This window comes from Rhinoderma darwinii, chromosome 2 (genome assembly GCF_050947455.1).
Source record: "Rhinoderma darwinii isolate aRhiDar2 chromosome 2, aRhiDar2.hap1, whole genome shotgun sequence".
NCBI classification, from domain to species: Eukaryota; Metazoa; Chordata; class Amphibia; order Anura; family Rhinodermatidae; genus Rhinoderma; species Rhinoderma darwinii.
The window spans coordinates 82,141,042-82,213,130 of NC_134688.1; the positions used below are offsets into that span (position 1 = coordinate 82,141,042).

The 72,089-nt window shown below is 43.9% G+C and overlaps 1 protein-coding gene across 1 annotated transcript; it reads right to left on the bottom strand.

The window, feature by feature from the left end:
- Window positions 1-6,258: 6,258 nt before the first annotated feature.
- Window positions 6,259-19,697, bottom strand: LOC142742262 (keratin, type II cytoskeletal 8-like). Its single transcript, XM_075851820.1, has 9 exons — window positions 19,292-19,697; window positions 13,653-13,861; window positions 12,141-12,201; window positions 11,959-12,054; window positions 10,887-11,051; window positions 10,500-10,625; window positions 9,670-9,890; window positions 9,435-9,490; window positions 6,259-7,049 (listed from the first exon to the last, which is right to left on the bottom strand). The coding sequence occupies exons 1-9, from the start codon at window positions 19,637-19,639 to the stop codon at window positions 6,823-6,825; spliced, it is 1,509 nt and encodes a 502-aa protein (XP_075707935.1). The 5' UTR covers window positions 19,640-19,697; the 3' UTR covers window positions 6,259-6,822.
- Between the last annotated feature and the right edge of the window lie 52,392 nt (window positions 19,698-72,089).

Below are 72,089 nucleotides of genomic sequence, written 5' to 3' on the forward strand. Positions count from 1 at the left end.
CCTGATTTGTCCCGATAGCTGCTCCACGTAAATGAATCGAACGACCAACAATCGTCATGTTAAAGCTTAATTTAAATGAAGCAACAATCATAAGTATGGGGACGAATAATCGTTAATACAATCGTTCTTCCCCATACAGTTGCATCATGTTGGCAGCACATCCTGTTTACATGGGGAGATGTGCTGCAAACAAACCATCAAGCCAACTTCTTATGCTGCTCAAACAGCATAAGCAGCATTAAAGAGGCTCTGTCACCAGATTTTGCAACCCCTATCTGCTATTGCAGCAGATAGGCGCTGCAATGTAGATTACAGTAACGTTTTTATTTTTAAAAAACGAGCATTTTTGGCCAAGTTATGACCATTTTTGTAATTATGCAAATGAGGCTTGCAAAAGTCCAAGTGGGTGTGTTTAAAAGTAAAAGTCCAAGTGGGCGTGTATTAGGTGCGTACATCGGGGCGTTTTTAATACTTTTACTAGCTGGGCGCTGTGAAGAGAAGTAACATCCTCTTCTCTTCAGAACGCCCAGCTTCTGACAGTGCAGATCTGTGATGTCACTCACAGGTCCTGCATCGTGACGGCCACATCGGCACCAGAGGCTACAGTTGATTCTGCAGCAGCATCAGCGTTTGCAGGTAAGATCGACTTACCTGCAAACGCTGATGCTGCTGCAGAATCAACTGTAGCCTCTGGTGCCGATGTGGCCGTCACGATGCAGGACCTGTGAGTGACATCACAGATCTGCACTGTCAGAAGCTGGGCGTTCTGAAGAGAAGAGGATGTTACTTCTCTTCACAGCGCCCAGCTAGTAAAAGTATTAAAAACGCCCCGATGTACGCACATAATACACGCCCACTTGGACTTTTACTTTTAAACACACCCACTTGGACTTTTGCAAGCCTCATTTGCATAATTACAAAAATGGTCATAACTTGGCCAAAAATGCTCGTTTTTTAAAAATAAAAACGTTACTGTAATCTACATTGCAGCGCAGATCTGCTGCAATAGCAGATAGGGGTTGCAAAATCTGGTGACAGAGCCTCTTTAAGTAAAGTTAGGGATAATAGCGCACTTGTGGGTGGAACTAGAAAGGGAGGTAAACACTGAAAAAATTACTTTTGGTGTAATCTATAGACCCCCCAATATAACTGAGGAGATGGAAGGTCAGCTATATAAACAGATGGAGCGGGCTGCACAGGCGGGTACTGTAGTGATAATGGGAGATTTTAATTATCGGGATATTAATTGGTGTCATGGTTCAGCTTCAACTGCAAAGGGGAGACATTTCCTCAACCTGTTGCAGGAAAATTTTATGGGCCAGTTTGTGGAAGACCCGACTAGAGGTGAAGCTCTGTTGGATCTGGTCATTTCTAATAATGCAGATCTTGTTGGGAATGTCAATGTTCGTGAAAACCTCGGTAACAGTGATCATAATATAGTTACATTTTACCTATACTGTAAAAAACAAACGCAGGCTGGGAGGGCAAAAACATTTAATTTTAAGAAAGCCAATTTTCCCAGGATGAGGGCGGCAATTCAGGATATAGACTGGGAAGAACTAATGTCAAATAATGGGACAAATGATAAATGGGAGATTTTCAAATCTACTTTGAGTTATTATAGTGCAAAATTTATTCCTATAGGTAACAAGTATAAACGACTCAAATTAAACCCCACATGGCTTACACCTTCTGTGAAAGGGGCAATACACGACAAAAAAAGGGCATTTAAAAAATACAAATCTGAGGGTACATCTGCAGCCTTTGTAAAATATAAAGAGCGTAATAAAATCTGTAAAAATGTAATAAAATTAGCAAAAATACAAAATGAAAGGCAGGTGGCCAAGGATAGTAAAACAAATCCAAAAAAATTCTTCAAGTATATAAATGCTAAAAAGCCAAGGTCTGAACATGTGGGACACCTAGATAATGGTAATGGGGAGTTGATCACAGGGGATCAAGAGAAGGCAGAGTTACTAAATGGGTTCTTTAGCTCTGTATATACAACTGAAGAAAGAGCAGCTGATGTAGCCGCTGCCAGTGCTGTTAATATATCAGTTGATATACTGAATTGGGTGAATGTAGAGATGGTCCAAGCTAAATTAAATAAAATAAATGTGCACAATGCCCCGGGACCAGATGGGTTACACCCTAGAATTCTTAAAGAGCTTAGTTCAGTTATTTCTGTCCCCCTTTTCATAATATTCAGAGTATCTCTAGTGACTGGTATAGTGCCAAGGGACTGGCGCAGTGCAAATGTGGTGCCTATTTTCAAAAAGGGCTCTAGGTCTTCCCCAGGTAATTATAGACCAGTAAGCTTAACATCCATCGTGGGGAAAATGTTTGAGGGGCTATTGAGGGACTATATACAGAATTATGTGACAATAAATAGTATTATAAGTGATAGCCAGCATGGTTTTACTAAGGACAGAAGTTGTCAAACTAACCTAATCTGTTTTTATGAAGAGGTGAGCAGAAGTCTAGACAGAGGGGCCGCTGTGGATTTAGTGTTTTTGGACTTTGCAAAGGCATTTGACACTGTCCCCCATAGACGCCTAATGGGTAAATTAAGGACTATAGGTTTAGAAAATATAGTTTGTAATTGGATTGAGAATTGGCTCAAGGACCGTATCCAGAGTGTTGTGGTCAATGATTCCTACTCTGAATTGTCCCCGGTTAGAAGTGGTGTACCCCAGGGTTCAGTGCTGGGACCACTATTATTCAACTTATTTATTAATGATATAGAGGATGGGATTAATAGCACTATTTCTATTTTTGCAGATGACACCAAGCTATGTAATATAGTTCAGTCTATGGAAGATGTTCATGAATTGCAGGCAGATTTAAACAAACTAAGTGTTTGGGCGTCCACTTGGCAGATGAAGTTTAATGTAGTTAAATGTAAAGTTATGCATCTGGGTACCAACAACCTGCATGCATCATATGTCCTAGGGAGAGCTACACTGGCGGATTCACTTGTTGAGAAGGATCTGGGTGTACTTGTAAATCATAAACTCAATAACAGCATGCAGTGTCAATCAGCTGCTTCAAAGGCCAGCAGGATATTGTCGTGTATTAAAAGAGGCATGGACTCGCGGGACAGGGATGTAATATTACCACTTTACAAAGCATTAGTGAGGCCTCATCTAGAATATGCAGTTCAGTTCTGGGCTCCAGTTCATAGAAAGGATGCCCTGGAGTTGGAAAAAAATACAAAGAAGAGCAACGAAGCTAATTAGGGGCATGGAGAATTTAAGTTATGAGGAAAGATTGAAAGAATTAAACCTATTTAGCCTTGAAAAAAGACGACTAAGGGGGGACATGATTAACTTATATAAATATATTAATGGCACATACAAAAAATATGGTGAAATCCTGTTCCTTGTAAAACCCCCTCAAAAAACAAGGGGGCACTCCCTCCGTCTGGAGAAAAAAAGGTTCAAGCTGCAGAGGCGACAAGGCTTCTTTACAGTGAGAACTGTGAATCTATGGAATAGTCTACCACAGGAGCTGGTCACAGCAGGGACAGTAGATGGCTTTAAAAAAGGGTTAGATAATTTCCTAGAACAAAAAAATATTAGCTCCTATGTGTAGAAATTTTTCCTTCCCTTTTCCCTTCCCTTGGTTGAACTTGATGGACATGTGTCTTTTTTCAGCCGTACTAACTATGTAACTATATCAGGGAACCCACATGGTGGAACTCCATAGAAATACTGGGGAGGACCTGAAGTGAGACGTTCAGGCACACTTTTGTTCTTCAAGTAGGATTGTCTGCACTTTTTACACGTGTGTAGGTCCCTTAACTAGCTGCGTGACTCGAACATACCAGTATTTCAGAAGCAGCGGTTTCCACATGGCCGGTAACAAGTGGGATCAGACTCAACACAAGGACCCACAATATTTTGTTACGACACCAAGTGATAGATTACCTGCAAACGCCACCCTACTATTTACTGTGGATTATTTACAGCACAGGATTATCATGGAGGACACAATGAGTGATTGGAAGGACCAAAACATGGTTAGGTTTTTTTTTATACATAACCACAAGTCTGGTAATTCACAAACAAAATATAAACAAGCCCTTCAGGAAATACTTTAGCATTGTGTAATACTTCCAGCCTGAATTTCATGAAAATTGTGGAGAGACCGTTTGAGTGCATTGTGTGAATTAACCCTTATGGTGGCATTAACTCTACCAGCCTTGACCTCAAATTTGCACGAACATGTTTTGGTTTATCGATTTGGAAATACCATTTGAAAGCTGTCAGCAGTTGCTATTGGAGACTACTAGACTACTCTGCAGACGCAACCTGTGGGTACCCTCTTCAGGGTCGCTTTAACCCCTTCCCGCAGAAGCCTTTTTTTTTTTTTTTTTTTAAGACTTGCATTTTTGCTTTTTCCTCTCCACCTTCCAAAAGCCATAACTATTTTTCTGTTGATCTAGCCATGAGGTCTTGTTTTTTGCAGGGCGAGTTGTAGTCTCACAGCACCATTTAGTGTACTATAATACGTACTGGGAAATGGGGGGGGATATTTGTGGGATGGAACGGGGAAAAAAAAATAATCTGATTCCTCCATTGTTTTTTGGGGTCCATATGTGTGCAGCAAAACCACCACATTAACTTTTTACGGTGATTCCAAATGTACTAATTTTACAAGGAAAAACTAATTGTTAAAAATGGAATAGGTGAGTAGTTTGTATTGGTATCATTTTGGGCTACATGAGACTTCTCAATTCCTTTTTTGTGAAACGAAGTGACCAAAAACAACGTTTTTTTTTGTTTTTCTATTGTGTCCGTGTGTTAAATAATGTTGTAATATAATAGCTGTCACATTTATGGACACGACAATACAAGTTATCTTAAAAAAATGTAACATTGCTTTTGTGGGAATACACACACACTTTCATTGCATTTAACTTTTTTCATTAGGTGTGTTTCCAGGATAGAGTGCTCTGAAGGCTAGTCTTCTCGAAGTCCCTCTAGATCAGGGGTCTCAAGCACGCGGCCCGCGGGCGGCCCCTGGGTCTGTCATCTGCGGCCTGCTGGACACAGAGCCGCTAGACTCTGGAATTCCATGACATCGCTTTCCATATATGAACAGTGTCAGGGTCTTCCCCAGAGCGGAATCCCGTGCAGAGCGTTAGTACAGGCTCTGCTCCGGGACTCTGGAATTCCCCAGAGCAGGAGTCCCAGTGATGTCAGGACCACAGCTGGAGTCCCAGGAAGAGCCTACTAGCACTCTGCCCGGGACTCCAGCTCTGGGGTTGCCCCTGACATCTGTCCATATATGGACAGTGATGTCAGGAGCAGAGCTGGAATCCCAGGCAGAGTGCTAGAAGCGGCTCTGCTCCAGGACTCCAGCTCTGGGCAAGCCCCTGACAGCACTGCGGCAGCATCCGCAGAGGGCACTGCGGCACTATCTAAAAAGGGGCTGCCCAATCCTGACGTGTGTCTGCCAAACGCTGCCAACTGAGCCGCCGGACTGCATTTAGCGACACAAACTGGAAAGTTGAAATAAGCATGTGCTGAAATTTTAAACTTAGTGGTATTATAGTAATGTAGTATTAATTTTATAGTAATGTATTATAGTAATATAGTGTTATAGTAGTTCAAATAAGTAATTTATTAACAATAATTTTGTGTTAATTCAAATTTGAAAGTAATGCGGCCCATCAACTTCCCATTTTTTCTATATGCGGCCCACTTACCCTGCCGAGTTTGAGAACCCTGCTCTAGATTATTGAGAACATAAGCTTTGAGGTTAGTGGGTTTGTGTCTTCCTTGCATTAGAACTATGTCTCATGTGTTGTAGATTTGCCAACCCCCCACCCCTCCAGTTTGTAATATTCTACTTTTATAGATTGTGGCATACATGTTACCATATAAAATCTGCATTATTTAAATCTAATTATATTTACACTGGTGAAATGGGAGTATCCATAGGCAATATTCACCTATAGGCGATAGGAAACAACAACTCCATAACCCTTTGTATAATGCATTCCCACACCACCCCCATCCTGCTGGAAATGATGCCCTGGCGCCCGTAATTCCCCTTTATGTACATAATGCAATTTTTCTATGGCAGTTTGGCAACGGATCTAAAAAGGTTCTTATTTGTCAATCCACTGTTCGGAATATATTTCGAGGTTTTTGAGTGGAAATGGGTCATTAAAATTACCACACATATCTGGAACCAACTATGAACAGAACAGAGATTTACAGAGTATAGAAATTCACCGGAAACTACAGGTTTTAAAAACAAATGTTTATTGACAGATTTTTTGGCAGGTGCATGACAGAATGAGTCCTACCAGTATCCACCCAGCGAGGACGGATGATAAGGCACATTGTAAGAGGGTTTATTTAGCTCTTGTTTTGGAAACAATTTTTTGTAAGGATTGCACAGAAAGCAGAGAAAGGAAAAAAAGATTCAGTAGACAGCACAGCCGAGCCCACAGAAAACCAAGCCCACCTTAAGTTGAGCCTGCTGAGGGAATCAGTACAAGTTGCTGGGGATATGTGCTCAAAAGTAACAAAACAGGCCATTCATACAGGTCTATTCCCTCCTATCCTCCCGCCTCCAGAAACAGGTAAAGAGTAAGATTTGGGAGAGCACCATTTATTGTCAGTAATTAGTGTGCCACCTCTTATGGCACTAGCTGGGGCAAGAGTTTCCAGGTTTTAAAATGTCCAAGTTTAGTTATAAAAATTTTAAGGCATCTACCCCAACAGTTCTGATTTCTGCCTTGGAGAAGGCTCATCTGTGAAAGAGTCCTGGCCGTGGGACAGCATTGTGCTGCTGTGATGAAGGTGCTCATGGTTTTGTGAAGACATCTGAAGATTCAGATAGTACTCGTCCGTCTTTGGTCTCAACTGTTTTCACTACTATGCTGCGTTTGGTTCTAGAGGTTTCCATTGGAGAGGAGCTACTGGAATATATGTAATTGCCTCCGTAATTGCCTCCATAATTGCCTCCGTATCCACCACTAATTCCTCCACCAAATCCGGAAGACAGTCCACCGCTGTAGCCGCTACTAACTCCTGTAGGGAAAAAATATAACATACTGAATCACTAAAAAGGTGACGTAAAGGTAATGTACAATATATATATGCGAAGCATTTTTAGGGGAGAACCAATAGACGTTTCGGTTGGATTCCACCAATGACAGCTAGAGATCTTCTACTAAACTCAGAATTGTGAAGGAGATGGACATCCCGATTCTGCCTGGTGGGGTCTCTGCAGCAGCCATTACTACATGCCTTCCACTTCATTACAGAAGAAGCGTTTGCACTAAAGACTCATGGACTTTGTACTCTCCCTTTTTCATGTTTTGCAGGAAGTGCACAATGTATAACCTGAACCGCTATCACTGGCGCTACAGTACTTGGAGATCCAGCAGTGATAATGGGGAGATTTTTTCTCAACTCTTTCTTAAAAAGTACCTACAAATGTACAGAAATTACTTAGAAAAATTGGAGTGCATTATAATAGTTTCTAAATAACTTTGATTAGCGATTTTTCGGTAGTACGGATGTGTACAGTAAGGCTGGGTTTACACGAGCATGTTACGTCCGTAATGGATGGAATGTATTTCGGCCGCTAATCTCGGACCGAACACACTGCAGGGAGCCGGGCTCCTAGCATCATAGTTCTGTACGATACTAGGAGTCCCTGCCTCGCTGCAGGACAACTGTCCCGTACTGTAATCATGTTTTCAGTACGAGACAGTTGTCCTGCAGCAAGGCAGGGACTCCTAGTGTCGTACATAACTATGATGCTAGGAGCCAGGCTCCCTGCACTGTGTTCGGTCCAGGATTAGCGGCCGAAATACGTTCCGTCCATTACGGACGTAACATGCTTGTGTGAACCCGCCCTTAGTGTTGCTGGCAGCTCTGCATTAGGAGACAGCATCCTGCTAGTCTCCATGGCTCTTGTAGCCAGAACAGCTGCAGCACTGCAGTGTAATGTGAACCTACAGCACTGAAGGCCGTTCTGGAGACGGGAGCCATGAAGACAGAGCAGAGTGCTCTGTCTCCTACTGCAGAGTTAAGAGCAGCCAGCAGCATGGACTATAGACCGTTCGTACTGCTAAGAGAAAAATTGCTAATAAGTCATTTAGAAAACCCAATATTGTGCGCACTCCTGCACTAAAAGTCATTCAAAATTTTGTCTGTATGACTGGAGATACTTTACGAAAGCATTTTTAGTAAGTTCAGCAATTTAGTAAGACTATAGTTTCATATGCCAGTCTGAATATAAAGCTTGCTTGAGTAAGATGCGCCAAAAAGTGTCTGGAGTAGATTTGCACTATAATTAACACCGGATTCTGAAGTAAATTGCAGTAAATTTATCAGGCTTCTGGTGGCCCTACCCCTTGGCACTTGGCAGAAGCGGCACAATAAGTTATTTTTAAGAAAATTGCAACATTTGCGCTGTTTGCGACTTTGCTACCCTCGAAAACTGGTGTTGAAATAGAATTCCCTCATATGGCTTTGACATGGAAAAAAGGAAATACCATACAGATTATTGTGGGGAAAAAGTTGAGCATTTTTCCAAGTATGATAATGTGGCTCTAAGAGCCAAATAGGAGGGGACTCTTTTCACTCTGGGCGGTGTAATGTTTTTTGTATGACGCTGTCCAATCAGCATACAGCTTCTCCTCTTCCCTGCCCAGCAACACAGTGTGATCATATAGTATACAGCTTCCATTCCCGACTGTATTCAACTTGTGATATCTCTGGTTGTGTCTCCAGCTAGAACTGCGATCCTGGTGTCATATGAAAGATTAGAATCTCCTCCTTTATATGACACCAGAACCGCTGTTCTAGGTGGTCCACAGCCAGAGATATGGGTGTTTGAAGTGATCCCCCTTCCCTCCAGCCTGTCACTCACACTGTGTGAAGCAGCTTCATGCTGATAGGACAGCGTCAGAGGCTGTGAGGTTGCTCCACCTCAGGAGAGCCGCTGCTGTTACCTCCCACTTGTCTAATAAAGGCTCAATTGCATATTTAGAATTAAGCTCATGATTTAAAATTCTTTGGGACACAATTTTCACTAGTATTATCAGTGTGACAGCGCCTATTAGTTAGGAGATTGGGTATTGCTAAACTAGTGACAGATCCTCTTTAATACATACGGTTGCAGGATAGTCTCAGATCATTGCAATTTTAAATCAGACGTTCTAACGTACTGCAGTAACAGCTGCTTTATAAATAAAGAATATAACTATTTAATGAGGTTGTCACAGCTCCTCCCATGTATAATTTTACTATATATCTTGTTAGAGTTTATTGCGGGCTTATTTTATTACACTCATCCTATCTGATGCAAAACCAACTTGGTTTTGTATGGATACCCTTTAAATCAGTTTATCTTGCACATTACTACTACTTTAGATATCAGTGGTTGGTTTAATAGAGAATTACCTGAGTATCCAGTAGTCTTGGTCTGAATACTGAGGTTCTGAATACCAGACTCCAACCTGAAAAACAAGTATAGCCATGAAACACACACCGATTTATAATCAACACATTAGTAATAACATTAACCCTACATCAAGCTTAGTGCGGACATTAATACAGTTTGTATTGGGCAATGAATTGATGCTAACATTTGCGAACAAGCTGTGCAATCATCAACATACATAGGACTATTTCTTACCTGCTCTCTTCTCCTTCCAGCAATTTCCTGTAGGTGGCGATCTCAATATCCAAAGCTAGTTTGACATTCATCAGTTCCTGGTATTCTCTCAGTTGGCGAGCCATGTCCTGCTTGGCCTTCTGTAGAGCAGACTCCAGATCTGACAATTTTGAGCGGGCATCCTTCAGTGCTAGTTCCCCACGTTCTTCAGCCTCTGCAATCTGTGCTTCAAGGTTTGCGCGCTGCAAGAAAAAAAATATAAAATAAAATTCAGTTTAAATCTATGCATGATTTTTTCACCTTCCCTCAATCATGGCTTCTTACAGTTTTACTAGAATAAAGAGTAATATTGTAAATAATATTTTGTAATACCTAAATATGAAAATATACCATTATGGTACAAAAGGACCAATGTTCAAATAACTCAATAGAAATGGTGGCGCAAATTTATAAAGACTGGTATACTATACACCAGTCTTAATCTAAAGCGTGCTGGAGAAAGATGTGCCTAATTTATTAAGATGCACCCTCTTAATAAATTAGAAACATTTCTGGCCGTCCGTGCGTCAAAGTAAATTTTACTCCAGCTATGAGAGCTAGATTAGATTTGCACTATAATTCACATCAATTTCTAACAAATTATAGTAATTTTGTTGGTGCGCTGGTAGCCCCGCCCCCTTCTGCTAAACTCCAATCACTTTTTGGTGAAGTGAAATCAACGCAGCAAAATTTGCACAAAATTTTTTATGCCAATTACGAATTTTGCGTCTTTCCTATGCCAGAAAACGGTCGGAGAATGAATGATAAATTCCATCTCTTTAGGTTTATGTTGTAATATACGTTAGACCCACCTGTGCCTTAAGTGCGTCAATCTCAGACTGCAGCCGTGTAATGTAACGGTTCAGCTCACTAATCTCGGTTTTGGTGCTTTTGAGGTCATCACCATGCCGTCCAGCTGATGCCTGGAGTTCCTGGTACTGTTGGCAAAAATATAATTGTAAAGGTGTTATTTCACACAAGCCACAACTAGAAATAAAATAAATCCATAATAAGATCCATCAGCAGTAGCTAACATGCTTGTTGATGGTTTCCAGATCAGTTAATGAAAATGTATACAGAACTACGATCTATCAACCATAAAACAATTGTTAATCAATAGTGAAGCATTTTAGTGGTGTATTTTACACCCTAAAGTTAGTTTTTATTTTTAGAAACTTGTAGCTAGATGACAGACTTACCTTAATCTGGTACATGGTCTCCACCTCAGTACGGCTCTTGTTGGCGATATCTTCATACTGAGTCTTCACTTCAGCAATAATACTGTCCAGGTCAAGACTACGGTTGTTGTCCATAGTCAGAACAACTGAAGTGTCGGAGATCTGAGACTGAAGCTCGCGAAGTTCCTGCATATACAGATAAGTAAACGTTAATATGGGAGTAGGTTTTACACTGGTTGTACTTCGGAAAAGATGAGAACTAACAACAAATTAGGACCTTCAACACCGATACGTCGTGATGTATGAAATACTTATATAGAAGTACTGGGCTTTGCAGACTTGATTTAAAGGGTTCATATAATAAAATGACATTCCAGATGCTGGACAGGGTGAATATAATCTACACCTCCTCCCGAGTAAACCTCTAACACATAATGTGGGACATGAAGGGAGGGAGAGTTGGCGCTATATAAGAAATGTCACACGCTCCATAATGTCGTCATTTATAAGAGAATAATTTCTGGACACAAAGTAAGTGTCTTATAAATGCATCAATGTTACAGAATAGAAACTTCTGCACATACCACAGGGGAGCGAGTAACAGCAGATGTTCCACCACTGCCCCGAAAAAGTACAGTACATCTCCACACAGGGCAGAATCAGGAGGGGGTTATAAGAGATTGTTGCCCTCTGCTCCACTTACTCCGGGCACAATTTATTAAGCATACATGGACCATAAAACATACAAATAATATCACACAGGGATATGATAATTCACCTAGAGTCAAATATAACACAATAATTTAGTCATGTTCTTTAAACTGGTCATGTACCAAGTTCAAACAAACAAGTCAAAAGTAAGAAAAAAATATAAAAATACGGGAACGTAGGTATAAAATGTCATTATAACCGGAGGCCCCTTAAGGAGTAAACTTACATCATACATTAGCTAGTTAAGTTTAATAACTGTTGAATATAATATGAAGCACTAACAATAATCTGTCGAGCGGGGGAGGGGATTTCAGTGTTTATTACTGTAAAACGTTATACTAACAATGTAGCCGATAAAAATATAATAAAACTCATCTCTCACCTCCTCATAAAGGTGGCGCAGGAAGTTAATCTCGTCTGTCAGCCCCTCCAGTTTGGCTTCCAGCTGCACCTTGTTCATGTACGCCTCATCGACATCCTGCAGACCAAGTTTCCAGTTTGTTAATCTAGGAATAAATTCACTTTTGTCTTCTAAATGATTTTATTGAGTAAATAAATTCCCACCTTCTTCAAAAGGACAAATTCATTCTCCATATCAGTACGTTTGTTGATTTCATCTTCGTATCTGCAGAAAACAATAAGATCCTGATTAAGCAGATGGTTTCAATAGGAAGAAGTGGAGGAAGGAGAAGGAGGTAGCTGTCCCTTTAAAAAGAAAATGTTCCATTACATAAAAGTTGGCAGAACTTTCCTTAATATGACGCTTCCAGACATACTGTTCTCGGCACCAGCTTCTGACTTGCCATTTATGGTTGGAATACTTTTCTAAGTTCGTCAACCTTCCTAAAGGAGTTGCACGCTCTTATTTATCTTTTAGTTCCAAGCGCAATACGTTCACATATGCATACAGGAAGAAAGATGGTCATGTTAGGAGATGGTATCACCATAAGCGGAGTAGGAGACATTGATGTCATTCTGGCTTGTAAGGAACATGCCCATAAAAAGACAAGTTCTGCTTACTGATTATACCATCCAAAAGTGGTGTTCATTTATAGGGAAAACATTCATACACCGAATCAGTCGCATCAGGGTGGCATGGAAATATAAAATCTACCAACATAATCGCTATTGAGCTCTAATGCAAACAGATCGGAGAATGGACTTGCCTACCAGTGCAATACATTGGGCAACGCTGTATAATGATTGTGGTCAAAGGGTTGCCTCACAAGGTCAACCTGGATCCATATGCTCTTAGGGTATATGGTTGTCCCATAGGGGGCCCCTACTCAGACTCCTTTCTATAAACCTTAACTGACAAACAGCAGTTCTCACCCTGGCAGGCTCAAACTATAGTGGTGGTGAGAAGCAGATCGCTTCCATCTGAGGAGTTCTCTTCAGGAGACCCCTTACATTTTCAGAATATATGGAAACTTTTAGTTTGCGTAGTGACAACTTATTTGACTTCACCGCCAAGGCCTCATGCACACGACCGTAGCTATGTGCACGGCTGTGATTTTCGGGTCGGCCGTCAGCCGCCCGCAAGTTGCGGGCCATGCACATGGCTACTGCCATTATTTTCATTGAGCCCGGACTGCAGAACATGGCCGTAATAAGACATGTCTGTTCTTTCTGCGGTGCGGGCTCCCGTGCCATGCACAGACCGTAAAAACTACGGTCGTGTGCATGGCCCCATAGAAATGAATGGGGCCGCAATTCTCCCGTCGATTTTCGGGGGAATTGCGGCATCAAAAGCACGTTCGTGTGCATGAGGCCTAACCTATAGAAACTTAATGTGGACCCTCAATACTAAACATACCTTCCGAAAAAGAACCATATCATAGTGGAGGGAACCCATTTGTATGGAGCACACTACATTTACACACTGCCCAACTACATGGAAAGCCAATATTTTCTGGAATCCAGTGGATCTCTAGGATATCACTAGGCTGGAGATAGGTGGTCTATAATTTATATATATATATATATATATATATATATATATATATATATATATATATATATATATATATATATATATATATATATATATATATATATATATATATATATACTCACTTGTTCTTGAAGTCCTCCACCAGACCCTGCATGTTTCCAAGCTCAGATTCCAGACGGTATTTCTCTTGCCCCAGAGTGTCGAGCTGACGGCGCAGGTTGTTGATGTACGCCTCAAACATACTGTCCATATTGCTGCGGGTGGTCTTCTGGTTCTGGAGGAGGCCCCACTTTGTTTCAAGCATCTTGTTCTGTTGTTCTAGGAATCGTACCTAAAATAGACAAGGTAACATGAACAAAGGATACACTAGTTATACCTGAAGACCAATGAGGGACACTTACTAAAATTTGTCAGGTATGCCATCGGAAATTACAGAGTACTGTAAGAATGCCACGCTTGTTGGGGAATATGGCATATACTACTGAATACCAGGTTACATGCCATAGTTCAGAATCACTTTTCTTCTGGGTAATGTATGGACACCTGTTACTCTACATGATACAACATATCACTGATTATCCGGAAAAAAAAAAAAAAGGTGTAATCTCACAATGCCGAAGATACGGTCACCTCTCCTGACCTCTATTTTAGTAAATACTTGTATTTTGCATTAAATAAATCCGGAGCATCTTTTCTTAAAGCTCTGCGTTGACATTCCTATTTTTTCCTCCTAGAAATTTAGGAATAAATTGACAACTGGGTGTGACCACTTTGTCAAAGGGGTGTGTCCCTATACAGTCTCACTCTGTCAGTGATTGGACAGCGTCAGACTGTGTAGACACCTAAGTGGTATCACCCAGTTGTCAAATTATTCATAAATTTCTAGGAGAAATAACTGAGGAATGGCACAACGTAGCGTAATAAGAAAAGATGTTCCATCATTTTGATTTCATGAGGAATACAATAATTTACTAAAACATACATGTCAGGAGAGGTGACAGGTCCTCAGTTTTTATTAAAAAAAAAAAAAAAGACCCCGTCACGGGGGATGGATCCCTGTAGATTAAGCCATTTGTAGAGTGCCCTACTAGAAATTGTTAAGCAATAAAAAATCCACTCAATTAAGGAAGCCATTATCAGTCAGAGGGCCAGAAGAAAAACAACTCCAGCCTCCTTAGAAACAAGAGGATTATTACTAAGGAGTCAAGGCTGCAGGGAAATGTGTCACAGAATGTCTGAAGGGACTTTTCCTGTTTCGAAGGAGCAGGAAGGAGGAACAGGCTTCATCTGGCCCCTAACCGACTAAACTAGATTTAGTGGATGCAATTGTGCGACTAGTTCAGCTGTAGGCTAGGGCTACATGACGACTTGTGCCCGCGTGACATGATCGTGAATGCGGTTGCACAGAGATCGAGCAGGTTTGGATTTCTGCTGACAGTTGTCACGGCAGCCTGCAGGTCACAATGCAACACCTACCACCATCTAGTAGCGCGACATTGCGATTTTTGTCGCATGATTACAAGTCACGGTGTAGTCCTGTGGAATCTAATCTGACTAGAAATATATTGTAACAAAACAACGGTTTAGAAACTAAATGGTGGAGGTCCAATTTTAATTGGACATACTGGAAAAGTGTCTTTGTAGAGGTCATTATTGCTTTTATTGTACCATGTACATGGTCATCAGCTTATGATTTACTATATTGAAGATGCAATTTTACTTTATAAGTACAAACAATAGAAAATTCATTCAATCGTGACAAAGAAATTTGTGTATTTAATGAATAAAATGTGTATTTCTATAGGAAATTAGAAAATCCTCATCTATGGCCTACCTACAGTGCAAAAAAAAATAAAAAATTATATATATGAAAAAAAATTACTCCACCTAGTGGCCAAATTGTTATGAAAGACATTCCTGGCATATTTTTGGACAGAAGGGAATATCCCTCAGCACAGCAGAGGTCAGTGTGGTAGCCCTGGCAGCGAATAAAATCATCACCGCCCAGAGATAAATAATGAGGTGTCCCTGACTTTTCTGGCAAAAGTAGAACATACACATGGCCTGTTAGAGGGAGAGACAAGTCTGGCAGCATGTTACTTTACAAAGATATTTCAGTCAGTTTGTGTTCACTTTCCCAGCGTATGACCTGCTGTACGTCATGGTGCCCCGCGGTGTGAATGGTTGCATTTTACTCTACTCTTGTGTACTTTGTGTTATCAGGCTTCATTCTTTGTGTACAGGACAGTGGACGGGGCACAGCAGGGTGCAGGTTACTTTCATTGCCCTATATGGTAATGTCGGCAGGTAAGTATCTGCGCCCCTCCCTACCAAAACAGACAGATAGGAAAGGAATTCCTGCGGACCCAGATAAGTAGTGTAATAAAATAGGAGTATATGCCAGCTGTCAGCCAGTTTGTTCCGAGCTATAATGGCAGCCATATTGGTTGTCACCCAGCTTTCCCAGGAGAAAGATAATTGCATAGAACTTCTAAGGGATTTTTTTAAATACATCATATACCCAGTAACCATTATAATTAGTAACCCATTAGCTGCCTGGACTCTTGCAAACATACAATGCTAAAGGCCCTATTACACCTGCCGATATTCGGCTGGTGCAGCGAGCGCCAATCAACCAGACATCGTTGATCGGTGATCGTTCGCTCCTGTCACACGGAGCTATGGATGGGGACAAGCGGTCATTACTCTGATCCATTAGGTCAGCAGCGCGTCGCCCTGTTACACAGGGAGATGTGCTGCAGACAACGATAATATTTCACTTTTTTTAAGGCGATACGATCAGATGATCGAGTGTTTGCTCGTTCATCTGCTGATCGCTGCCCTGTTTACACAGCGCAATTATCGGGAACGAGCGTTCTATGAATGCTTGTCTGCCCGATAATCACCCAGTGTAAAACCCCCTTAAGGCTTTATGAATATTGCCATATTACGGTTCTATGTTGTACGGATTCATATTACGGTGCCCAAAACCTGTTATACTGTATCTCCGGTTTATACAAAATGTTCTAACGGCTCCAAATGTTAGTACAGAGACTATGGGTCCGATAGATATATATATATATATATATTATAGATACATAGGGACTATGTACAGATTTTGTGGGAAATGGCCTATGGTGGTTCTTCGGCAATGAATGGGTTATTGTGTATTGCAGCATGACAAGTGCCAGGGATCAGACTGTAGACACTATACTGCAATAATAGACAAAACAAGAAGATCCCGACTAACTGGAAAGTTACTCGCCAAGGATTACGTTAGTAGATCCTGCACATCCCGGACAGTCTCTGTTGATCACTTTAACTCAACATGCCTGGAGGCAGGAACGGATTGTGAAACTATGTCCTGAAAGGTATTGGGAAGCGTTGCGATGTGAATACCTGCAGAGTTGTTTTTATACAATGTGTATGTTATCACCTTTCCCCAGTGCTATTTAAAAAACAATCTTGAATAGTATTTAACCATTTAAAGGGCATGCCCATATCACCAGTTAATAAAATCCATGCACTCGTCCCATCAAGTTGCAGCTGTTTCCTAACTCGGGTGTCAAACAATATGTCCCCCAGTACAGATCCAGCAAGGAGGGTGTCATCCAACTTTTCTCGAATACTGAATGCCACATCTGCCTTTAGGATTGTATGCACGTTGATGGACAATAGTACTGGATGATAGTCGTCACCCAGCTTTCCCTTAATCAGATAGGACTAAGAAATGGCTAAATAGAGTTTTAAAGAACTTGATGGAAGACGACGACTCAAGGACTTCTATTGGCTAGTGGTCTATTTTTTTTATTTAATTTACAATGTTATAATCTAATAGTTTCCAAACATGTCTGATGTGATAATCTATCTATCTAACATTAGGTTAAAAACAGATTTCTCTGTAAATTTTGCACATATAGTATAGTGATAACTGCATTCACGACACCTAATAGGGCCTGTTCACATGATCGTTGTCTTTCTGTTCAGGGGCTCCGTTCCGTCGGAAATTTCCGTCGGGCGAACCCCGCAACGGAAAGTCAAACTGAAACCACAACTTCCGTTTCCGTCACTATTGGTATCAATGGCGACGGAAACATTGCTAATGGTTTCCGTTCGTCACCATTCTGGCAGTTTTCCGTTTTAACGACGGAATCAATAGCAGAGTCGACTGCGCTATTGATTCCGTCGGAAAAACAGAAACCTGCTGGGATTGTGACGAACAGAAACCATTAGCAATGTTTCCGTCACCATTGATACCAATAGTGACGGAAACAGAAGCTGTGGTTTATTTGACTTTGTTGCGGGGTTCACCCGACGGAAACCTCAGACGGAACGGAAAGCGAATGGTGATGTGAACTGGCCCTTAGGCTTCGTTCACATCTGCATCAGGGCTCGGTTCATGGGTTCAGTCTGAGCTTTCCATCAGGGGAACCCATAAACAGAAAACAAACGGAAGCCAGAGGTTTTCGTTTGCATCACCATTGATTTCAATAGTGACGGATCCGGTGCAAACGGTTTCCGTTTGTCCCCGTTGTGTAAGGGTCCCGTCATTTTGACGGAATGAATAGCGCCGTAGACTATGGGATTCCGTTCCGTCAAAACGACGGAACCCTTACACAACGGTGACAAACGGAAAACATTTGCACAGGATCAGTCACCATTGAAATCAATGGTGATGCAAACGGAAACTTACGGTTTCCGTTTGCTTCAGCTTGGGTTCCGTTCATGGGTTCCCCTGACTGAAAGCTCAGAAGAAACCCATGAACAGAGTCCTGACAGATGTAAACAAAGCCTTAATATATAGATGTTTAGATAAAGTTGCGGCTACGATCTATATTAGGGGTCTTGTAACTTTCAGAGCAGCAGCAAAATCTGGTACATCACAAGACAAGAAATGAAATCAAAGAGCATTTTTTTTTTCTGGGAAAGCTGGGTGGCTGCGGTTACAACTCCCATAGGGGTCACCGACTAGCATTATACAATTAGGTAGTGTTTGCCATTCAGGAGCCTGGGAAAGCTGGTGACCATAGCATTGGGCTGTAAGAGGCCATATTGATTGCCGCCCTGTTTTAACATCAGAAAAAAAAAAAAAAAAATACTGAATATCATTTAACAATTGGACGACTGCTTTTTACTTTGGGAGTATGGAAACAGAAACCACTGTATTTTGTGCTACATTTAACCCATTCACAAGCAGATGGTGTGGAATTCTGTAGGGGTCCTGTCGTCCGTGGACAACTTTCTGGAAGACTAAAACATAGGATAGGGATAGAGGTGTATAATGTCTACATGGGAGGTCACTGGCCACCATGCCCGGTATGTGGCATTGTACCAGCTGTGGAGTGGGTGTGTCTGTGTGGCACCGCAGTCTGAATGTCACTTACAGGTTACTTTAGTTCATGGTTATGGTGAATGATTAAAAAAATAAAGCATCGTGCACATGGCGCAACGTGCAGAAGTTACAGCCATGCCGCCAAACGCTTACACCTCAAGTAATGCAAGAAGGGCTCAAACTACAGTGGAAGAAATCTACAGGAATCAAGCAATCTGGATCTCCGCTACTCATGTTCAAAGATCTAAAATCTTTTAAAGAGACAAGTCGCTGCACAATATTTTTTGCAGAACATAAGTTGTGGATGTTATCAGCACTGGAAGAAATGTCACCATGTATAAAGCTATGGAGTCCTGAAACACTGGATGTTAGTTCTATCCTGAGGGCATTAGATGGCATCCTGTGCCAGGTAACAGGTACTTCTCTCACCTTGTCAATGAATGTGGCGAATTTGTTGTTGAGGGTCTTGATCTGCTCCTTCTCCTGGGTCCTCACTTGTTGAATGGTGGGGTCGATCTCCAGGTTTAGTGGGGCCAGCAGGCTCTGGTTAACGCTGACTTGGGTGATGCCAGCTGAGCCCACACCTGCACCTCCATAGCCCGTTCTGTAGCCGCTGCCAAACCTGGATCCTCCTCCATAGCTGGAGCCCAGGCTGAAGGACGCGGTGCTGACCCTGCTGCCGGCCGGCGCTCCGCTGTAGGAGTAGCTGCTGAAGCCGGCGTTGCGTGGCGCTGCGCTGCTGGACGTGCGGTACACTTTGCTCATCTTTATGGACATGGTGGCGGCGGCTGATGTGCTGGAGTCAAGAGGAGAGGAGCGGCAATGTGCAGAGTGGGGAGCGGCTGTCCTTATATACAGAGTCGTCAGCAGGGGGGGCACTACTCACCCAGCACCTGAGTGGCTGGCTACTGAGAGGCGGGACAGTCACCTGTCGGTGCCTGGCACATCCCCCTCCTCTCCGCAGTCCTCTCTCCCTCTGATTACTGAAGCTCAGTTACCAAAGGGTTAATAGTGTCTGGAGAGGGGGGGAAGGGGTAAGGGTACAGTCCCAAATAAACAAAAATGCAGGAGCAGGAAGAGCCTTAGACACAATAATGGGGATTACTAAGGAGCCTTTACCCTAAGACAAGTTATCTTCAATCGATTGTTCACAATTGTATCACATGTTTTATGCTTTTATCCGACTCTGGGAAAGTAGAATTATTCTACAAATGAGCACATTTTCACCCATTTGAAGTCTCATCACTTCACAAATCTATTCGGAAATCATTTTAAATTCGCCAAACACAAATCTCAAAATGGCAAATCAATTTGCCAATACATCCCAATAGCCGGCAAACCCCAAACCACATCAAGAATCGGGCGGTAAAATAATTAATCGCTATTGAATATGCAAATTACTGAATATGAAAAAAACGTTTTTCTCATAGGATAACTAATAGGGTTGCAAAAATATGTGGCACCCAGCATTCCCAGACCCCTGAATGGCAAATCAGGCCCGTTATATAGAAATACATCCCCTTCTCCATATACAACTGCAAAGATCTGACTTGCAGAACTTTAGGACAGTTGGGGTATGTGCACACGACCTATTTTCAGACATAATTGAGGCGTTTTACGCCTCGAATTACGCCTGAAAAGACGGCTCCAATACGTCTGCAAACATCTGCCCATTGCTTGCAATGGGTCTTACGATGTTCTGTTCAGACGAGGTGTAAAAGACGGCGCGTAAAAATACGCCCGCGTCAAAGAAGTGCAGGACACTTCTTGGGACGATATTGGAGCTGTTTTTCATTGACTCCAATGAAGAACAGCTCCAATAACGTCCGTAAAAGACGCCGCAAAAAACGCGAGTACTGGCAAAAACGTCTGAAATTCAGGAGCTGTTTTTGCCTAAAAACAGCTCCGTCATTTCAGACGTGTTTTGCGTTTGCATGTGAACATACCCTCAGGTGACCACCCCCTTAGATGCATCAATAGCAGCCACATTGGTTGTCACCTAGCTTGCCCATAGCAATGATCAGTTAGTTCCTGAGCGATTATAACGATAATTGCCAAATCTAATAACACAAAACAATCAACAATAAAACTAACGCGTATCGTAATTGATCATGTAGACCTAAAAATCATCAGTTACATGAGCAATATCGGGAAATGGAAATGTCATCTGTGCCCCTATGACTGAACGTGTAATTGAAAATGGTGGCACATGTACAATGGTGGCACGGATGGATACTTGAAAAAAGAGGAAAACTTAAAGGGATTGATTCTAGAAGACATTAATAAGGCCCCATGCACACGAACGTGCTTTTGCGGCCGCAATTCCCCTGAAAATCCACGTGAGAATTGCGGCCCCATTCATTCCTATGGGCCCATTCACATGACCGTGGTCTCCACGGTCCGTGCATGGCCCAGGAGCCTGGAGCGCAGAAAGAACGGACGTGTCTTATTATGGCCGGGTTCTGCGGTCCAGGTTCATAGGAAATAATGTGCACGGCCCGCGATTTGTGGGCGGCTTGCGGATGACCCGAAAATCACGGCCGTGCACAAGGCTACGGTCGTGTGCATGAGGCCTAAGGCTGCAGTCACACAAGCGTGTAAAAAAATATGGGTTAATCTGTACGTGTGCGTTGCATTTTTGCATCCGTGTGCTTTGCGTGTGGCATGGTAACACAAGCGCCACCCAACCTTCCAAACACACATACTAAAAACTTAATTAATAAATAAAGACCAAGAGACAATGCAGATGGAATAAAATGGCCGCGGTATTTATTAAGGGGTTACATAATAAATAGAAACAATAAATATTAAACTTGTAATAAATAACAAATATTTTAATAAATATTAAAAACCAATAAATATTATACCAATAATTCATGACCTTGTCCACCCATAAACTGGGCGACTAAACCCCCACTAACAAGATACCGCAACAATAAAAGGGAGGGGGGGCGGGGCGATGATGTTCCTCCTCTTCATCCAACTCGGACGGGCAGCAGACCACTCCAAAACCTGGGAATATATATTCAAAATTCCCGCCTTTTTACCAAAGGGAACCAATGAAAACACCAGATTTTCCCGCCACATTGGAATTTTCCAGAACCTGTACGTGCCAAGACCAAGTGGGTGGGGCACCACTGACCTGAACTTGACCTCATACAGGTAAGTACCAAATAAAAATAGGGGAAAAAGAGGGTTAAACCAAATGACTTTTAATTAATGACCATAAAAGGAACTGAAGTAAAACAGGAGGAAAAAAGAGGGGGGGGGGGCGCCGTGTTACCATGAGGGGCTACGCTGTAAACCGGCTAAGAGCCCCTATTCATGTGTCTTGCAAGCACTTCCTCTTTTTTTTTCAATTTAATTGATGCGTGAAACACGGACAACACACGGATGTGCGTCCGTGTGCTGTCCATGGTTTTCACGCACCCGTTGACTTCAATGGTGCGTGAAAACAAACCAATATAGGACATGCAGTGGGTTTGATGCAACGGACTCTCGCTGCCTGAAAACTCACGCATGTGTGAATAGCCCCATTGAAATGAATGGGTCCGTGTGCTGTGCGCTGTTTCAATTCACCGCACACGGACGAGAGTCACACTCGTCTGAATGAGCCCTAAAGGGTATTCTCACCTCATACATTCATGGGATGTCCACAGAATATGCCAAAAATGTTTTATAAGACATGCACTTATGTGGGAAACAAGTCTTCCCCGACCCCGTCCAGCCTGATGAGCCAACCACAGCATCCAGGCGAAGAATGAGTGAAAAGATTGTGGCTGTTTCCGTAACGCTCATACGAGTAAACAAAGACATGCGCTGCTGGCTCTCCATTCATTGTTTGCCTGGATACGTTGGCTGCCACACCGGGGGGGTGGGCATCGGGGAACCCCCGTTCTCCACATAGGTGTGGGTACTAGAAGTTGGACCAACACCGATCCTGTAGATATGCTCTAAATCTCTGAGATGGGAAAACCCCTTTTAGACTGTGCGGCGATCAGTTGATCACTTCGATACCAGCTTTAGAAACCCCAGAAAAACAGTCGGTGTCACCAGGGAAAGCTGTGGCCAGCCATACATTTGCCGCTGTAGGAAGAAATGTACTGTAGTATTACATGAATCTCCACCTAAGTAATACATAGATGGGACGGGGCCGCCAGAGCAAGAGTCAGGGTATGTGCACACGATAACTGGCTTTTACGTCTGAAATTACAGAATGTTTTCAGGAGAAAACAGCTCCGTCGTTTCAGACGTAAATGCTCCTCCTCGCATTTTGCGAGGCGTCATTGACGCCCGTAATTTTGAGCTGTTCTTCTTTGAATTCAATGAAAAACAGCTCAAATTACGTTTCAAAGAAGTGTCCTGCACTTCTTTGACGAGGCAGTCAATTAACGCGTAGTCGTTTGACAGCTGTCAAACGACGACGCGTAAGGCTGGGTTCACACGACCTATATTCAGGCGTAAAGTAGACGTATTATGCCTCGATTTACGCATGAAAATAGGGCTACAATACGTCGGCAAACATCTGCCCATTCATTTGAATGGGTTTGCCGACGTACTGTGCCGACGACCTGTCATTTACGCGTCGTCGTTTGACAGCTGTCAAACGACGACGCGTAAATTGACTGCCTCGGCAAAGAAGTGCAGGGCACTTCTTTGCAATGTAATTTGAGACGTTCTTCATTGAAGTCAATGAAGAACAGCTCAAGATTACGGGCGTCAAAGACGCCTCGCATAATACGAGGAAGAGCTTTTACGTCTGAAACGAGGCAGCTGTTTTCTCCTGAAAACAGTCTGTCTTTTCAGACGTAAAAGCCTCTCATCGTGTGCACATACCCTAAATGACAGGTCGTCGGCACAGTACGTCGGCAAACCCATTCAAATGAATGGGCAGGACAATGAACTGGACAGGTTAAAAGTGGTGTGGGACCCGTGGGACAAGTATTGGATACAGGAATCTCTAGATTAGGTTGTTGGTTGAGCTCCGACTATCCCTCCCCCCCCCCCTTTATTCCCCTGGCCTCCCATGCAGCTCTAAGCCATATGTATATTTTGAAAATTTTCAATAAAAACACAGTTGAAACCAAATGAATGGGCAGATGTTTGCCGACGTATTGTAGCCATATTTTCAGGCGTAAATCGAGGCATAATACGCCTCGTTTACGCCTGAAAATAGGTTGTGTGAACCCAGCCTCACTGTTTCTTAGCGGATCTCTACTCTAGTTTATAGAGGCAGGATCCGAGTAGGTGGAGCATGGGAGAAGTCCTACCGAGGATAGTGAGAGAATGTAATAAGGGAGGATGGGAGTTGTAGGTATGATATGACATGTATGTGCACTTGTTCTGTCTAGCTGTAGGGTGGTCTTTCAGAGAACTACCTCTGGTGGGCTCAAGGAGCCCCAGCACAACACTGTCAAGATGACCTGTTTAGCAAACCATGTCCTCCACCTCTTTTCCCATTGTCATTTGTATCTCAAAGAATACAGCAATGTAGCCTGGGTAGCCACATTGGCAATATTTTTGGGCTGGTAGATGCTGTAATTTGGGGTCACATAATGTAAAATCCAGTCTAGGTGTTTTTAGTACACAGGATTCCCCTGTTCTCTGGATGAAGTACCATGTTATATGACCTAGTCATCTATGAAGTACCATATTCACCTATTATGTCTGGCACACGTTCCGTTATGTAATAATCACCTGCGGCATGCTCTGGAGAGTCCTATGATATATGTAAGCAGTGTACTAATAGTCCTGAATTACATACCTGTCAGTAAAACAGGTTGAAAAATGTGTTATCTGAGGGGAAAAGGCCTGTAGGCAGCAATTCATTAGTGATAGGTCTTATGGCGAGGCAGGGAGCGGAAGGTGCAGGTTACGTGGGTGTTGCAGGGCGTGACTGGCACACGTACTGCATACCTGCCCTGGAGCAGACACTACACCTGTCACATACTGCAGAGTGAAACACCTGTTTACTACCATCCCAGCTACTTGCAGCCTTTAGCCTTCATTCTAAACTGTAATTTATATCTTTAAGGCTGGGTTCACACGAGCGTGCGCAAAAGCCACTTAACAGCTCCGTGTGGCAGCAGCATATGATGCGCGGCTGCGTGCACTCCATTTGGATGTTTGTAAACAGAAAAGCACGTGGTGCTTTTCTGTTTACATTTAGAGAGTTTGACAGCTGTTGCGCGAATCACGCTGTTCGCACGGAAGTGCTTCCGTGCGACATTCGTGGTTTTCACGCACCCATTGACTTCAATGGGTGCGTGATTAGCACAAAACGCCCAAAGAACGGACATGTCGTGACTTTTTTTCAGCGGACTAACGCTGAGTAAAAATCACGGACATGTCTGCACGGCCCCATAGACTAATATAGGTCCGTGCAACGCGCGTGCAAATCACGCGCGTTGCACAGACTTTTTTCCCCTTCGTCTGAATAAAGCCTAAACCTGATTCATTACTGAGATAATCACATCAAGTTACAAAGGGAAGAATTGGCAATAGCGTTAACCCTTTGAGGATGCAGCCAGTTTTTTTTTGTTTTGCCTCAACGTTCCAACATTTTTATTTTTCATTTAGCCCCTTCCCGCCACAGCCCTTTTTCAGATTCTCATTTTCGTTTTTTCCTCCCCACCTTCCAAAAGCCATAACTTCTTTATTTATCCGTCGATATAGTCCTATGAGGGCTTGATTTTTGCGGGATGAGTTGTAGTTTTTCGTAGCACCATTTATTGTGCCATATAATGTACTAAGAAACGGGAAAAAAAAATATTTGAGGGGTAGAAAATTAAAAAAACAGCGATTCCTCCATGTTTTTTTGCACGCCGTTTTTACGGAATTCACTGTGCAATGAAAACAACATGTTAACTTTATTCTGTGGGTCAATGCGATTACGGCGATACCAAATATATATATAGTTTTTTCTATATTTTACTACTTTTACAAGTAAAAACCTAAGTGTAAAAAAGAAAATTAATTTTGTGTCGCCAAATTCCGAGTACCATAACTTTTTGATTTTTCTGTCGATTAAGTGGTATGAGGGCTTATTTTTTGCGGGATAAGCTGTAGTTTTTAATAATACCATTTTGGGGTACATGCGACATTTTGATCACTTTTTATTGAATTTTTTGTGAAGCGAAGTGACCAAAAAATTGTGATTCTGGTATGGTTTATTATTACTTTCTTTTATGGTGTTCACCGCACGGGATAAATAACTAAATACTTTTGTAGTTCAGGCCGTCACGGACGCGGCGATACCAATTATGTTTAGTTTATTTATTTATGTATTTTTTTTAATAATAAAGGACTGATAAGGGAAAAAGGGGAATTTTTACTTTTATTACTTTTGAAACTTTATTTTTTTTTATTTTAGACAACTTTTGTTTTTTCCCTTTTTTTTTTTGTCCCACTAAACTTGAAGGCAGGAGGCCCTGATCACATTTAGAATACACTGCCCTACAGTGCCCTGTCAGGACCCACTAGGCTTCCGTAGATGGCATAGCTGGAAGCCATTGTTAGGCCTCCAGTTGCCATAGCAACCAACGGCGCCCGTGATCATATTGCAAGACGTCAATGGTGGTTTAACCCCTAAGAAGCCGTGATCGCTATTGAACACGGCTTTTAAGGGGTTAATCAGCGGGGACCACCGCGATCGGTCCCTGCTGCAGAAACTGCGGCAACTGCTGAACGAGGAGTTGTCACAGCTCCTGTATGTGCCGGTAGGACGGCCAAAATGGCTGTTTGTCCCGTGACGTACTATTCCATTAATGGAGCGCGAACAATGCACTCATCATGATGGAATAGTACGTCAAGGAGAGGAACGGGTTTAAAGGCCCCCGTTACATTAGCAATCCATCTGTATTCCGGAATTATGTTTCAGGGGGCGTCAATAGGCTAACAAAAGTTCCCTTCTTTTATTTAGCCACGGCTGCTATTGACTGCAGCATCTAATGGGTTATATCTTTGGGATTGCAGTTATCTCTACAATTGGCCAAGATGTCAACTGTTTGAGGCTGGGTTCACACGACCTATTTTCAGACGTAAACGAGGCGTATTTTGCCTCGTTTTACGTCTGAAAATACGGCTCCAATACGTCGTCAAACATCTGCCCATTCATTTGAATGGGTTTGCCGACGTACTGTGCCGACGACCTGTCATTTACGCGTCGTCGTTTGACAGCTGTCAAACGACGACGCGTAAAATGACTGCCTCGTCAAAGAAGTGCAGGACACTTCTTTGAAACGTAATTTGAGCCGTTCTTAATTGAATTCAATGAAGAACAGCTCAAGATTACGGGCGTCAATGCCGCCTCGCAAAATGCGAGGAGGAGCATTTACGTCTGAAACGACAGAGCTGTTTTCTCCTGAAAACAGTCTGTAATTTCAGACGTAAAAGCCTGCTATCGTGTGCACATACCCTAAGTGGTATTACACAGGACGATTATCGGGCAGACGAGTGTTAATATAACGCTCGTTGCTGATAATTTCCCTGTGTAAACAGGGCAGTGATCAGCAGACGAACGAGTAAACGCTCGATCATCTGCAGGTCGTACCGTTTAAAAAAAGTAAACGTTTATCATTGTCGGCAGCGCATCTCCCTGTGTAAACAGGGAGACGCACTGCCGACATTATAATAATGTATGGGGACAAGTGATCGGAGTAACGACCGCTCATCCCCATCCATAGGTCTGTGTGACAGGAGCAAGCGAGCACTGATCAACGATGTCTCGTTGATCGGCGCTCGCTGCACCGGCCGAGTGTTGGCCGGTGTAAAAGGGCCTGGTATAACTGACTTCTGCGGATGATGGCGCAGGCACAGCCCCTAAGTCTGCATTGTCACATTGTACATTTACAGCATGGGGTGGGAGGTACTTGCATTGGGTATAGTAGCTTTACTTACAGAAGTTAACAATGCACAATATCCTATATTGTCTTTTAAAGTGAATGTGCTTAAAGGGGTTTTCCACGTTCTGACAACTGATGACGGATAGGTCATCGGTATATGATCGGTGCGTGTTTGACACTCGGACCCCGCACCGATCGCCACTCCGACTGCTTCCGGGCACCAGACGATATTGCCGGAAGGAGATGGCACTGGTCAAAGAATAGGGGCCGAGCTCCAGTACTGCAGAACGGCCGCTATGCAGCTCTTCTTCTGGCTCCAACTACTGCATACCGTTCCAAACATTCGGTGCACGAAGGCAGCCAGAGTGGCGGATCAGCGAGGTAGTCCGTGTGTCGGACACGCACCAATCATATACTGATGACCTATCTGGTGGATAGGTCATCAGTTGTCAGAAAGTGCTTTTTAAATAAACATTAGCTGGTGCTGCAGCACTTAAAGTGAACAGCGCAGCCCCTTTATGTTGCTAATCAGGCAGTGTCCCAGGGGTCGGTCACCCACTGATCACACTTTGATTTTCTGATAGGTCATCAACATATATTATTGGAACACCTTTGCCGCCCCTTCATATACTACCATCTGACAATATGGCTCCTCAGACCCATAACGGTTGCGCACCCTGCGCTCTAAGTATGTTGTACAACATGTGATCATGATTTTCTCAGTCTCTATTGTATATGGAAGCCTTTTTGTAAACCCACATGTACTATGAGGTTTTGCCAAATGCCTGATACCAGCTTAGTAATTTGTGGGCTATGTACTCCGGAAGATTGCCTCATTTGATTCACTTTATAAATGCATTACCTTCACTGTCTGTACGCATCAGCTTTTCATAGACCTCTTAAGACGTACCAATGAATGACCAGTCCAATGACATTTGTGATGTAAGGCCTATTATCCTAACCTGCTCAAGCTTAGTACATGGCTTTAATCTTCCTTTTGCTTTTTCTCTCAAGATAACAATATACTTGTCTTTGGGGAATTAAAACAAGATTTATCTGAAGCTGAAAAACTGATGTTATATAACTATTCTCTGCATGAAATGCTTTACTGCTGCGAGCTCAGGCGGGTGGAACATAAGAGGAGTGGCAGGGGGAGGCTGCGGGCAGGATACAGTAAGCCCTCAACGCCAGTACAAAAATAAGAAGTTCCCTGATTAACTGGACTTGTTTTGCAATGTGCAGTAGCCCGCTGGGATCTGGCATGCGACCTCTTTCTTTGGCCATAACTGGAATCCTTCCCAGTTAGGATTTCAGCAAATGTAACTAATTCCCTTGAGAAACTCCAAAAATGTATCTTTTTTTATTAGTCACTTGCTACTAGCTATTTTTAAATGACATATTGTCCTGTGTGAGGGTTTGCAATGCTCCCACAGTTTTTTTAGTTTTTTTTTGTAGGAATGTGCTACTGTTACAGACCACGTTAGCACTGTACTGGTTGGTACTTATGTAGAGAAGTTAATATGATCACCTTATAATAGCCTCCATGTTGGAACCACTAGCCCGCCAAGGACTCAAAACGGTGGAGGCCATGAGCATCATGGAAGAGGGTGCAAAACACTTGCTTTTTGCAGCCTTGAACCCAGTTAAAGACTCAGCTCTTGGGTAAGGGTGGTACATGTTGGGCCCTTCCTCTACAAAGGATGTTCCTACCGTATCACTATGACATATAGACAACCGTGGAGCCTATTACAATGACCAGTTGTAGACCCTACAATTTCGCTAACGGATCACACTTGATAATGATAGAGGAAATATGTATTTTTTGTGGAATTAAAATATGTAGAAGGGCAACATCTGTCCAAACCTTTCCCCCATATGCTGATGTCTCAGACTCAATATCGCAATACTGCCAACATGTTGTGAAACAAGTCTGGTAATATCTGTACAAATAATATATGTCAGGAGTCTTCTCATTGTAAAGTTTCATTAAAATATGTTGCCTATGTCCAAACAAGGATCATATGAGGACCTCGGCTCCCAACTAGTTAATACCGTCCTGTAGTGCCACTTTAAATCCTTTATAGTACAATATGATAGTAGTAAAGATGGAAACTTCAATTTTTTGGGTTGTATCAATTTCATTAGTCGCTAATCGCTTATGTAAAAGGAATATTACAAGTAATATGAAGGGCCTTAATCTGTGAGGCCCTTCATAGAGTGGAGTAAATACCACAGCATCTGCTATAGGACCCATAAAGGGCAGGGGTCCAACACAGAGTGGATCCATCCTATTTGTCCATAGGGTGTGTGAACCCAAGCACCTTCCGTCTGTTGCTTTGGGCTAAATAGATTAGAAATAATAATCTCTCTCCTGTTTGCTATAATGTATCAGTGTAGGTAAAATGTATCAGTGTGAAGTCCGGGCTGTGTAGTGAACAGAGGGTTGTCTAGACTGGATACAATTATAGCGAGAGCTGTATGAGGTCTGTATGGGGTTTTACAGCGACTCTCGAGCCTCCCCCTCGTTGATTCTCATTTACCTCAGTACATGTGTGAATATTACCTGATGTTCATGTTTTCTTACTGGTGGCCTAGTAGTCCGCACTAAATAATCGTTTGCTGGATCAGTATTTAGCATTGTTACATTGCATTGCTGAGTACTGGGTCAAAATCTGACTATGGCCAACATCTACATGAAGTTTCTATGTTCTCGCCGTGTCTGTGTGGGTTTCCGTCTGAGTTTTCTGGTTTCCTCCCACACTCCAAAAACTACGTAATACGTTAGGCCTCATGCACACTTCCAGCACTGTTTTATCGGCCGTTTTTGACGGATTCGTGTGTCCGTTTTTGTTTCCGTGTGCACTCCGTTTTCGTTCTGTGTTTCCGTTTTACACGGACGTTGTGCTTCCGTTTGGCTTCCGTTTTTCCGTTTAAAAAACGGAAGGTAAACTTCATTTGAACTTGTCACATGTCCCAGGAAACACACATAGAAAGGTTACAAGAAGTTTTTGGTGCTGTTTTCTGTAGCTTTCATAGCATAGAGTACAGTTTGAGATTACTCTGCTTGGCTTGCTTTTGTTTTTTTGGGATTTTTTGAGTGAAATATGTGCATCTACTTATTTTGTGACGCTGGGCACTAGTTCCCTGCTGCCAACTGTGTGTCAAAAGCTCCTTGGCAAGTTCCTCCCACGCGGCGTCCTTTTTTATAGTGGTCGTGGTAGCATTCTGCCCGCATATCCCACAGTTCTGGGTGATCATGCTTCAATGCTATGAGTCCCTCCACATCCATCTTCAGGAATGAATGTGTACTGTAGTCTGTGAGTCTGTGAACTTTGGCTCAGCCGTTGCTATGGCAAATTGATCCATCAAAAACGGACGGCACACGGAAGCCTCTGTGTGCCATCCGTTTTTTTTACTGACCCATTGACTTCTATGGACCACACGGTCACTGAATCACTGACCAAAGTAGGACATGTTCTACTTTTGACGGAACAACGGATCCGTTTAAATAACTGATGTGTGCATGGGCCCATTGAAATGAATGGGTTCAGGGTGCTATCAGTGACAAAAACGGATAGCACCCTGAAGGAAAAGACTGAAGTGGGCATGAAGCCTAATTGGCTTCCTATGAAATTGACCAGTGTCTGTGATAGGGACATTAGATTGTAAGCCCCATTCCGGACAGAGACTAATGGCAATCTCTACAGTCCTGCGGAATGTTTTGCCGCTATATAAGCATCAGAATTTAAAAAATTCTATCTTTGCTGTACTGGAAATCAGCTCTGTATGCATTTTCTTGCTTGTACACAGCGACCAATCTGAAGAGGCAGAGTTGCAGCGATGAGGGAGAGAGCAGCAGCATTATCCAATCATGAGACAGGAGGTGTGTCTCAGACTTTCTCAGACTCATTGTAAGCACTGTAGCCAAGTCATAGTTATAGGTCACAGCTCTACCCTATGGAGCTGAGCTAAAAAGCAGCAAGCACTGAGGAAAATAAATAATGGGTAGGTAGCATCTCTAGGTGCTGATAATTTTTGAGCTCATGACCATACAGTCGCTTCAAGCCTGTATGAGAATATCCTCATTTGCTGACAGCAAGCAGGGTTCTTGCAAACACTGAGGAATTAAAACACAAAGTATATTAAAAACTTGTACAACTTTTAATGAGTCAGTAATTCAGCTTTATTAAAGGGGTTTTCCCATCTTGGACATTTATGGCATATCCACAGTGAGCTCGGCTGTTTCCGTAACTCCCGACCACCTAACCAGGATGTGGCCGGGAGGCAGCGGGAGCCGAGTAAGCAAGAACGGGGTTTAGGGGGCCCCATTCTAGAGAGGAGGGACCCGCATCTATTTGACTTTTATGGCATATTCTGTGAATATGCCATAAATGTCCATGATGGGGAAACCCCTTTAACATCAATTAGTTAGAAATCAGTTATTCAATGAATAAATATTGACTAGATTAAAATCATTCCATAAATGGGCTTCTATAAAAAATAATAATAATTAATAATATATCACACTTGCATCTTAATAGTTTAAAATTGTAGAAAACGATTTGCTAGGGATTTCCTATGTGGCAATTAGGTCATTGCAGGATTTCAGCTTTCACATTTTAGTAACACTTATGAAGCAGATCAGCTTTAATAATTCTGTTGTAAATAAAGATTGAGAAAAATGGATTAACAGTATTATATATGGATTAATAGTCACCAATCACTTACAGCCCTACCACCCATGTATCTAATGTATATATATATATATATATATATATATATATATATATATATATTATATGCGCTTAATATAACATATCTGTACCTGTGGTTAAATGCTTAGATTACAATTCTAAAATATTAGTAGGTAACTCTCATTCCGTAAAACCTTTGACATCTCATAGTCACGTTAAAAGTTTTGATTGAAGTGGATTTCGATGCTGAGACCCCCACCGAAACAAAGGGGCAGAAGGACTCAGCTGAGCAATCGACGTCTTCGGCTCTCATTAGTTCTTCTGGCTCTCCTGAGAGAGTTGAGGTTAGCGGTGTACATTGCATAGACTTTCTTTGTGCCCGATCGCCACATTGCTCAACACTTGGGCTACATTTGCACGTAGAGTTGTTGCTGTGGATTTTCCATCTGTATTTGTTGCAAACTTTCGTCCAGAATTCCCAGTGGAATCTGGGTCGAATTTGCTGTGAAGTTTTCTGCAGCAAATCCGATTTGTGTGAACATGCACTTATGGTGTAGATTTGCTACGAATTTGTGGCACAATCCGTGTCCGAACATACTCTTAGGCAAACTGACCTCTCAGGAAGCAATGATAATTTTATTAGGAGCTTTTATTGGGCTATGAATGTACTGCTATAATATTTGGAGAAAGAAAAGATAATAAATATATAGGGAAAAAAAATCTTTATTTGAAAGTGCGCATTGACTACACTGTGCCATTACATTCTACACATCAGTTTTTGTCAGTATGTAAGTAGTGTCCAGCGTATGGTATTACTTTTGTACCCACCCATACTATGGCTATGTAGTAGGTCCAAGTTATACAGAGTCGTAATACTGCACCTATAGAAGTATGTGAACCATACTGTACCTCCATATATCTTCGAGTTTTTTCAAGGTATACACAGTTATTTTTGTATGTCGGATTCATATAAAAATTCATACACATGGGTACCATATGGCTTTGCAGTACAGAGCAGTAAGGACTCTGTGTGATGCTGTACAAGTAGAGCCATGTGAATGAGCCCTAGAAGCTCAAAACAATCAGCGTCAGGAACGGACATACCATTGGTGCAACCTGTGCAGTTGCACAGGGGCCCAGTAGGTAAGAGGACCCACTGGCAACTTATAGCAACCTTCTTCTGTCTGTTGTGCATGTTAATGCCTGAGATTAAGAATTTTTTGGCTAACAATTACTAATGAATTGTTAGAGAGACAAAAGGGGACGATCTATGATGAGAGCAAGGGGCCCATATACTGTTCTTGCACGGGGGCCCTCATCTGTCTGTATCTGCCACTGCTCAGCGGTATGCGAAACATAAAAATTGTTAAATGTACATTTCCATTATCCAACTTTTGCGATATGATACATTGCAGCCATGATTTGCATTGGAAATGGCGGTGTATATGTATGATAATTAGAGTGATGGATGGGTCCATTGTTCGTCTAGGGTTTGAAAATTTGTAGCGTGTAAATTCAGCTTTTCTTTTTTGCCATGCTTTTGCAGGTTGCCGGTAAAATGCCTATGGAATGCACAAGTACTTAACACGATACAGAATTGCTGACTCCTAAAAAAAATGAATCTTAAATTGAGTCACTCGTATACAATGATAAGGAATGTCAGGTATGCAGAAATTTGGGATTGGACAGAGGGTGGGTTCTGGGTTGATACAGTACACTGACTATCTAAAAGTAACAATACACGCTAGAGCAGCAGAATAGAACCACATATTTGAAAGCCATTAAGAAGACTACTGTGAGATATGAATATAACATAGGGATTACACCAACATAATGCAGAGCTGTCTCCGCCATTTGTTAACCTGTCTCTGATGTTTACTGTTTGTATTGTAACTTGACTTTCAGGTTTGTTTTACACTTTATTGTTAGCTTTTGTCCATCTTAAAGTGATGCATTTCCTCTTACACGGCCCGTCCTGGACCATGTAAACGAGCGCTGATCAACGGGACAGCTCGTTGATCGGTTCTCGTTTGCTCCTTTCACAAGGAGCTAGTATGGGGACGAGCGCTCATTACTCCGATCCTTCGTCCCCATGCGTTATTATAATGTCGGCAGCGCGTCTCCCTGTTCACACAGGGAGATGTGATGCCAACAACGATAATATTTAACTTTTTTTAAATGATACGATCAGTAGTTAAACGAGCATTTGGTCGTTCAACTGCTGATCGTTGCCCTGTTTACACAAGACCATTATCGGCAGCGAGTGTTATATGAATGATGGTTTGCCCGATAATTGGCTCTGTAAGGGCATGTTCAGAAATGGCGAAATTGCTGTTGAATTCCGCTGCGGTCAGTCCGCAGTGGAAATCTGCAGCAGCCATTTTTTTTTCATTGGTTTCTATACCCCTTTACGTAACTTAGTTCAGATGTTGTGGGAAATAACAGTGTGGAATTTAGACTGCAGTGAAGAATTATTTTCACACCGCAGCATGCACAGTCTGTTGCGGAGAAGCAGCGGATTTTCACTGCAGATTTCAGCCTTTGCAATGCAAGGCTGAAATCTGTGGCAAGTCCGCTGTGATATCCACAATGTCTGAATTACCTGTCAAATATGCAAATGTTGCTGCAGATTCGCTGTGTGCCGCGAATTTGCAGCAACATTTGCAGCTGAAAAATTCCCCCACGTCTGAACGTGCCCTAAAAGGGCCTTTACACTATGCTCTGATATGCCGTTTGACACATCAGGGGTCAATGAACATGGACCCCTACTAATTTACAGAATGAAAGAGCACCACTCAATCCCCAAATATAATATAAAATATATCAGAAAATTGGGATATGTCTCAAATTTGTCTGAAATTTTATGATGGATCTTAGACAGACAAATGTAAAAGGATCTAATGTCTTCTAAAGATAATCGCATACATAAGATTCTTTCAACCAGGTGACATGCACATTCAGCAAACCCACTTGTTATTTCAATAGAGGGGCGAGTTGAGTATCTGCCAGACTCGGGTGTCACTTATTTCCAGGTGAAATAATAGGACTAGAGGCAAAAGTCCAACCTGACCAATCGTTCAGAAATCAGAGGATTGTCTGGCAACTCCCATAGTGATTAAATTATTGGCAGATCTTATCAAGATCATGACCCTGGACTGTAGAGTATTCTCAGTCTAAGGATGATGTTAATATTAAAACTACCCTCCTAGTGGCCATACCTCCTATCCAACCTCTTCCTGACAAAAACACGGACACCTTGGGTTGGATAAATTTTGGCCACAGCAGCCATTTTATTAACAAACATACATAATAAAAACAACACTTTACATATGAAAATAACAATGGAAGGGGAGACCTTGGTGCTACAAAATTCTGTCACCAACCAGCCCGCCTGCATAGTATTTTACTCCCAGCCGTCTACCCACAGGCTCAGGGCCACCGTCATACCTGCAGTTGGCTGACCTAAAGTGCAACCACTCCCCGGGACACCACCCAGAAGGAGCCCAAATTGACAAACCACCAATCCATAATAAATTCGGGAGGGACCATACCCCCGATGAATCCCCCTCACCAATTTACCAACAACTCCAAGTGCCCCCAATCCGCCACATGGACATACTCAGACAACCTTTAAGTATGAGAGCCCCCACCCAGAAACAGGGCACTTACGATGCCTTCTTGAATTTGAAGGGCCCAAAGGTAAATTCCCACAGCGGTACGGTGGACTCCGGCACCCAACCAAAAATTTAATTGACCATCTTCAAAGTCATAATGACGAACAAAGATGCCCCCGTTCCTAACCACAAAGCCAGAAACCACCCTGTTAACTTTAATGCGCGCCTTATTGAGGTACGCCACCAACCGAGCATGCCGCCAGGACTTACGAGGGACAATTTCCGACCATACGACTACTACCCCGGGGAAACTGGACCACAATCTAAGGAGATCATACTTGATGTCCCTAATCAATTCCCTAAAGGGGCGAAAATCCAGATCATTGCCCCCCACATGCAACACCAGCACATCGGGGGCTCTATCAAACTCTGCGAATCGAAGGCCCCAAAAAACGCCCATGAGAATGCAAACCGGTATAAAGTCACTTCAAATGACGAAAAGCCATATCTCACAATCCCTCCATGCCGTGTCATGTGCCGACCAAGTACCAGGCGCCAGGGAAGACCAAATCAATCCTCACACGGCTCGTAGGCCAGCTCCCATAGCCATTCGGGGAAGGCGATCCCTTCCGTATCCACCTCCAGGGCCAACAAGCGAAACCGATCCCACTGCAATCGAGAAAGAGAATCTGCTATGTCATTCTGGACCCCAGGCAGTGGTGTAACTACCGCCGTAGCAGCAGTAGCGGCTGCTACGGGGCCCGCGGCATGAGGGGGCCCATGTCGCCCGCCGGCACGGGCCCCCACCATGGCCGGAGGCTCTGCTAGCAGCCGCTATGGCTGCTACAGCGGGACGCCACTGAACACTACGGCAGAGCAGCGAGGTATCTCCCCGCTCTGCCATTAACTGGTTCCCGACCGCTGGCTGTATTTTTACGGCCAGTGGTCAGGGTCCTTAAAACCCGAGCCATAGACTTTCTACGGCTCGGGTTTTAACTTGCTGCCCGCGCGATCTGGCAGCTGAATGTCGGGTCTCCGGCTGTCAGTGACTGCCGGGGACCCTGAGGAGAGGATAGAAGCAGCTTTCACTGCTTATGTCTTCTCTGTGTACAGGAATAGAGACAGTAGCAGCGGCGCTGTCTTTATTCCTCCCGGTGATCATGTGACTGGTCACATGATCGCCGGGTGCCGTTAGTGGCAGACTGCTGCTGGGTCTAACAAGACCCAGCACAGCCCTATTAGTGACAATTGTCACTATGAGAGGGCTGATTTCCCCTGTAACTGGGGCTGCTGTGCAGCTCCAGTTACAGTGGAAAAACATGGTGTAAAAGAAAGAAAAAAAATATATAAAGTTCCCCAAAGGTCTTCTTTGACCTTTGAAGGACAGACCATAGTAATAAAAAAATAATAAAGTATAGTGCAAAAAAAATGTAAATAATAAATACACATAAAATACCCACCCCAAAAAAAAAACGTTCCCCCCCGCCAAACATTGTTGTAACGCTAGCGCTGACCCAATTACCCTAATATAGACATGTAATATATAAAAATTTACGGTAGACAATGGCGATCACAAATAAAAGGTCTATTTTAGGGTAAAACTATGTTATTACCAAAAACAAATAGCTCAAACGTAAAAAAAGCTTATTTTTTTACTATTATTTTCAAATTTTATGAATAAAAATTCTAAAATAGCAAAAAAGGTGCGTATAAAAACGATAAAAAATGAAACCTGCATTGTCTACGGAAAAAAACGTCGCAAAAATCACGTCGTTAGCACAACAAATAAAAAAGTTATAGCTATTTAACTAACACGTGCTAAAAATGGCTAAACGTGTCTGGTCCTGAAGGCGCAAAATAGAGCAAAAGACATGTATCCCCTATCCATAGGATATCCACAGGACAGGGGATACATGTGTGATCGCTGGCATTGATAGGGAGAACGGGAGACTGAAAGTCCCCTGAAGTTCTCCATCACAAACCTCGGACTTCCGGGGTCTGTGTCGGCAGCTCCGTAGAAATGAATGGAGCGCCGGTCGTGCTTGTGCGCATGCGTGACCAGCGCTCCTTTCATTTTTATTGAGCTGCGCAGACGCCGGAAGTCACAGGTTAGTCATGGAGAACTTCAGGGGACTTTCAGTCCCCCGTTCTCCCTATCGCTGCCAGCGATCACACATGTATCCCTTATCCTGTGGAGATCCTGTGGAGAGGGGATACATGTCTTTTGTAGGACACACTGTAGGTCGCATTTTTGTTGGGAGGGGGGACGCTGTATGGCGTTCCCTACAGGGGGGGTGGCTGTATGGCATTCCCTACAGGGGGGAGCTGTATGGCGTTCTCTACAGGGGGGGGCTGTATGGCGTTCCCTACAGGGGGGGCTGTATGGCGTTCTCTACAGGGGGGGGCTGTATGGTGTTCTCTACAGGGGGGGCTGTATGGCGTTCTCTGCAGGGGGGCTGTATGGCGTTATCTACAGGGGGGCTGTATGGCGTAATCTACAGGGGGATGTATGGCGCTATCTACAGAGGGGGGGGGGGCTGTATGGCGTTATCTACAGGGGGGGCTGTAAAAAAGGCACTATCTACAAGGGGGGGGGGGTTGTGTGACACCCAGGGGAGGGGGGGCCCCAGTCAAAAGTTTGCTATGGGGCCCAGTCTTTCCTAGTTACGCCCCTGACCCCAGGTATCGCAATTATCCACGCATTAAGGGACAGACACCGCAACACTAACTGCCACAAAACTTGAACAACTGGGGGAAGATGCTGACACATTATTGATGGCCACTACCACCCCCATATTATCACAATGAAAATAAACCTTGCTGTCCCGGAACCTGTCGCTCCAAATCTCCACCGCAACCAGAATTGGGGAAATCTCCGGGAGAGCAAGGTTCCTTACAAACCCCAGATTGACCCACTCTTTCGGCCAACGAGATGCGCACCACTGGCCCTTACAATAAGCGCCAAAACCCACTCCCCCAGTCGTGTCTGTAAATAGCTCCTAATAAAAACTATCAACCACTGGAGACATAATAAGGGACTCTCTATTATACAAGTTTAAAAACTCGAACCAAATTGCCAAATCAGTCCTATGTTCTTTATTCAGCCGAATAAAATTATGTGGGGCCTCTACACCGGCCGTCACTCCCGACATACGCCTGCTAAAAAATCCAACCCATGGGCATAATTCGACAAGCAAAATTCAGTTTGCATAACAGAGACTGTAACTCCCGCAGTGAAATTTTACGCAAACGCCTGGCCCGATTCACTTCCGCCCGTAGCGCTTCAAGTTTATCCTTAAAGGAACAGTGTCATCACAATTTTTTTTTTAATATGTTAAAGATGTTAGTGGTTTATTAAAAACGTTTATATTTATTTGTGTGTTTGTGTTTTACTTTTTCTTATTTTTACACTTTTTCTTCCCTATGGGGGCTGCCATTTTTTTTTCCATTTCTGTATGTGTCGATTAACGACACATACAGACATGGAATACGGCAGCCACAGTCCCATAGGGACTGCGAACGGGGCCCGTTCCATCCACTAACATGTACGCCATCTGTGTGGGAACTGCGCATGCGCCGCTCCCACACAGTCCAATTTGAAATGCGCGCCGTCCGGCGCCATTTTCCTGTGGACCGGAAGTCGCGGCCGGACAGTAAGATTACTACTTCCGGTCGCGGCTTCCGGACTTGTGCACTTGGACCAGCGGCAGCAGACGGAGCGGACGGGCCGGAGGGAGCCGCGGCGGCAGGAGCAGGTAAGAGATTTCTATGTATGTTCGTGTTTGTGTACGTTTACTACTGTATGTAAACCTACTACACTGTGTGTTAGCACAAAAAATGGCGACACACAGTGTAGGAGTTTAGACCGTTCAAACCCCTCGTTTATCCCGGCACTAGCCAAGATAAAGGAGGGGGGGGGGATGCTGAGAGCTCACTAGAGCGAGGGCTTTTTACCCAATTTTGCAATGCTGCAATTTTGGGAATAGCTCCATCTAGTGACCAGCAATGGGAAATATTATAAATTAGAATTAATTTATAATATTTCCTGACTCGTGAAAAAAATAAAAAAAATTTGAACAATGTTTAATCACCTACACACTAAATGTTTAATTAAAAAAAAAAAAAACATGTTTTTCTGGCAACACATTCCCTTTAAGAAGACGTCATTCTAACCTAACGGAATCAATCGTGATTCCAAGAAAGACAATGCACCAGCTGGGCCCTTCTGTTTTATCAGAGGCCAATGGAACACCAAACTGCTTCAGAGAGATACCATTGTTAACCGACCACCCTCGCAGATAAGATAAGTGGTGAATGAGCCAAAATTTATTTGGTTCCTTCTTGGGAGCCACTCCGAGCGGGGAGACCACGAGATCTTGTAAAGAGATATCTAGAAAAGGGCCTGCCATACGGTCTAACTCCACCTCTTTTTTCAACTTGTCCCTAACCACCTCCCAAAACTGCAATGCCGAACGCAGATTACGCAACAAAAATGGAACCTCATAAGGGGGGAGGGATACGGAAAACAAAACGAAAAGCATCTGTCTGGTAATCTATTTAAGTAGGGTTCCATTTCTACCAACTTCACCGGAATCAGGCCCCTGGTTAGTTCCCCCTGTGCCCCAGTCCCTACTCTTCTTGAAACACTCTGCGGACCCGTGTGAAGTCCTGCCACAGGAGGAGCAACTATGCTTGAACTTACAGCCCGGTCCAAACTTGCACTGGCCCTCGTTAAACTGCCAGAAAAAACCCGATTTTCCTCTTGACCCCCCTGTCCCTGTACTGGGGTGTGTGGAGGGGCCGGCGGAACCGGCCCCTCCAGGAAAGGACTGGCATTAACAAACCGGAGCCATGACCCACAACCTTATGTCTTTGTTGTCCCATCTGATGTCAGGCCGCACCGCCTTCTTCTGTCGGAATTGCTCGTTGTAGTGCAACCACGTCTGCCCTCTATAAATCCGGTGAGCTTCGCCTGTAGCAAACATATAGCAGAAGAGCGCGGAGCAATGCTCCAGCGCCCTCTTCCCTATCACGCTTGCCGAAATAGCCAATGCCTGAAGCCAGTTTACAAAAGTTTGGGGGAACAATCGATAACGACGCTTCTCCGCTTTTTACTCTCTAACCATTTACCCTTATCCAGGTTAAACTTTTCCAACGGTAGTAAAGAGAATATTTCAAGATATTCGTCACTCCATATCTTTTACCTGACCTCCTGCTTCAGATGCGCACCCAACCGGCCCTCAAAGCAGACATACACTTCCCCTTTTGCCTTATCATCCAACCGCACCCTAGCCCCCTCTTTATCTTTCTCCGTCTGTACTGACACCGCTACCCCGCTTTCTTAGCTATACCCCCATCCCCCACAGGCTGACTATCTACCATCATAGGCCTAACCGACGGCGGTGCCCACGCCAGAACAGGAGAAGGGGAGCCCGAAGAACCCCCCCACAGCGCACCAATAGTTCCCGTACACAACGCAGCAACTCACGGACCTCACCCCCTTCATTTACCCCAACCCTGGAAGAGCACCGCTACCCCCTAACTCCTCTGTTTCTGTTGTCCCCCCTGAGACCCACCCCCTACTCCTGGGGACCTAAATATAGCCGGTAAAGAAAACGTAGGTGATATAGACTCACCGGGCTGCGTAGGTGCTATGTCCCCACCAGCCGGGGCGAGGGTGTCCTCCTGACATCCAGCCTCTCTACCGATCTCCCAGTCGTCAGCCTCATTCGGACCAGCGGGACCCGAATAGGCGCCACATGACCAACAGCCACGACCTTCTCCCGAAATGCCCTGCACCAGAGCAGACAACATGGGCCTCTCCGCCCGATGGTTGGGGGCCTCATCCACCCTGCAGCCCGCAGGTAGCCACCCACCAGCACTCCGCCGTGTCACCACCGACTGTGGCACACGCCTTGGACCAGGCACCTCATCAAGCTGGCTGGCGGGCCGACCAACTGGATCATTGCCAGCACAGCCCGCCGTAGATCCTCGTCCCCTGTGACTGGAGACAGTGGGCGGTCCCATATGCAAGGGAGCCTGCCCCCTCCGCCTCTGCTGAGTCAGGCCGATTTCCTGGATTCCTCTCAGACCGGGCCGTCTGGCTCCTGGTGGTGGAACTGGGGGCCTGGCCTGGAGGGTCCCTTGAGGGGCTCCTTACCCGGCACCTGACTCAGGGCAGCACCTCAGAGCTCAGGCACTCTGGAGGCTACGTGCGACGTGACCGCCACTGCAGAGGGGATGACGTCACGCCTGAGCAGAGGGGATGAGCGAGAGGACATGCTGCCAAGTGCAGACGGAGCAGAAGGCCCCGGCAACTCACCGCTCCCGATGGTCTCCGCCATGCCCGGATCTGACTCCAAAGGGCTGGATAGCCCCAGCCTCTCAGCCAGCCACGCCATCCCCCGTTCAGCCACTGCTGCTCTAAGCTGTACAAGCAAGGCCTCCATGGTAAGTAAAGAAGCAGACAGCGTGACAATTCAGAATGGTGTCTATTCACCTAATGGCGACCTCTGCCCTAGCCCCCCCCTTATATGCCCTCTAGCCTTGCCCTATAACCCACCGCCCCCAACTAACTCCTAACCACTACCCTAATGTTTTCTTAACTCTTTCCCTACCTACACCCCTGGTCATGGTGGCCTCCCCCTATGGCCTTTTGCCTGGTCCGGCCTGTACTGTACGATCTGTTAACAAAAATGTAATGTCTATAGTCAACTTATAAGTGCCCATAAACACTATAGCTGACCATACACTTTAGATCGAACCCGCCAATTTTGGTGGTATTGGCCGACGTTTACATTGTAACACAGAAGCAAATGGCAGGGGAAAGAGGGTTCAGTGATTTTTAGATTTTAACACGCCCGATCCTTTCATCCGGCAGCTGCTGATTCCCCTCTATCCATTGAAATCAACATGCAGGCTTGGCTGTGTGCATGGTTATGGCAGATTCTGGAGAAATAGCTGTTAACTGATTGAGCAAATTTACATCTTAAACTGGTCACAGATGTGCAATATTTATTGGCAGATCCAGCTAATTTTGGTGAAATCTGCAGAAAATCTAATGTTTGCTGTCAAATCCCACCAATATTGCAATATTGGCTGGATCTGCAAACAAACAATCTTATGTCTATGGACTGTATTAATCTGAACATACATATTAGAAAGCTGCCGCAGGAACGTTGGTTTGGCTGACCGCTATTCCTTTCCACTCCACTGTAAACATACACACTTAGCTCAGCAGGGCGTGCAGGTTTATTTCAATGGGAAGAGGCAAACAATAGATCAGCATACCTCCCAACTTTCAAGTATCACAAAGAGGGACAATTTTTTTTCTTTTAAGCCATGCCTCTAATCCCACCCAATCCCCGTCCATACACACCCGATTCAGCTCACACAGTATCATGCTCCCATAGTGCCTCACACACAGTATAATACCAAATAGAGGGATAGTAAAAAGAAGAGTACGGGCAAAATGCTAGTGTGAACTTAGCCTAATAAAATTAAGATATTAATAATATTTTTTTTTTTAAATAAACCCTGCCAGATTTTGAACCAGTGACCTATAAACTGTAAGGCAGACAAGCTGACCACTACATTATAGAAGCTGTCATATTTAATATAGGCCAAACAGTAGTAGTTGAGGGTCCAGTCAATAACGACAGGCGCTATCTCAGTCTATCCTGCCGGCAACGCCTGTCTGTCTGCTGCGTATAGGTGGTGACTGGTCAGATACTCACAGTCAGACTGGCTGCTGCATGCAGTGTGCACTGGGAGTGACTGTGAGACTCACCGATCACAGCTCCGCTTGTAGCTTTCCCACGATAATTAAGCACAGGAAAGCTACAATCTGGACTGTGACTAGTGAGTCGGACACTAAATCCACCCGCACCCCCCTGCCTGGTCTTTGGACATGAGGTCAGGACCAGGTGACTCACACGTTACTGGTCCCGGCACCGACCCAATGACGGTCTGTGTAGCTTTCCCACGATAATTAAGCACAGGAAAGCTACATGCGGGGCTGTGACTAGTGAGTCGGACACTCAATCCACCCGCACCCCTCTGCCTGGTCTCTGGACATGAGGTCAGGATCATGTGACTCACAAGTTACTGCTCCCGCCACCGACCCAATGGCAGTCTGTGTCAGAGGTCACCCCACTCAGAGACAGTTGGCAACCCTGCTCCCCGGACGCAATGATACTTTAAGCGCTGTGCTCGGGGAAGCCATTGACAGTACTGTCCATATATGGACAGTGACATCAGTGGCTAATCTTTGAGCGAAATCCCCGTTGCCGACTCTAGCCGGGGATTCCGCTCATAAATGGATAGTACCGTCAAGGGCTTCCCCGAGCACAGCGCTTAAAGTAGCACTGTGCCCGGGGAGCCCTCGGCGAGCGGAGGAGCTCCCCCTGCTCCTCCGCTATGAACTAATTCTGATGCAGGGAGCTGATGGTTCCCTGCTTCTGAATTAGATTGATAGCAGGACATACCCCCGGCCGCCCGGGACAGCGCCCGGAATCCGGGACTGTCCCGCTGAATCCGGGACGGTTGGGAGGTATGGATCAGGCATTTGAAATCCAAATCAGGAGACCTCCATACATATGTTCATAGAACGCTCGTTGCTGATAATTGCGCTGTGTAAACAAGGCAGCGACAGCAGATGAACGAGCAAAAGCTCGTTCATCTGCTGATCGTATCGTAAAGTACAATATTATTGTTGTCGGCAGCACATTTCCCTGTGTAAACAAGGAGACGTGCTGCCGACATGATAATAATGTATGGTGACAAGTGATTTGAGTAACGACCGCAAACGAGCGGAGCTGTCTCGTTGATCGGTGCTCGCTGCAATGGCCAAAATCGGCCATTGTAATAGGGCCTTTAGGCTTGGTTCACATATGCATGGGGACTTCGTTCATGGGTTCCGTCTGAGCTTTGTGTTAGGGGAACCGATGAACGAAATCCAAACTCAAACAAACGGAAACCATAGGTTTCCGTTTGCATCACCATTGATTTCAATCGTGACGGATACGGTGGAAATGGTTTCCGTTTGTCACCGTTGTTTAAGGGTTTAATAGTTTTGACGGAATGAATAGCGCAGTCGACTACGGTATTGATTCCATCAAAACGACGGAGCCCTTAAAGGGAATGTGTTGCCAGAAAAACATGTTGTTTTTTTTTTAATTAAACATTTAGTGTGTAGGTGATTAAACATTGTTCAAATTTTTTTTATTTTTTTCACGAGTCAGGAAATATTATAAATTAATTCTAATTTATAATATTTCCCATTGCTGGTCACTAGATGGAGCTATTCCCGAAATTGCAGCATTGCAAAATTGGGTAAAAAGCCCTCGCTCTAGTGAGCTCTCAGCATCCCCCCCCTCCTTTATCCTGGCTAGTGCCGGGATAAACGAGGGGTTTGAACGGTCTAACCTCCTACACTGTGTGTCGCCATTTTTTGAGCTAACACACAGTGTAGTAGGTTTACATACAGTAGTAAACGTACACAAACACGAACATACATTGAAATCTCTTACCTGCTCCTGCCGCCGCGGCTCCCTCCGGCCCGTCCGCTCCGTCTGCTGCCGCTGGTCCAAGTGCACAAGTCCGGAAGCCGCGACCGGAAGTAGTAATATTACTGTCCGGCCGCGACTTCCGGTCCACAGGAAAATGGCGCCGGACGGCGCCAATTTCAAGTTGGACTGTGTGGGAGCGGCGCATGCGCAGTTCCCACACAGACGGCGTACATAGAAGTGGATGGGACTGGACCCGTTCGCAGTCTCTATGGGACTGTGGCTGCCGTATTCCATGTCTGTATGTGTCGTTAATCGACACATACAGAAATGAAACAAAAAATGGCAGCCCCCATAGGGAAGAAAAAGTGTAAAAATAAGAAAAAGTAAAACACAAACACACAAATAAATATAAACGTTTTTAATAAAGCACTAACATCTTTAACATATTTAAAAAAAAATTGTGATGACACTGTTCCTTTAAATAACGGTGACAAACGGAAACCATTTGCATCGGATCCATCACCATTGAAATCAATGGAGATGCAAGCAGAAACCTACGGTTTCCGTTTGTTTCCGTTTGGATATGTAAGGTAGGACGGAACACATGAACGAAGTCCCAACGCAGATGTGAACAAAGCCTTATAGGGAACCTGTTAGTCCATTCATTTGTGAAACCGCACCATCGCCTGTAAAACTGGGCATCATAAAAATAAACAGAGCCACTTCATTAGCATTTGTAGAACACAGTCTCCGGGAATATGCGTTCATATGAGGTGTGAACTATGCACATGTAAAGTGTATGAGTCATGAGAAATATACGTCACTGACAAAATAAACACCAACAAGAATAAAAAATAAAAGTGCCTTATTTTACCTTTTATGGAGAACATCAATTCTGTGAATTGCAGGTATTCTGTGTGACAGGTCAGAAAAGAATGATTTATCCTCAATTAGATGAATGTTCTGGGAATTCTTTGTTATCTTCATGTACTGTATGCACAGATAGTTTGGATTTGATTGTCTTAATAATAAGGCCTTATTTACACGAGCGTATTTAACGTCCGTGATACGCGCGTGAAAATCATGCGCGTCGCACAAACCTATGTAAGTCAATGGGGCCGTTCAGACATTCCGTGATTTTCACACAGCGTGTGTCCACTGCGTAAAACTCACGGCATGTCCTATACTTGAGCGTTTTTTGCGCATCACGCACCCATTGAAGTTAATGGGTGCGTGAAAATCGCACACAGCACACGGAAGCACTTCCGTGAGTCGCACGTGATTCGCGCTACAGTTGTTAAATAAATGAAGGGGGAAAAAAAGCACCACATTCATTGCAGTTTCTAAGCATCGAAACCGCGTGTCATAAGGATGGAATATGCATGAAAATCACGCAGCCACGCACCATTCACTGAAGACACACGGAACTGCAACGCGCACAAAATGCTGCGTTTTTTGTGAAATTTCGCCTAATAATAATAATAATAAACTTTTATTTACACTACCGTTCTAAAGTTTGGGGTCACACAGACAATTTTGTGTTTTCCATGAAAACTCACACTTATATTTATCAAATGAGTTGCAAAATGACTAGAAAATATAGTCAAGACATTGACAAGGTTAGAAATAATGATTTTTATTTAAAATAATAATTTTCTCCTTCAAACTTTGCTTTCGTCAAAGAATGCTCCATTTGCAGCAATTACAGCATTGCAGACCATTGGCATTCTAGCTGTTAATTTGCTGAGGTAATCGGGAGAAATTTCACCCCATGCTTCCAGAAGCCCCTCCCACAAGTTGGATTGGCTTGATGGGCACTTCTTGCGTACCATACGGTCAAGCTGCTCCCACAACAGCTCTATGGTGTTGAGATCTGGTGACTGCGCTTGCCACTCCATTACAGATAGAATACCAGCTGCCTGCTTCTTCCCTAAATAGTTCTTGCATAATTTGGAGGTGTGCTTTGGGTCATTGTCCTGTTGTAGGATGAAATTGGCTCCAATCAAGCGCTGTCCATAGGGTATGGCATGGCGTTGCAAAATGGATTGATAGCCTTCCTTATTCAAAATCCCTTTTACCTTGTACAAATCTCCCACTTTACCAGCACCAAAGCAACCCCAGACCATCACATTACCACCACCATGCTTGACAGATGGCGTCAGGCACTCTTCCAGCATCTTTTCAGTTGTTCTGCGTCTCACAAATGTTCTTCTGTGTGATCCAAACACCTCAAACTTCGATTCGTCTGTCCATAACCCTTTTTCCCAATCTTCCTCTGTCCAATGTCTGTGTGCTTTTGCCCATATTAATCTTTTCCTTTTATTAGCCAGTCTCAGATATGGCTTTTTCTTTGCCTCTCTGCCCTGAAGGCCAGCATCCCGGAGTCGCCTCTTCACTGTAGACGTTGACACTGGCGTTTTGTGGGTACTATTTAATGAAGCTGCCAGTTGAGGACCTGTGAGGCGTCTATTTCTCAAACTAGAGACTCTAATGTACTTGTCTTGTTGCTCAGTTGTGCAGCGGGGCCTCCCACTTCTCTTTCTACTCTGGTTAGAGCCTGTTTGTGCTGTCCTCTGAAGGGAGTAGTACACACCATTGTAGGAAATCTTCAGTTTCTTGTCAATTTCTCGCATGGAATAGCCTTCATTTCTAAGAACAAGAGTAGACTGTCGAGTTTCACATGAAAGCTCTCTTTTTCTAGCCATTTTGAGAGTTTAATCGAACCCACAAATGTAATGCTCCAGATTCTGAACTAGCTCAAAGGAAGGTCAGTTTTATAGCTCCTCTAAACAGCAAAACTGGGTGGTAGACAGAGATGAGGGGAGAGATGTAAGGAGGTGCAGCACTGTGGAGAACTTTGTGGGTTGGAGTATGGGTATGTGCACACGATAACGTCAATTACGGCTGAAATTACGGAGCTGTTTTCAGGAGAAAACAGCTCCTGCATTTCAGACGTAATTGCTCGTACTCGCGTTTTGCGAGGCGTCAATTACGGACGTAAATTGGAGCTGTTCTTCATTGGATTCAATGAAAAACGGCTCCAATTACGTCCCAAGAAGTGTCCTGCACTTCTTTGGCGAGGCTGTCATTTTACGCGCCGTCTTTTGACAGTGACGCGTAAAATTACAGGTCGTCGGCACAGTACGTTGGCAAACCCATTGAAATGAATGGCCAGATGTTTGCCGACGTATTCGAGGCTTGTTTTCAGACATATTTCGAGGCGTAAAATGCCTCCAATACGTCTGAAGATAGGTCGTGTGAACCCAGCCTAAAAAGTTTGAATTTAATTCTGAAGGGTATGGGCAACCAGTGCAGTGACTGGCACAGGGTAGAGGCGTTGGTGTAGCGGTTGGTCAGAAAGATGAGCCTGGCTGCTGAATTCAGAATAGATTGGAGAGGGGAGAGCTTAGTGAGGAGAAGACCGACTAGTAATGAGTTACAGTAATAAAGACGAGAATGAATCAGAGCGACAATAAGGGTATGTTCACACGCAAACTCATTTTTCGCTGCATTTTTTACTGCCGTTTTTGGAGTCAATAGAGTCAATGAAAAATGTCCCAAGAAAAGACCTGCACTTCTTTTTCGCAGCCGTTTTTTCAAAACGTCCGTGTAAAAAAATAGCCCGTCGGACGTTTTTCCCATTGCAATCAATGGGCAGATATTTGGAGGCGTTCTGCTTCCGATTTTTCGTCCATTTTTCGGGCGTTTACAGGGGTGGGCTATCTATGGAGCAGCATATACAGGGGTGGGCTATATCTACAGGGGGGCTATATACAGGGGTGGGCTATCTATGGAGCACTATATACAGGGGTGGGCTATATCTACCGAGGGGCTATATACAGGGGTGGGCTATCTGTGGAGCACTATATACAGGGGTGGAGTATATGTGGAGCACTATATACAGGGGTGGGCTATATCTACAGAGGTCTATATACAGGGGTGGGCTATCTGTGGAGCACTATAGGGGGAGCTATATGTGGGACACTATATACAGGGGTTGGCTATATGGGGGGCACTATCTATGGGGGGCACTATCTACAGGGGGCTTTATGGCAGGCACTATCTACAGGGGGCTATATACAGGGGTTGGCTATCTGTGGAGCACTATGTACAGGGGTGGACTATATGTGGAGCACTATATACAGGGGTGGACTATATGTGGAGCACTATATACTGGGGTGGGCTATATCTACAGGGGGCTATATACAGTGGTGGGCTATATGGGGGCACTATTTACAGGGGCTCTATGGCAGGCACTATCTACAGGGGGCTCTATGGCAGGCACTATCTACAGGGGGCACAGTGTGTGTGTGTGTGGGACACGATGTATGGTGCTATTATAATTAGAGGTGCAGTGTATGGCGCTATTATATGTAGTGTGTGGTATAATGAGAACTTTATCTTTATTTATAGGTGTTGAAATGTTGGAAAACTGAGAAGCTGAAGACATCTGAGCGGCAAACTGCAGAAATGGGCTGTGACCGGGAGAAGTCATGATAGAGGTCTGGACCAGATGGAGAAAAAGAACTAGAATCTGAGATGTCACCGGTGAGTCACTTAATGTAAATATTTATTCTGTCTCTAATCAGCACTGTAGTCACTGTATGATCTGCAGCGAGATGATGGGTGGTATGGTTATGATATGATTTATTTTTTGTGAAATGTCAACTCCCAGCATATCCTTATCATTGTTCGGGCCATGCTGGGAGCTGTAGTTTTAGGCCGTACATACCTATACGGCAGGGGTTGCACTAAATTGAGCTGTATTTGTGCTGGTGTTGTATTTATGTACTGAGCTTGGTTCTGGGGCTGCAGATATGTAATGAGCTTGGTTCTGGTGTTGTGTATAGAACTATATTGCTTGTAAAATGTGCAAATGTTTTTATGCTCGAGTTATATAAAAAGAAATGTGGAAAAGAGATGTCACGTCATTGATTGGTAGAGAAAACAAACACGGCGAGGGGGAAGGAGATGTCGGGAAAGGGGTTGGGGGGGGGGGGGCGACAAACTGAATCTTTGCCCCGGGTGCTGGAGAACCTAGCTACGCCTCTGTGGTAGTGCCACACACTTGAGAAGCAGACATCAGGTTTAGGTAGGTTAGTAGATGGCGTGAACACAAGGAGCTCAATTTTAGGACTAAGTCACACGAACGTGTGTGTTTTGCGTGCGTAAAAAACCGCAGCGTTTTGCACGCGGCGCAGTTTCATGTGTCATCAGTGTTTGGTGCGTGTCTGCGTTATTTTCGCTCATATGGCATCCTTATGTCACGTTGTTTTGACGTATGCAAAATGAAATGAAGGAGGTGGTTTTCTTTTTCTCTTCATTTTTTGAGCAACTGTTGCGTCCGTGTGATGCCCGTGATTTTCACGCACGCATTGACTTCAATGGGTGCGTGATGCGCAAAAAACGCTCAAGTATAGGACATGCAGTGAGTTTCACATGCTGCGGAATGTCTGAATGGCCCCATTGACTTACATAGGTCCGTGCGACGTGCGTGATTTTCACGCGCGTATCACGGATGTGAAATACGCTTGTGTAAATAAGGCCTTGGGGCTTATTTACACGAGCATGTTAAAGGACCGTGGGACGGCCGTTGAAACAGCGGCCGTCCCACGGACCTATGTAATTCAATGTGGCCATTCACACAGCCGTTGTTTCAACGGACTGTGTGAAGGGTCCGTGCGAAAATAGGACATGTCCGTTCTTTTCGCGCATCACGCATCTCTCCATAGACTCTCAACTATGGGGGATGCGAGACATCGCGTCCCGCAGCGCTGAGCACGGATGCACCTCGGACGTGAAAAACTGCATATTTTCATGTTCGAGATGCGCCGTGCTCGCGTGAATCAGGCCTTAGAAAGATTCAGTTTCAGATAGAGAGAGGACATGATGTTAGAGACAATCACTGGTGTTTTGTATTAGAGCGGGGGGGGGGGGGGGGGTGATGTCATCGGAAGAGGCTTAGAATTGGGTGTCATCAGCGTAGAGATGGTACTGGTGCCAAATCTGCTGATAGTGTATCCAATAGGTGCTGTGTAGAGAGAACCATATCTTACATGTCAACCATGGAAATCAGGGCTATCATATCAGAAAAACTTTTCACATATCCAAAAACGTTTTGTTGCTACAGATGGGAATGATCATTATCAGCAAATTCGGTCATATCTGCGAAGTTATTTGTGTGACTGTGATCAGGATCGCCAACCTGAATTTTTTCTCCTTTCCGGAAAAACTTTTCCAAAAATCTCGGACAGCTAAAAATTCTTATGGACAAACTGGAAAACCAAAATTATTGAGAATAAGTCGTATACTGTATGTCCCTAACTCAGCATATTAAGATGAACACATTAGCAGCACTTACTGTAAACTTTTGATTATGACAGTGATAATAACCAGCACAAGCTCCTCCAGTTTCTAAAAATTCATTGACGCATCTATTCTTTTTGTTTTTACAGACACTGGATAAAAAGTTTCCTATTTTTACAGACAGTTGGCAACAATGACTGTGACCAGGTGTTCTGATTTCTGCCACATGATATGCCTCTGCCTAGTCATGCAACTATTTTGGACTTTTTTTCTCTATACCATTTAAAATTTTTACATGCATTTTTGGCTTACTACATGAACAGCATTATAGGATTTTTTTTTTTTTTTTTTAAAGAGACGCAGCTCCTGGCCACCATTCACCATACATAATTGTTATGTATATTGTTTCATATTATTAAACAGACCTATCTATTTTATAACCTCGTTGTTGACTATTTGGATTACTACCCCACCGTCAGATACATGATCCATATTGACTTTTACCTCTTCTGTCACTAAACTGCAGAAGACAGGCTGATTATTAATGATTGGATTTTAAGGGGTTTTCCAGCTAGAAGAAATTGAATCCTCAGGATAGGCCATTAATATCTGATCGGTGGAGGTTCGACTCTGTGCACCCCCGATCAGCTCTTTTGATGGGGTCACGGTGCTTATGCGAGAGCTGCTTCCCCTACAGTCCTGTCACTGCTCGTACTGTGAATCGTCGACACACTTGTAGCAGCGGTTCACATTATTACAGCCTTCTCCTATTCTAGTAAATGGGAGAAGGCTGTAATACTATTGTGAACCGCCGCTACAAGCATGTTGGCGATTCACAGTACAGAGCAGGTAAGGAATAAAGGGAAGAAGTGCTCGAAGCCCCTTCAAAAGAGCTGATTAGCGGGGGTGCCGAGAGTCGGACCCCTACCGAACAGATATTGATGGTCTATGCTGAGGATAAGACATTAATTTCTTCTAACTGGAAAATTCCAATAAGAAATCTTTTGCTTATTACCATAGTACAAGGTAGACAAAAAATAAGGTTAATAATCTCCAGAGAAAAAATGTTAGGCATGTAAATGCATTTTAATATCCAGATGTCCATCAGAAAATATCATAGACTGATATATTATTGGTACAAACAATTGGCATCAGTCATATCAGTAAGGCTTCGTTCACATCTGCGTCAGGGTTCCATTCAGGGGTTCCGTCTGACCTTTCAGTCGGGGGAACCCATGAATTGAACCCTGACTGAAACAAACGAAAACCATATGTTTGCTTGTGGGGGATGTGGCTCAGAGCCAAGGAGGCTTGGCGTGGTCTGATAGCATGGGTGCTTTTGGGCCTCTGGGCTGCTCCCTCTGCAGGAGTGGTGTTGCAGTGGCAGCGACCGCCATGCGGTGCTGCAACCAGTAGAGTAGGGACCCACTTTTTGAGAGGTCGCCGTGAAGTGACAAGTGGGCTTATACAATTTGATCAAAATGTTAACAAAGAACCTCGTTCATGTTTGTACATTTTTGCCTAGCAGCTATAGATCAATGTATTACAAGTGGATGTGCAGTCCATGTCTAGTTTCATATTGATATTGATTTCAATGGTGACGGATTCGGTGCAAATGGATTCCTTTTGTCTAAGTTGTGCAAAGGTATTGACGGAAACAATACCGTACTCGACACGGATAGTTTCCGTTTCTTTTAGTCAGGGTTCCGTTCATGGGTTCCCCTGATGGAAAGCTCAGACGGAACCCCTGGACGGAGCCCTGACGCAGATGTGAACGAAGCCTTACATGTACATCTATGTTTAAATATTTAATTTATTTTCCTTTGATTATAGAAAACCAACATATTCCTCAGAGTTCTAACTTCTTCGATCCCAGGTGCACACACCAGTGCCAACTTCATAGGAAGTCAATCAATCTATCAGTATGTCTTTGCACTGTGGGAAAAAACAAAACAGAAAACCCAGAGGAACCCACGCAAACATGGGGAGAACATATGAACTCCATGCAGATGTTTCTCCTTCAAATCCCCGGTTCCAGTACTGCAAGACTCTAGTACTAACCACTGAGACACCATTGTGCCCATTTAGCATTAGAATTCAGAAGTCAGAGGGTTCCCGAGTCCAAAGCTCTTCCTAATTCCAACGTCTCCAGCACTTACATTACATACCATAGTACACTGTGATATGTGGCACTCTGCCTACATATCTGTTTGCATCATACTGACATTTAGCACAGAACTTAGATCCATGATGTCATGAGGTGACTTATTATCTGTGAAATGTAACACTGACAACTTGCCTGCATTAAATCATTCTAAACTTCAGTCCATTGATGTCTTCCTGCGGAATCTGGATCTGTGTTGATACATTTTAACTTCTCAATAGTTTACTGGAACAAAGAGAAGACAGGAGATGTGGCCACTGAGAAAGGATAAGGCGGAAAGCATTATGATAAGAGTTGTCTGCTTGATTTTCAAATCGAAGTTGACAGGATTAGAGAATAGATATGAGTATGGTTTCCACAGAGAAGATTGCAGGAGTCGCTGACACAAATGGGATTATGAAAATAAACTATAAAGGGAGGACTCAGAAAACTACACGTTAGACAAAGCTCAGCTGAACCAGACGATTTCCGCGGGATCAGATGATGATCTCTTGTGTAAGGGGGCCACCCGACTCTCCCCCAACAGCAGATATTTGGGAAAAGAAGGATTGGGCATGTTGTACTTCAACATGCTCAATCCTTTGTTCCCACAGGATATAAACCGCTGTTAGAGGGGTCTTGCAGTAATGTATTTCTCTCGACCTCTCGACGGAGCATGGTTGTTTATATAGGGGTTGGGGAGATGGGAAAACACCTTTAAGGAATTAAAAAAGGTTGTCGACAACTCTTTGACCACCTTCAAGGATAATACGTTACATCAATGCATTTGTTTAGGTGTTTAGCCAGAATAAGGGGGGATTCACACGAGCGTGATTTGGCAGCGTGTAGGGCGCGTGGTTTTCGCGCGGCACGCAATGCCCTATAGAAGTCTATGGGGCAGTACACACAGTCCGTGTATTTTGCGCAGCGTTTGTTCGCTGCGCAAAATACGCGACAGGTTCAATAACTCTGCGTATTTCACGCATCACGCACCCATTGAAGTCAATGGGTGCGTGAAAACCACGCATGTCGCACGGAAGCACTTCCGTGCGAACTGCGTGTTTGCGCAACAGCTGTCAAAAGGATGAATGGAAACAGAAAAGCACCACGTGCTTTTCTGTTTCCAAGCATCCAAACGGAGTGTCTTTGCGAGGAGCGAACCCCGACAACCGAAGCTAACTTCACCGGGTTCGGCCAAACTCGTTTTGGCCGAACCCGTCCAAAAAATTTCCGGTCCGCGACGTCGGGAGACATTCACTGTGCATGGTGCTGAAAGAGTTAAACTGTTTCAGCACCATGGACAGTGACTTGTGATCCCAAAATACATGAACCTGTAAAAAAAAAACGAAGTTCTAACTTACCGATTACTCCTGTCTCCTTCCTGCAGTCCGACCTCCCGGGATGACACTTCAGTTCAAGTGACAGCTCCAGCCAATCACAGGCCAAGCACAGGCTGCAGCCAATCACAGGCTGCAGCGGTCACTTGGACTGCCGCGTCATCCAGGGAGGTGGGGCCCGATGTCAAGAGAGGCGCGTCACCATGGACGCGTCACCAAGGACGCGTCACCAAGGCAACGGCCGGGAAGTTCTCGGTAAGTAGGAACTTTATATTTTTTTTTACATGTTTTTCGCTGTTGTGTTCGGCATTCACTGTCGAGGGTGCTGAAAGATTTAGCTCTTTCAGCACCTTGGACAGTGACGGGCATCGACAAGCCTCATCTCTATGATGCCGGCTGCGCGAAAATCACGCAGCCGCGCATCAGACACGCATGACACACGCAGCTGTCAAATGGTTTTTGCGCTCGCAAAACGCCGCATTGTTTGCGTGCGCAAAAACGCAACGTTCGTGTGAATCTGCCCTAAGGTTGGCTACGTGTGAAAGAATTTTGATATCCTATGAATGCTTCCCAAAATGTACACTCTGAAGCATGTCACGGCTTGTTTGGCTAGGGCTAAAACGGGAGACATAGTCAAGGGATTTTGCAAAAAAATAAATAAATAAATAAAAACAACAAATAAAAAAACCATTGATGGTCAGCACCTCCTAAGGCTTTGTTCACACCTTCGTCAGTATGTTCTGTTGTTCTACTTCATTCAGAGGAGCAGAATAAGGGAATAACACAAGCACCGGCTTTCCTTCATGGAGTCCGTGATCTTACCAGAAGCAATAGCACAGCATGCTGCGCTATTGTTTCCGGTAATCTCTGCTGGATCTGCGACCGAGGCCCCTAACGGAACCTCCAACGCAGATGTGAACAGGACCTAACAAAGTGAAATAAATGAGCAGCTGCACATCTGTTGTGACTACAATGCAAAGGAATTTTGACAAATTAATTTTGAAGAGCCCCTCCCAGCGACGTTGCGCAGGAAATTTCCAGAGTAGTCTCCAATAGCAACCACTGACAACTAACAGATGTATTTCTGAATAATCCCCCAAAACAATTCTGGTGGTACAAATCTGAATTCAGCGATGGCAAATCAACCTGATGAGACAGATACAGGTCAACGCAGTCAGTAATCCCAAAGCAAAGTAAGAAAAGGGTGAAGGTCAAATCCAACATACTGTAGCTAACAATAAACACCTGCACAAATGACCAGGATCCAAAGAAACTTGTTGCTCAGGCAAGGTGTGGCAGTTCTGAGCACATATAAAGAATCAGAGGTGATCAGCCACGAGTTGAGCACCAACCAGGTGACATAGGCCTGTCCCTTTAAGATATAGCAGAGCTTGCGCACGTGCCACTTCTATGGAGAGGGCATTGCTGGTTAGATAAGATGAGGGATGTATAGCAAGTGGTATCCTGTTTTTTGTATTATTGGCACAGTAAAGGGCATAGAAGATTGACTTAGGATTAACCGCACTTCTGTTACATTAAGTAAATATTTGTATGCACATTTGAATAAAGTTTGCTCATGTTTTTTAATTAGTTGTTTTATAAATTGAAGTCTACATAAAAAAATATCTTACTATTTTATGTTTTAAGCTCCTACACAGATCTCCTCCCTTACATCTGTCCCCTACATCTTGCTAACATACATTTGGTAAGGTGGGGCAGGTGAATGCAGGATCAGAATATTCAGAGTTTGTTTGTAGCCTGTAAGCCGGGCAGGCCTTTGGGGTGTGCAACCTGTGCCATTGCACAGGGCGCATCACTCCAGCAGGTGAAAGGGGGCAATGCGCTGTCTCCTTTCCCCTGCTTGTGTTTGTTAAGCACTCGGACCCGGCGATTCTGCAGCTGCCTTTCCCCCCAGGCGCTCCTTCTCTGCTCTCGGCATAACTAACACTGTAGCAGCCATTACGGCTGCTAGCGGCACCACCGGGCATGAGGGTGCCCGTGCCGCCCGCCGGGACGGTCCCCCCATGCCTAGTGGTGCCCCTAGCAGCCGCTAGGTCTGCTTCAGTGGTAGCGACGCTACATTCAATAGTATCTGCGTCATTAGGAGGCAGATACTATTGAATCCTATGATCGAGGTATTGAGGTATCTCCCTGCTCTGCCAATTACTAGGCTACAGGCAGTTCGGTCTGCAGCCTATCAAGCGCAGGGACAGGATCCCTGCGCAAGCCGTCATGATGATGTTACTAGATCACGTCGGCCTTCGCATGGCTTCTGTCGGCATTGAGGAGCAGCTCTGTTCATTGCTGTAACGGGGCCTAGGTGAGTACAATTTTTTTGTTTAATTTGTTTGGGGTGCATTATCTACAAGGTGGAGGTGGGGGGCTACTGTTTACAAGGGGGAGGAGGGGGGCTATGTTCCTTCTAATTCTTGGCAGCTCCTGAGCGGGGCAGTTAGGGAGCATGGTAAGTCTCCATCAATGGTGGGCGAACTGATGACCAAAAGTAATACCTCCAGTAAACGCTAATATAGTGACTAAATAAGAGAATAAGAAAACTTATTTTAAATTAGTTTTCATTACTCTTTTAAATACTATAATATTACAAGTACAGCAGTAAAATAAACAGTTATAAACACCAATTATAGGATTCAATGAAAGAATCTCCCGTTACACTACTGTCCCTGTAGATAGCGCCACACAGACCCTCTGTAGATAGCGCCACACAGACCCCCTGTAGATAGCGCCACACAGACCCCCTGTAGATAGCGCCACACAGACCCCCTGTAGATAGTGTTACACAGACCCCCTATAGATAACGTTACACCCCCTCCCTGTAGATTGTGTTACACCCCCTCCCTGTATATAGCATCACTCACAGCCCCCCCGTGTAGATAGCATCACACCCAGACCTCCTGAAGATAGCACCACACAGACCCCCCTGTAGATAGTGCCACATAGACCCCATGTAGATATTGCCACACATGCTACACAGCCCCCCCTGTAGATAGCGCCATGCAGCCCACTGTAGATAGCGCCATGCAGCCTCCCTGTAGATAATGCCATACAGCCCCCTTGTATATACTGCCACAAAGCAATCCCCCCTCCCCTTGTATTTACTGCCACACAGCAATCCCCCCTCCCCTTGTATATACTGCCACACAGCAATGCCCCCTCCCCTTGTATATACTGCCACACACCAATCCCCCCTCCCCTTGTATATACTGCCACACAGCAATCCCCCCTCCCCTTGTATATACTGCCACACAGCAATCCCCCTCCCTTTGTATATACTGGCACACAGAAATCCCCCCTCCCCTTGTATATACTGCCACACACCAATCCCCCTCCCTTGTATATACTGTCACACAGCAATCCCCCTCTCCTTGTATATACTGCCACACAGCAATCCCCCCTCTCCTTGTACTTACTGTCGCACAGCAATCCCCCTCCTCTTGTATATACTGCCACCCAGCAATCCCCTTTCCCCTTATATATACTGCCACACAACAATCCCCCTCCCCTTGTATATACTACCACACAGCAATTCCTCACACCGCTTGTGCATACTGCCACACAGCAATCCCCCTCCCCTTGTATATACTGCCACACACCAATCCCCCCTCCCCTTGTATATACTGCCACACACCAATCCCCCCTCCCCTTGTATATACTGCCACACAGCAATCCCCCTCCCTTTGTATATACTGGCACACAGTAGATAGTGCCACATAGACCCCATGTAGATATTGCCACACCTGCTACACAGCCCCCCCTGTAGATAGCGCCATGCAGCCCACTGTAGATAGCGCCACGCAGCCTCCCTGTAGATAATGCCATACAGCCCCCTTGTATATACTGCCACAAAGCAATCTCCCCTCCCCTTGTATTTACTGCCACACAGCAATGCCCCCTCCCCTTGTATATACTGCAACACAGCAATGCCCCCTCCCCTTGTATATACTGTCACACAGCAATACCCCCACCCCTTGTATATACTGCCACACACCAATCCCCCCTCCCCTTGTATATACTGCCACACACCAATCCCCCCTCCCCTTGTATATACTGCCACACAGCAATCCCCCTCCCTTTGTATATACTGGCACACAGCAATCCCCCCTCCCCTTGTATATACTGCCACACACCAATCCCCCTCCCTTGTGTATACTGTCACACAGCAATCCCCCCTCCCCTTGTATATACTGCCACACAGCAATCCCCTTTCCCCTTATATATACTGCCACACAGAAATCCCCCTCCCCTTGTATATACTACCACACAGCAATCCCCCCTCCGCTTGTGCATACTGCCACATAAATCCACCTCCCCTTGTATATACTGCCACACACCAATCCCCCCTCCCCTTGTATATATTACCACACAGCAATCCCACTCCCCTTGTATATACTGCCACACAGCCGCCTCCCCTTGTATATACTGCCACACAGCCCCTTCCTCTTGTATATACTGCCACACAGCTATCCCCCCTCCTCTTGTATATACTACCACACAGCAATCCTCCCTCCCTTGTATATACTGCCACACAGCCCCCCTCCCCTTGTATATACTACCACACAGCAATCCCCCTCCCATTGTATATACTGCCACACAGCAATCCCCCTCCCCTTGTATATATTGCCACACCGCAATCCCCCCTTGTATATCCTGCCACACAGCAATCCCCCCTCCCCTTGTATATACTGCTACACAGCAGTCCCTCCTCTCCTTGTATATACTGCCACATACAGCAATCCCCCTCCCCCTCCATATACTGCCACACAGCAATCCCCCTCCCCTTTATATACTGCCACACAGTAATCCACCCTCCCCTTGTATATACTGCCACACAGCAATCCCCCCTCCCCTTGTATATACTGCCACACAGCAATCCAACCTCTCCTTGTATATACTGCTACACAGCCCCCACTTCCCCTTGTATATAGTGCTACACAGCAATATCCCCCTGTATATTACCACACAGCAATCCCCCCCCCCTGTGTATTACCACACAGCCCCCTAAAAAAGACAACTTTGTACTTACCTTGCCCCGCTCCCATGACGGACGGAGCGCTACAATGCCTCTTGGGCAGAACACATGCGCAGACCGGCGTGATGATGTGACATCATCACGCAGGCCTGCGCAGGAAATTTTCCCAGCGCCTTATAGGCTGCAGGCCTAACTTGGCCTGCAGCCCATAGTATTCATTTGTATCTGCGTCCTGAGGACGCACATACAAGTGAATGTGGCTGTCGCTAGCACCAGAGGCACTGCGACAGTGCGCAGGCTTTAAAGAGGCTCTGTCACCAGATTATAAATGCTCTATCCCCTACCTAATCTGATAGGCGCTGTAATGTAGATCACAACAGTGGTTTTTATTTTGAAAAACATCAATTTGAGATTTATGCTAATTCGTTTCTAAATGCCCAACTGGGCGTTTTTTAACTTTTGACCAAGTGGGCGTTGTAAAGAGAAGTGTATGAAGTCATACAATTCTCTCCATTCATGTCCATTTGTACTCACAGCACAGCGTTATCTTGCGACATTGCCTCCAGCCAGAATGCGATGCCTATTCACACTCCCGACTCTTCGGTAAAGTTTCTGTGGGACTTACTCACAGCAAAGCGTGATCTCGCGAGATCACGCTTTGAATGACAGCACAGCGTGATCTCGCGAGATCACGCTGTGCTGTGTGAGTAAGTCCCACAGAAACTATACCGAAGTGTCGGGAGTGTGAATAGACATCGCATCCTGGCTGGAGGCAATGTCTATTCACTCTCAAGACACTTCGGTAAAGTTACTGTGGGTGTATGTGACAGCACAGCGTGATCTCACGTGTATGACGGTTCTCTTTACAAAGCCAGCTTGGTTAAAAATTAAAAAATGCCCAGTTGGGCATTAAGAAACTAATTAGCATAAATCTAAAATTGTTCATAACTTGCTAAAAAAATGATCGTTTTTTAAAATAAAAACCACTGCTGTAATATACATTACAGCGCCAATCAAATTATGTAGGAGATAGGGCATTTATAATCTGGTGACAGAGCCTCTTTTAAACTTTAGTGAGATGGGGTGTACTGTCTACAAGGGGGAAGTGGGGGCTGTATGGCACTATCTATAAGGGGGAGGTGAGGGGCACTGTCTACAAGAGGGACGTGGGGGGCTGTATGGCACTATCTACAAGGGGGAGGTGAGGGGCACTGTCTACAAGAGGGATGTGGGGGGCTGTATGGCGGAATCTACAGGGGGGGTGTATGGCAAATGTACGCATTCCCTTTAAGTTGCATAATTATATATTATAGCTAAGTTACATATTTAGCCTAGTTAAATATTTCACATTTGTAATGTGGATAGCTACAAGGGTGAACTTGAATATGTCAATACTACATGACATTTAGTGACTACATGTGATCCTACTGTCATGATGGACAATGAACTATTCACGGACAAAGTCCTTTCATGATGATCTCAGGCTTTTCATATAAGAACTTCTACACAAATGATAAGACCGTTCTTTTTCATGGTGCATTTCACAATTAAAGAGGCTGTGTCACCAGATTATAAGTGCCCTATCTCCTACATAATCTGATTGGCGCTGTAATGTAGATAACAGCAGTGGTTTTTATTTTGAAAAACTATCATTTTTTAGCAAGTTATGAGCTAGTTTAATTTTATGCTAATGAGATTCTCAATGGACAACTGGGCGTGTTTTTACTTTTTACCAACTGGGTGTTGTACAGAGGAGTGTATGAGGCTGACCAATCAGTGACCAATCAGCGTCATACACTTCTCATTGTTCCAGCCCAGCATGATCCACAGCCCAGTGTGATTGTGCAGTGAAAGAAGGAAACACGCCCAGTTGCTAAAAACACAATACACGCCCAGTTGGAAATAAGAGAAAACACGCCCAGTTGTCCATTAGAAAGGCTCATTTGCATAAATATAAAATTGCTCATAACTTAGCCAAAAATGATAGTTTTAAAAAAAAAACAAAAAAACTTTACTGTTATCTACATTGCAGCGCCGATCACATGCAATAGGAGATAGGGATTTGATAATCTGGTGACAGGGCGGTTATCGGGCAGACAAGCATTCATAGAATGCTCGTTGCCAATAATTGCCCTGTGTAAACTGGGCAGCGATCAGCAGATGAACGAGCAAACGCTTAATCGTCTGCTGATCGTATCGTTTTAAAAATAAAAAATATTATCGTTGTCGGCAGCACATTTCTCTGTGTAAGCAGGGAGATGTGTTGCCGACATGTTAATAATGTATAGGGACGAGCGATCGGAGTAACGAGCGCTCGTCCCCATACTAGCTCCTCGTGACAGGAGCGAACGAGCGCCGATCAACGCGTTCTCTCTTTGATTGGCGCTCGTTTACACGTCCCAGGACGGGCCGTGCAAGAGGACCTTTAGTGTTCCCATCATTCATTTTACTTTAAGATAACATATGTTTGTATGTATAATTTTGAGGATTTATTACTACTACCTCTTGTGACAATTGAAATGGTCAGATTGTTCTGAAGAACTGTGAGATACATTTAAGGGCCCATTCAGACGAGCGTGAATAACGTCCGTGTGCTGCGCATGGAAATCACGCACAGCATACGGACTCATTGATTTCAATGGGGCCGTTCACACATGCGTGAGTCCGCTGCGTGAAATTCACTGCATGTCCTATATTGATGCGTTTTCATGCACCTACAAGCCCACTGAGGTCAATGTGTGCGTGGAAACCACGCACCGCACACGGATGCACATCAATTCGTTTGAAAAAAAAAAAATGTGCTTTGCGAGTGCGTGAAAAAACGCATGCCACTTGCAAAGCACACTGATGCATAACACAACGCACACGGACCAGATTTACGTGCGTTTTTCACGTGCGTGAATCTGATACACTCGTGTGAATGTAGCCTAACACTTACCACGTAGAGACAACAGTCTGAATTTGAGAGAATAATTTCTGATATGTGGTGAGACACATATGCTAAATCTAATTATAATATACCGGCAGAAATGGGAAAAGTCCCTCACAGGTGTATATGCACAGTGGGTGAGATCCATTTTGTTCAATGAGCCTCTTTAAATGGTTTTTCACATTTTTAAAAGTTCTAGTTAAGATCACTAGACTAAACCTGAGATTATCAATAGTGATGAGTGAATTTCCCAAAATTCATTTCGGGGCTGATTCTATTGAATCGGCAGTCCAATTAGATTCGATCCAAATAAATTTGCTGCGAAATGCAAGTGCCCCAATTGCCCTGCCTGACTCTGTTTTCAAGTTGGATACAGTCCTAGAAGACATAAGAGAGTCAAACAGGACAATCAGGACACTTGCGAATCCACACCTATAATAAAAATAAATACCATACTCACCTGACATGGTCTACCGTAGCAACACTGAGATGATGTTGTTTTGTTCCATGTGAGCTCTTGCAACGCATCCCTAGTGGCCTCCTGGGATGATGTAATTTTGTCTCATGCGACCGCTGCAGCCTGTGATTGGCTGCAGCAGTGACATGGGACAAAATTTTGTCATCTCAGGAAACTGCCAGGGACACGTCGCAGCCACAGTAAAGGCATGCCCCCATGTGGCGGATTTCCTCCGCAACTGTCCGCATCAATGCCGCACAGAATCTGCGTTGCAGATTCTGCGGCGGATCTGCCCAAAATGTGCAGTAAATTGATGCGGACTAGCTGCTGCGGACTGCGGTCAAAGTGCTTCCCTTCTCCCTATCAGTGCAGGATAGAGAGAAGGGGCAGCACTTTCCCTAGCGAAAGTAAAAGAATTTCATACTTACCGGCCGTTGTCTTGGTGACGCGTCCCTCTTTCTGCATCCAGCCCGACCTCCCTGGATGACGCGGCAGTCCATGTGACCGCTGCAGCCTGTGATTGGCCTGTGTTTGGCTGCAGCCTGTGATTGGCTGCAGCCGTCACTTAGACTGAAACGTCATCCTGGGAGGCCGGACTGGAGACAGAAGCAGGGAGTTCTCGGTAAGTATGAACTTATATTTTTTTTACAGGTTGCTGTATATTGTGATCGGTAGTCACTGTCCCGGGTGCCGAAACAGTTACTGCCGATCGCTTAACTCTTTCAGCACCCTGGACAGTGACTATTTACTGACGTCTCCTAGCAACGCTCCCGTCATTCCGCGAGCCCCATTGACTTCCTCAGTCTGGCTGTAGACCTAGAAATACATAGGTCCAGCCAGAATGAAGAAATGTCAAGTTAAAAAAGCAATACGCTCCGCAGCACACATAACATGTGCATGACAGCTGCGGACTTCATTGCGGAAATTCGAATCTCCATTGAAGTCAATGGAGAAATTCCGCCATGAGTCCGCAACCAGTCCGCCACTAGTCCGCAACAGACAGAGCATGCTGCGGACACCAAATTCCGCTCCGCAGCCTATGCTCCGCAGCGGAATTTTACGCCTCGTCTAAACGAACACTTCTAAATAGAAGTGGAAGTCAATGGAGAAACGGCTCCGCTGCGGATTAACGCTGCGGAGTGTCCGCAGCGTAATTCAAGTGAAATTCCGCCACGTGTGAACCCAGCCTTACATGGGACAAAACTACTTCATCTCAGTAGGCCGGCAGAGACGTGTCGCTAAAGGAGACCAGGTGAGTATGGTATTTGTTTAAATCTCCTCTTCTCCCCTCTTCCTTTTTCTAATCTGATATATGGCAGCTGGCAGCCGCCATTTTGCCATTTTTGCGCAGCATACCCAAAAATCTTGGGATTTCGCCAAATCCGAAACTTTTGCAAAATTTGGACAGATTTCAATTTGTTTAGAATCAATTTGCTCGTCCCTAAATATCAGAGATTATAAACTGGAAGTTATTTGCAGAAATTGAAGGTAGTCACATGGTGATGTAAAAACATATGTAGATGACAGTAGAAAAAAAGAACTACTAGCACCTTTCCTCTCTTGGTAAATTCTAAAGGGATAATGAAGGGCGAACTTTACTTCGGGGCATTCTTAAACTGTCTGATAGTTATTTATCCCGACCACCCAATAAACATGTACCCTCATCATTAACATTGGAAATTATAACTATAGACGTGATTGGTCAAACTAACATGGTGTATAATTGGTTCCGTTTTCAAAAAACATAGTATGGGCAAATAAAACTAGAAAAAACATACAATTATGTGTCACAGAATATCATTTTGTGCCACAGAATAAGATTTGTGTCAGAAAGGGCATTCAAGTTACATGAAATGCAATTTTGTGCAATATTATGCAAGAACAGAATACGTCTTATGTTCACATCAGCGTCAGGTTCTGGTCATCGGTTCCGTTCTACCTTTCCGTCGAAGCAACCGATGAACGGAAAGCCAATTGGAAACCATAGCTTCCGTTTGCATTACCATTGATTTAAATGGAAATGCTTCCCTTGCAGTTAGTTTCCGTTTGTTTCCATTCCGTAAAGTTTCCGTTTTTTTCATGGAAACAATAGCGCAGTCGCGTTATGAATGCATAAAGTCAATGATCATTCTGATAATAAAAAGTTTACAATTTCTTGGTGAAAATGTAAAAACTCTTTATGTTCGTGGCTGCCAGTATTATATACTGATTTATAGTCCTTAAAGGGGCTGTATGAGATCAAAACAACTTGGTTGCTTTCTTCTTGACGCATAAACACTATTGCCCAAAGGCTGTGTCTGGTATTGCAGCTTAGCCCCATTCACTTGCATGAGTATGAGTTGCACTACCAGAAACAGCCTTTGGAAAAAAGTGGCGCTGTTTAAATATCGAGGCAAACATGTTTTTTTTTCTATCTCATACAACTCGTTTAATCTTTATTATGTGTGATAAAAACCCTAATGAAGTCAATGGCATTGTCTATAATTACAATTATTTTCAGGAACCGGAAAATTAAATAAAACAGGTACCCTGTGATGTAGTCCTGGAAGATTTTCTTGAATTAAAGCAGTGGAGGAGGTGTGAGGGGGGGATGGGACAGCTATTGGGATGTACTACAAGGGATTATGTTTTATGTAATCACAGTGTGAGGAATTCCTATATAGCAGTCTGAATACTTTCTTTTGTTGTGGAAGCAGAATCCTAGCATGGTGTGACAATCATAAAATATCAAACCTGTCACTAACTGGGCGTGTATGAAGACTTTGAGAGGTTAGATGAAAGAAGTGCATGTATGTGTAGGGTAATTCTCTGTAAAATAGAATTCCAAAAATGCAGCCCGAATAGGGATGATGGTAATGTGCTATATAATACAGTAGGGCTGCTAGAACTCGTTTTGGATCCCCTAAACCTAACCATTTAGCCACACAAACTGCAGTATTTTTCAATCTGAGATCCTATCTAACGCCTCCACGTTAAAATACAACCCGCCGTAGCCAAGCAAGGTGCTGGGACCAATATAGCAGTAACTACTATAACCCTTTTAAAATCCCCAAGCTGAAGTATCTGTCTGCATATAATAATATTAAATGACATTAAAGGCTATGTACACTTTTGAAGCTAATTAATTTTAATAAATCAATGTTTTATCTGATTTTAAACAACTTTTAAATAGATTTTCATTAAGAAAATTATTATTTTTTACAGCTTCTATATATCCTGCATACATAGAAGCTGTATCCTTCCATCAAAGCCTATTCCGTCAGGTTATCTGTACTGGCGGCTCGAATAAAATATGGTCCTGCCTGTCTCTGACTCGCAGGATGCCGCGAATAGCGATCACATCGATGTGATCATTATTTCTGGATCGGACCAGCTTTCCGCTGACAGTATAGTTAAAACATTTTTTAATAAAAATCTATTTAAATGTAAAAGTTGTTTCAAATCAGAAAAAACTGATTTATTGAAAACATTTTTAGCTTCAAAAGTATAGATAGCCTTTATGGCTGGGTTCACACAGAGTTTTTTGCAGGCAGAAAATCTGCCTCAAAATTCAGTTTGGAATTTTGAGTCAGATTTTTCTCTGCTTGCATGCCGATTTTCGCTGCGTTTTTCGCCGTTCGCGGAAAAAACCGCCTTTGCCTCCCATTGAAATCAATGGGAGACATTTTTGGCCATTTTTTGGCGCTTTTTCAGACGCGTTTCCGCGTAAAAAACTGTGTAAAAAAAACTGTGAGAACTGGCCCGAATTTAGACATTTAAAGATGCACTAAAGAGCCCTGGGCACTCCATGTGCAGCCCAAGTGTGATCTATATTCGGTCCAATGTTTAATAAACATAAAATATGGGCAATAACAGTATTTCATTTTAAAACATACATTTATGTTACATATTATTATTTCGTGAAACAGAATGCAATTTTTTAGCAAATAAGATTTTTGTGACACAAATTACTATTCAAGGGCACAGAGTAATAGATTGTATCATATGATATTCCTTTGTGACATTGAACTTTTTGTGCTAGTTGGGCTTTATTTTACGCTATTCATGTATTTTGTATTTACAAAATAAATTTTAACCACAAAATTGTGATGCTTACAACAGGCGGTAAGTATCCCGCTCAGCCAAGCAAAATTGATATTCTCATATTTATTTCATGTCAAATATTACTATATTATACCAATGAATTCTGCAGATTTATGCAATAAAAGATAAAGATATTTCATGCTAAGAAAATGATTTTGCATGAACTTACAATTAAAACCAGACATTAGACTGACGTCGAAATCCATCTGCTGACTAATAGTATCTAATGCAATAAGACATTTATATTTATTAAAATATATAAAACCTGCTCAAGTGTCAAGTGAAAAGTTGCCTGGTGGAAAAAATGGATGGAAATAATGGATAATAAAGGTGGCAACATTATATATCCTGCTTCCTGTAAACTCTCTGGGCAATACCAGTATGTAAGGGTGGGTATTCCTGACACATTGCTGCTATGTAACACTATTGAAATCACTGGGACATGACATGAGGAGGAGTACATGACAACACTCTGTTATGACATCCTGAAATTCCTGTGACTCATATTTTCTGTTTTCTCTTTGTCCAAAAATAAGTAACCAACTATGTGTAGTTACGTTTTTGATCGGTACTGGAGATGTGGATGCTCTAAACCACAATCGGTTTGGCGCTGGCTAGACTGTTGCAGAGTATAAAGACTATCCCTGTTCTTTACCCTTAACCCGCGCAAGGAGGTATGGACTTTCTCAGCTGGTTTCCCGACCTATGGTCCCCAGAACCGTCACCAATTGGTGGCACGAGAGCCTAGGATCTTTACAAAGGAAGCTGTCAGGAATGCGAAAGGTCAGAGGGTGAGACAGGAGTGTAGTCAGGGGATAACCAAGGGTCAGAACCAGGAGTGGAACAACAGGTAACAGGTCAATCGTCTAAAAGGCGAAACAGTAGAGAAATCCAGGAACGAGAGCGAGATCAGGACCAAAGTCAAATTCAAGTTCAACCTGATGAGACCAACAGCTGGAGGACCAGTTACTAGAATGGGGAGAGGTGAGTAAAACCCGTTTACACGGGCCAATGATTGGTCGAACAAGAGCTTATACGAATGCTTGTTCGGGTATGTTGACGCGGCTTATTTTCGGCCGTTTTTCGGGCAGTAAACGGCAGAAAAAGGGCAGAATAATCGGAAGCAGAACGCCTCCAAACATCTGCCCATTGATTTCAATGGAAAAAACGGCGTTCTGTTCCGATGGGCCGTTTTTTTACGCAGCCGTTTTGAAAAATGGCCGCGTAAAAAAACGACCGCGAAAAAGAAGTGCAGGTCACTCTTGGGATGTTTTTGAGGACGTTTTTCATAGACTGTATGGAAAACAGCTCCAAAAAGGGCGTAAAAAATGCAGCGAAAAACACAGCGAAAAGCTCCGTATTTTCAGACGCTTTTGGTTAAGCGTGTGAACATACCCTTCCCGATCATTGCCCTGTGTAAACAGCGCAGCAATCAGTTTATGAACAAGCAAACACTCCTTCATCGGCTCTCCCGACATGTCTATTTTAGTCCATTCTTGTTTTCCCTGTAAAAAAAAAAAAAATCACAATTTTGAAGCATCTTTTCTTAGAACTCTTCATTAGATAGTTACAGTTGAAAAAAGACATATGTCCATCAAGTTCAACCAAGGGATGAGAGAAAGGGAAGGGATATGGGCAAACTTTAGAACATGGTTTTACTCCTATTGACACAGAGGAAGGTAAAACAAAACAAAAATCACGATAAGATATGAACCAATCTGCCACCAATTGGATCAACATTCAAACAAGAATTTAAACATTGACAATTGCGCCGATATTAATTTTACTCCCACTAACTGTGTGGTAATAATTTTTTAAAACAAAAAAAACTTTATTAATATCACTAATACAAAGATATACTTATTTACTGTATTCACCACATACAAAACAGACAAATTGTGTGTTAAAAAGTGTCCATGGACTGCCTAGTCATTGACGATATTTATATAGTCTTACTAATAGGGGAACAGAGGGTAGATATTTCAGGGAACATCCTTAGGGCAGATTTACACGAGCGTGTGTGTTTTGCGCACGCAAAAAACGCTGCGTTTTGCGCACGCAAAAGGCACTTAACAGCTCCGTGTGTCATGATCATATGGTGCGTGGCTGCGTGCTTTTCGCGCAGCCGCCATCATTATGACACTCTGTTTGGATGTTTGTAAACAGAAAAGCACGTGGTGCTTTTCTGTTTGCAATCATAGTTTGCCTTCTGTTGCGCAAATCACGCGTGTCACACGGAGGTGCCTCCGTGTGGTGCGCGTGATTTTCACACACCCATTGACTTCAATGGGTGCGTGATGCGCGAAAAACGCAGAAATATAGGACCTGTCGTGAGTTTTACGCAGCGGACTCACGCTGCGCAAAAATCACTGACAGTCTGCACTGCCCCATAGACTATCATAGGACGTTCGTGTAAATACGCCCTTATAGTTCGAAATCTATCCTGAAGAATTTGATAAATTTTAAGAATTTAATAACTTTAATTAATTACTAAATGACAAATGGAGGCATACCTCCCAATAATACCATAAACTGTAAATTGTATATCAATATAAACTGCTATCTCCCCTGAAGAAGCCACTATAGGTGGTGAAACATGTAGGGAGGCTGATTTAGGGAATCAATTTTAATTCACAAATCCATGTAGACTAGCCAGGCAATTCATAGATACTTATTTAGAGATAGAAATGAGTGTTGAGCTCAGCTCGTTGTATGAATAGGAAGAATACCTCCATTCTCTAGTAGTGACTCATTTATCTTGAGGAGCTTGGAGTTTAGAATTATAGGACAATACTTGTAATTGGTCACTCATATTAGTATCAATGGGAGGAATGCCTCCACCTTTTTAGGTAGAAAATCTATTGATCTTGTGACAATTTCAATGTCCACCATAATTATAGGGCAATATCTAAATGCTTGTCCTTTGTTACTACCTTAGGGTACCATTGGGAAGAATGCCTCCATTTACTATCTAGTAATCCATTAGTTCAGGGGCGTAGCTAAAGGCTCATGGGCCCCGATGCAAAAATTCTTACTGCCCCCCCCCCCCCGCAAACTTCTCATGGCCGACGGTCCGCAGCTTTCAGCTGCATCGCTGGGTCTCCTAAGTGACGCAACAATGCAGCACTAGCAGCCGGGGGCGTCATTAAGGCTGGGTTCACACACACTATTTACGGACGTAATTCAGGCGTTTTAGCATTGAATTACGTCCAAAAATGTGATTTTTTTTACGCGCCGCTGTCAAAAGGCGTAAAAAAGACGCCCACGTCAAAGAAGTGCCTGTCACTTCTTCAGACGTAAATGGAGCCGTTTTCCATGGACTCCAAGGAAAAACAGCTCCAATTACATCCGTAATGGACACAGCGAAAGACGCCTGCACATGCCTTTACGGTGCTGTTTTCTCCTGAAAACAGCACCGTAATTTCAGCCGTAACAGACGCTGCCATGTGAACATACCCTCAGGGCTTAAAATGTCAGGGAAATAGCCCCAATACATATGTGTCCGCCCAAAAAAAGTGTGTATATGAGACAGCATATCTATAGCACTACGACCCTATAAACTATGGATAGGATTAGATACAGTGGCTCAGCAGACAGTATCACACATGATAGGATTAGATACAGTGGCTCAGAAGGCAGTATCACACATGATAGGATTAGATACAGTGGCCCAGCAGACAGTATCACACATGATAGGATTAGATACAGTGGCTCAGCAGACAGTACCACACATGATAGGATTAGATACAGTGGCTCAGAAGGCAGTATCACACATGATAGGATTAGATACAGTGGCTCAGCAGACAGTATCACACATGATCGGATTAGATATAGGGCCCAGCAGACAGTATCACACAAGATACGATTAGATACAGGGCCCAGCAGACAGTATCACACATGATTGGATTAGATACACAGCTCAGCAGACAGTATCACACATGATTGGATTAGATACAGGGCCCAGCTCGCTGACATTGCGTCTCCAGCGCTGGACCCAGGATAGGTAAGAATAATAATTTTGCTTCTTTGTGTTACTGATTATTTTTGTGTTTGTGTTTTTTTACAGGTTCGGTTGTTGGACTTCGGATTCGAGGACTTCAATGACGGCGTTTTTTGTATTCTCAATAAAATGGTTAATGAGGGTTGTGTTTTTTTATTTCAATAAAATATTTTTTCTATGTGCTTGTATCTTTTTAAACTTTATTATCACCGCCTTAGTAATGGCCGCTGGCTGATTGACAACCTCCATTACTACGGTGGGGCTTAATGTTAGCAGGTGCAGAGGCTACACTAACCCCCATTATTACCCCGGTACCCACCGCCAC

Excerpts from the sequence above, each read along its gene's own strand:
- LOC142742262 (XM_075851820.1), bottom strand. The coding sequence starts at position 19,639 with ATGTCCATAAAGATGAGCAAAGTGTACCGCACGTCCAGCAGCGCAGCG. Across the intron at positions 13,862-19,291 it reads TCGCCACATTCATTGACAAG|GTACGATTCCTAGAACAACA; the intron begins GTGAGAGAAGTA and ends TGTCTATTTTAG. Across the intron at positions 9,891-10,499 it reads TTGACGCACTTAAGGCACAG|CGCGCAAACCTTGAAGCACA; the intron begins GTGGGTCTAACG and ends TTTTTCTTGCAG.